Below are 70,394 nucleotides of genomic sequence, written 5' to 3'. Positions count from 1 at the left end.
CCCATCCATACCACACCTTCAACCAAATGCATCCTAAGACAGTGTCATAGTTTGTACCTAGTATCTTAAATTGTTGCCATCTCATCAGCGGTGCCATTAGAAAATTATTTGGCACCGCTTTAGCAGTTTGTGCAGCCAACTTTGGTCCACACATCCGAGCAGCCAAGCAGTAAAATACTAAATCTTTATGGCATGAAGGAACTGGGCATCGGAGCAACTACGTGCTCCGGAGTCCGGGTCCCTGATTTTTTTTCTGCTGCATCGGCTCGCTAGTGCAGGGCACCGGTGCGAGATGTAGCAACAGTTGTCTTTACCCCAGTTTTGGCATACATAGTGGACGGCCTTAGTGCTATTAGTTCTATGTTACTGAATTTGTGCATGTACACACCTGTTAGTAGTCCCTCCATTTTTGTATACAAGGCCACAAACCCATATTACAGGTACCAAGGCAAAAGTAAATGTGTGCTTAAGACAATATTGCAAGCTAGCTTGTCTCCTTGTTTGTCGTGTTAATTAATGCATATTTGTATGTCCCACCTACAACAAGCCAATGCTCTCACTCCTTTTGGTTAATTAATGAGGCGCATGCAAGCCAACCTTCTAACACACACATGCATGCAAGGGATAATTATTGTCCTCTTTACTAGTATGAGGAAAACACCATCATTTTTGTCTCGATTGGTGTTTGTGTCCTTGTATAGTTGCAAATTGTAATTTTGATTGTGGCCTTGTATATAAAAATGGAGGGAGTATCAATTTGCTGTCATCCAAACATTGTCGCTATGTTGTTGCAGTTATATTTACCTTCCTCATAAAATGTTCAATTTGTTATTTATTGTACATGAGTAAGAACTTGTAGTATCGCTGTGGTTAATTATAGCTTCTGATGTTCCAGAATTTGGTTGTTGTCTCAGTACCAATTATTTCATTTGCATATTGATCTTTTTGAGAAGATATGTCATAATTAACATGTTTCTTCAGTTTTTGAAAATAAGCATTGGTGATTTTCTATGTTGCTATAAACCCATTTCCCCTACAATTGTTACTGCTCTAGTTTTAAATATCATAGGATGAACGGAAGTGTTCTTACTTGGAGTGGGTTGATCAAGAGTGGCCACAGTCTTTGAAAATGTGCCTAGCGAAGCTCTGGAGCATGTATGAGGAAGAGAACAGACATAGGCTTAGAGAAACTGTTGTCAACGCTGAAGAATATTTCAAGTTGCGGGATAAAAAGTTGAAGGTGGAGAATGAGCTTAGATTTTTTTTAAATCAGACTTTGCTAAGATGGTGTTGGCGAAGGAGGAGGCACTTTCCGAGTTGGCCCATGCAAAACAGGTTCTTACTGAACTGAAAGCAGAAGTGGATAAGATGAGCCTGAATGATCTCGATTAGGGAAATGAATATATTGTTCTTATGAAGTTGAACTAGCTATATGTTGTAGTGTGATGTTTTCATGTAGCTACCGTACTGCGATGTTATAATATATTTATGTGCCTGATATGAAATTGGCAAACAGGTGTTTGATATGAAATGTGAATTTGCATAATACTGGAATTATTAATTGTAAACTAATAAACCTGCTAAATGTGTCAGGGACCTTTGCAAACGGTTCTAGCAGTAAAAGCGCTTGCGATTGATGGCCCAATGCCACACAGTTTTCTTCATCAAATCGTGTGTGATATAGTTGATAAAAGCAAACAGTTAACCAAGTCAGACCGTGTGTGATAGTTACACCTTTCACACATGAGCCTACACATAAAATTGTGTGGGATGTACGTACGAACGGAAACGTTTTCCCTTGATTGAGTATGTGGGATGTACATAAGAACGGGAACGTATTCCTTGGATTGACTGTGTGTGATATACATACGAACGGAAACGTTTTCCCTGGATTCACTGTGTGGGATGTACATAAGAACGGAAACGTATTCCTTGGATTGACTATGTGTGATATACATACCTACGCAAATGTTTTTCTGGGATTCACCGTGTGGAATGTACATACCTACGGAAATGATTTTCTCGGATTACCGTGTGGGATGTACATACCTACAGAAATGATTAGGTTTCGATGCCTCACCCGATCGCACACGGCCCCAGCCTGGGTCCCAGGAGGGCCTATCCCCGACGATTTCTGGGTCGTGTGGGAAGGACACCCTATCGCACACACTCACTTGGCGACGGTTCCAAATGCCGTCGCGGAAAGGGGTTAAAAACCGTTTGTTTAGGACCGATGCGTACCAGTGCTTCTTCAGCTCCTTGATTATCCATCGGCTGGAAGTCAGGCATAGACCAGTTGATACTAGTCAAAGCTCTGAACACAGCCTCATCATCAATAAGATTTGATGATCAATGTCAGGGGCGAAGGTGTGCTTACGCGTAGGTGGGATGAGATCCACCTCTTGATGAACCGGCGCCTTCGTCTTCTTATTCTCAGCATCATAGGCCGCCTGGTATTGGGATAGATTGGTCTCCTCAACTAGTTTGCTTGCTAATGGACGCATTGCTCTTGCTATTTCTGCAAAGTCATCAGCGCTGAAGGGAGACCCGTCCTCTTTTACACTAGGACAACCATTGGCTAAGTCTTCTGGATCAAGATCTGCTTGCCACGCCTTTGCCCGGCTTAAGGCAGTCAGGGCGCCGGCTCTGGCAGATGGTCGCTTTAGCTCGTCAATCCTCTGGGGCAGCAGTGATAGCCTCTCCAATGTTATATAGCAGCAGCAATTGTCCGTTGAGCGCCAGTATATAGTTGTTCTACAAGAGTATAGACAGCCTTCAGCTTGATGCGCATATCAGAGCCCAACTTGACGCTTCGGGAGCCTGCATCAGTTAAATCATTGATAAGCCGGCAGATGATTGTGATATACTTGTCAATATAAAGTAGTCATTTTACTACTTACCAAAGATGGCTGATGTCATGCTATTGATTTGATGCTTTAAACCGGACAACTCAACAGTGACCGGTTTAAGAGCTGCTTTGGGACCGCAGATTTCTTCTTAGTAGCCAGGCTCGAGGCCACGGGATCCCTGGGAGGGTTGTCATCCACAATTCTAGAGAGGGAAGGAGAAGCGGGGCGCGCTAGAAGGTTGGAACATACAACCGAGAAGGGGGTGCCAAACAACTCATCCACTTGGGCCACCGTGTTGCCAGCAGACGACATCACCTTCGCCCACCATCGCGCAGCGCATCACGAGGAGCTCTAGATTTGAAAAGTCGCTGCATCTTGGGACTGAAGGCCGCCCACTCTTCCTTGGTAAAAGGGCGGTCGGAGTCATCCTCGAATTGGCTGTCCTCATGATCACCACCACCCGAAGAAGGAGGCGGAGGTTTCTTGGGGGGAGGGGGGAGCTTGAGAATTTGGGGCACCTTCAATGCTCACCTTGATACAGTACGCGTCCGAGGCAGGATAGAACTCAACAAAATCATGAACACACTCTGACACACTGCACCAAATTTTCATGCGCACCGGACCCAGACGACCAAGGGAAGGCTCATCGACCACGATAGGTTTGCCAATATGCTCTCCAAAGGCCATCATAGTAGGAACTTAACGCATAATCGGCGACACGTCCCCCAAAAGCACCCACGATTCAACCAGAGATCCAAAGGAGTGGCTCCCACCATCAGATTCCATCACAGAGACGGCAACATTGTTGCGGGGAAGAGTGAAGCATGTCCATGTGCCCATCCTCTTCAGATTATCACTAGAAGGAAAAGATCGCCCCAAAGGAGGAATCAAACAACTGCTGGATTTGCTAGTCCCAACCAGCCTGACCCAATGACCCCCAGTTCATCAGAGAATAACTGCAGCGAGACTGCATCAAACATCAAAGTAATAATGGCAACATTAGCAATTGCCGACACGATGGCTGCAGGCTCCAGAACTCCCTCCAAACCAAAGAAACCACAACCTGGTAACCCCGGCCCGTAGTGCCTAAAGGAGGGAGGCTTGACACGGTTGTTGCACTCCACTGTCAAGTGACCATCAGACCGACAAATCATACATAAGGGGGGGGTTCTCACAGTGGGATTGGAAGTGGCCAGGCCGATGGCAAGCGAAGCAGGTCAGATTAGAGTTTCCCGAACCCGGGGGAAGCTTGCCAAAGCCCGGAGGGAGAGGATGCGAGGGAAGGATACCATCGCCCACAAACTCAGCAGCATAAGAAGAGGCGTAATCAGAAGGCTTGAATTTGCGCGATTTGTTGGCGAAGGTGTTGGAATTGGAACCCCCAAAGCACTGAGCAGCATGACCATCGAAACCACCAGCCGCCTGAGGGGGAGGGCGGGCCGGAGGAGGAGGTTGGCGAGGAAGATCAAATCTTGCCGGAATTGAGCCCGCCGCCGCCGTCTCCCAAGGTTCAGTGGCCAAGGAAGAACACAGAAGGAATGGCGGGGCCGCACGCGAGCTCGACGCCCCATCCCACGGGCCCAACGACCGCTGCTCCTTCGACTGCATCCAGGCAAGGCCTTTGGCCCATGCTGCCCGATCCACCGCCACCTGCTCACGCGCCGCATGTTCTGCCTCCAACTTTGCTCGCAACTCCGCCTCATACGCCTCCCCTGAGCCACCGTCGACCGAGCCCTCCCTGGGCCGCTTGCCATTGGAGTTGGCGTCAGAGTAGGAGCCACGCGATTTTTCCAAGGCCACAACCTCGGCGAAGGGGGGGGGAGAGAGAGAGAGAGTGAGAGAGAGAGAGTTGGAGGGCGAAGAGGGAGAGGAACATGAATTATGGATCGAGATCTATGAATGTCAGCGGCGGAAGCTGGAAACCCTAGAAATGGGTCACGAGAGCCTTTGGTAACCACATATATCCAAGGGGCTGGGCACGAGGGGGGATGGGGGCTGAGGGAGGTAGCTGGGCCGGGCCAACAACCAGGCCCAAGCAGGGGGGGCATAGGGGGGAAGCAAGCGTCAGAAGACAGGGCAACTGGCCCAGCCACTAGCGGCCCCGAAACAGACCCATGGGCCGGCCCAGGTAACGGTCCAACAACGCCGCAAGGCGACAGCTGGGTTATCCCAGCCAGGGTTACCACTGGACTGCAGCCCAGATCCATCGCCGCCGGCACCACGATCGCGGGGGCGCGGGGACGAGACGAAGAAGAAAAGTGAGAGGGAGGAGAGGGGGAGGCCGAGGCCGAGGGGATGACAAACTGAGGTGAGCACGAAAACTTACCTGATTTGCGCCGTCGGGCCGGCACGCGCGATTAGGCGCCAGACGAATCCGTCGACGAGGACGCGTGCCATGCAGGGCCGCGTCCGCCCAGGGCGAATTTGCGACCGCGGACTACAGGCCGGAGCAGAACAGCCACGGTCGATGCTGCCGACGCGGACCGAAACGGCTCATCGTCGGAATCCGCCTCGTCCAACAGTGCCCAAAAGTGAGAACCCGACGCCCGTGGGCTAGACGAGAGGCCATCAGGAAGTAGCAAGGGGTCAGGAGCGGGGAGTGTGGGAGGGGAGGGGAGGGGAAGGGCACGACGGGGAGGGGGTGAGGCCGGCGAGGGAGCCAGAGAAGGGGACGGAGTGGCGGGGAGGGGTCGGAAGCACGGAGAGGATGGAAGGAAGAGAGGAGGAGCCATCCCGCGGTCCAACTGAAGATTCCCCCTTCTTATGATCTCAAAGAGAAACCTATTACGAGTGCATATATTTTCTCAATCTTTATCTTCTGATCATACCAATGCTTGCTTGTGTAACCAAACAATTGATCTGATGGTTCTGGGTAGTAGCATAGGAGCATGAGAAGAGCATATGCGATAAACAGGTAAAACACACGTTTATGTGAAATATTTCTGACATGCGATCAATTAGCACTCTCGTCGTAAAAAAAAACTCAATTGTATAATTTTAAGAAAAGTCCACATTAGAACCTTCAACTTGCCATTCGGTTTACACTCCAAAACCGGTTATCCCACACCCTTAACTTTCCGCTCGGTTCAGGAATCAACCCCGCTTGGTTTTGACCGCGTTGACTGTTGATTGGGCAACACCACGTCAGCTTTCGATTATCCAGCCAGCTTATTTGAAACATTATTTCGTTTGTTTTATGCTCGGATTGGTTGTGATGGGTCACGACTCACGACTCACGAGAGTTAGGCCGCTCACTGTGCTTGCTTGGACTTGCGGTGCTCCTCCGCGCAGGCGGCCACCGTGAAGCGCAGCCAGCAGAAGAAGCAGCGCAGGCGGACCGAGTTTTTTTCTTTGAAACGGAGGCAAAAGATTTGCCTCATATATTAAATGAGGAGGAGAAAGAGTTTGTTACAACACAGTGCCAAGAAACGGCATGGCAATTACTCTCGCAATAAGAAAGACCCTAAATTTTTCGCCCCGGCTTTAACCCAAAGGTTAGACTCTTCGATCACATTGTTTAGCAAGACAAGCGGAGGGGCACTCTTGTGTCTAAACACCCTTGCATTACGCTCATTTCAGATCACCCATGAAACCAACATGGTTATCGAAGCCTTCGCTTTTCGGTTGGCGGTGCCCTCGGCGCTCAAACTCGCCCACCATTCCTTGATGGAGTCGTACAAGTGCCATGCGGACGTGTCCACGTCGTGGATGCAGAGCTTCTGAATCACCATGTTCCAGAGCCTGAGGGTGAAGCGGCATCTGAAGAATAGATGGGGACCGCATTCCTGCACCTCTCTGCACAAGGGACAAGGGCCACAGTTTGGCCAGCCTCGCCTCTGCAATCTGTCTGCAGTCCAGATCCTATCTTGAAGCGCGAGCCAAGCAAAGAACTTGACTTTCGGAGGGGCCCAAACCTTCCAAACCATTTGGTCCATGGGGGAGAGGACCAAGCCCAAAAATGCGCCCTGTACGCGGAGGCTGCGGAGTAGTTCCCGGAAGCCGTGTGTTTCCAAAGTATGTCTTCGTCGGCAAGCTCATCAAGATGGACCTCTTGGAGCAGCGTCCATAGGATGAAGAATTGTGAAACATGCTCAATGGAGACCGAGTGGGAGCAGGGAATCGTTTTGAACTTCTTCCTACAGGCAGCCGTCTCGCGCAAGAGCTCCTCAAGGCACACCACGCAGTTCTGCGCCCGTCTCGCCAGCCGCCAGCCGCCAGGACCTGTAGTTCCACTTCCACCATGGACGGCGGGGAGGCCGAGCCCCTGTTCCTCTCTTCCGGGCTTCCGGCTCGAGGTGTACCGGCGGCGAGCTGCGGCTGTTGGTTTTAGAACGCTGGCTTGGATCTTCCCGAGATCTCATCTAACTCAAGTACGAGTGCAAGCTGGCCCAAGGAAGCTAGCACACAGCCACACATGCAGGTGGATCGATTGCTCGTACTAGCTCACGTACATAGGAAACTAACTGCCGGCTAGGTCCATCGATCTGGGGTAGCGCTTTAGGGCGAAAATAACGTTTCAAAAATTTGGCATAGTCCAAGCTGACGTGGCGTTGTCTAGTCAGCAGTAAACGTAGCCAAAACCGTCAACACAGCCAAAACTGAGCAGGGGGTTGATTTGTGAACCGAGTGGGAAGTTAAGGGTGCTGCATTACCGGTTTTAGAGTTGAGGGTTGAAATTTAAACCGAGTGGCAAGAGGGGACTTTTCTCTATAATTTTTCGGTAACCAATACTACATTTGTAAGAAGCTGTAATAAAATTATTGCTCGAGCGAGAATAGAGGCATCATGCTAGGCGCAACAACACTGATCGATCTTGCAGTAGGCTCCAGTCGAGGGCTTGCCGCCGATGCTGCATGCGGTCTGGCAACGGTCCTGGCACTTTTCCACATGGAAGCACACTGGAGAATCCACTCCATCTTCAACTGCAAGTTCGATCGATGATTTATATAAGTCCCGACATAAATCGAGCAATGAATTGACGTATAATGTATGTAGGGAAAAGTAGTGATGGATTTTTGTTAACAAACTTATGGACCCAAATACCCGATCCAAACTCTAGAGAACAACAAAATTTGGAAACACATGAAGAAAACAACAAGAGATGTTATTACTTGTACGTGCATAGCAGGACGATGATGATAGAGTGGAAGACATGATCATAAGAACCACAAAAACTGCAGCCATCCGGGTCGCGTTGCTCTTGGGTGCCATGACGAAGAGATCGATGGAGAATCGCTTATTTCTTTGTCGTGTGCCTAAGGATCCGGTAATCTCTGGTCCTTGTATAGTCGTTTATATAGAGAGGGTGAATCAAATATTTGGCATTAAAATGCCTTCCTGATTTTTAAAGCTCGAATTATATACTACTATATCAATAGAAATATTGATTTTCCGGCAGGAATTGATTGGTTTCCAAATATGTAGTATCCTCTTCTTTTTACAACGGCATCTTGCCTAGTATTTTATTTAGGAGGCGAATGCAAGGAACACAAAGTTCCATTGTAGCTCAGGCTACATGGAACCTCTTATCCTCAACCCTCCAGCCTTGCTTTGAGATCCGTACTCTTCAATTAACTAACAACAAGAAGATTTCTCATTTTTGTTTCTCAAAAATGAAACAACATATGAACTTCAAACTTTGCAGATCGAACAAATATTAGAACATCAATGTGTGAAAAAACTTTCAGATTTTTTGTTCTGATATAAATATATAAAATGAGATTTTCTTTGAATAAAAATATTATTCCAAGTATTTAAAATGCATAAAAAATCTGAAAGTATTTTTCCTAGAATGTATTGTTGTTCTGCAAAATTTGAAGATTATATGTTGTGTCATTTGAGAGAAACAAAAAAGACAAATGTGTCTGCATGGATCTTGATGCATAAATGGATGGCAAAGATAAGAGGTACCATGCAAGGAAATATTCAACGTTTTGATGCATCTTGGAATTATTACTGGCGACGATGTGCCATTTCCGCGAAATGCAGTAGTTGTGTTTCTTCCTCTTTTTTTGCGAGTTAATTAATTTGGGTTCGCAATTTTCACAGTGCTATATTTGCCAGGAACATGGTGAACTGTACTCAACTTCAGGTACTACACAACCAATTCCACGGTGACGTCCAATGTTGGGAGTTGCCATGTTTAATCAGATACTACTACACTTGATGTGTTTGTTTAAATGTGTGACATTCACAAAAGGTGTTCGTTTAAATGCTTATGAAGAACCACCTTAATGACGCCAACACCGGAGGACAGATTTCTTCTTCGCCCCTCAAATGCACAAGGACTAGGTGAGGATGTAGCCTGGGCTCCAAACCTTGACCATCCTGTCACACCTAACCAACTGTTAGTGTGCCGTAGAGCTGGCTGGTGGGCCTAGCCAGCTGGCCAAGCCAAATGGCGTGCGTGGGTGACGATAAAGGGTGGCCGCCTGTGGCCGTGCGAGGATGCGTGTGTGAACCTTTCCTGTAACCCAATCCTTCCTCTGCAATCAACCTTCCTTCTTCCTCTCCAAGTCTGCTCTCTCGCTCATCCCTCCCCTCTCGATCCCCTTTCCTTTGGTGTGTTACAACTGGTGTTCAGAGCCAAAATCAGCCGAATTTTTTTCTCCCTTGCGCTTGATTGAGGGTCGGTAACATCCACCGCGCTGGTGTGGTTTGCTCCGGCGAACCGCACAAAATCCGTCGCGGGGTTCGACCCCCTTCAGAGCAAGACAACGGCTCCTTCCAAGGCCTCGGCGGTGACGCAGCAAGTTCTCGCCGCCATGGACGAGGGGAACACCAACATCATCAAGATGCTCGAGGTTCTGCTGGCCAAGGTCAACGACCAGAAGGTGGCGCACGAGAAGCAGATCGAGCTCCAGGCAACGTTCAACGTCCAGATCTCGCAGGAGGTGCGCGGTCTCTCACGGCAGCTCGATCTGACCCAAGCGGACCTCGACCTCACGCGCAAGACGGTGGAAGGGTCGGCCTCTCCGACGGGCTCGGTCACCAAGCACCTTCACCAGCCCGCCCACCTGCAGCAGCAACCTCCACCGCCGCCTCCTCCTCCACCACCGTCCCCGCGCGCCCGGTGCCGGATCCAGCGCGCCCGTCTTCGTCGCACACACGCTTGGGCGACCACCGGCCGCCGCTCCTACCTGTGCCGCCGCGGGGCGGATTCGTCGCCGCGGCGACCGCGTCCCCGACGGGCTACCACACCAGCGAGTACCACAAGCCTCCGAAGCACGATTTTCCCAAGTTCGACGGTACGGCGCCTTATTTGTGGCTAGATCGCTGCCTCGCCTACTTCGAGCTCTACAAGGTGGCCACCCACCACTGGGTCGCCACCGCGACGCTCTACATCGACGGCCAGGCCGCGCACTGGCTCCAGGCATTCCGGTAAACGCATCGCGACATCACGTGGGAGCTCTTCACCTCGGCGATCCTGGAGGAGTTTGGCGCAGATGAGTTTGAAGTGGTGATGCACAAGCTACTGCAACTACGCCAAACAGGCAGCATCGCCGAGTACTGCGCTGCGTTCGACGAAAAGATGTACCACCTGCTCGCGCTTGATCCGTCGATCAACACCAAATTCTTCGTGACGCAGTTCCTCCTCGGCCTAAAGGACGAGCTGCGCGCCCCGGTGCGCCTCCAGGCACCCTCCAGCATCACGCGTGCCTCGGTGCTCACACGCATCCAGGAGGAAGAATTGGGCACGACACGCGTGCGCCCTCGCATCACTCCGGCGGGTCGACCACCCCCAACAGCAGCAGCAGTGGCAACACCACAGCGCGCCGCGGCCGCGCCGATCCGCGCCCAAGGAGATGAGTACGCGCGGGAGCGGCAGCTGCGCGATTTCCGTCGGGCGAACAACCTTTGCTTCAAGTGCGGGGATCGCTACTCCAGAGAGCATCGATGCGCCCAACCCGCGCAGCTGCTCACTATCAACGTGGGCGACCACGGTGAGGTGCTCTCGGACAACACCATCCACGCCCTGCAGTTGCTCGACGACCCGGGCCCAGCGGCGCAACCCCCTGCTCAGGCCGTGGACGTGCCAGAGTGCTACCTCCTCTCGTCGCAGGCGCTCGACGGCACAGATTCGGCGACCACGATCAGGTTGCGCGCGCTGGTGGGGAACCAGGTCATGCTCCTACTGCTCGACTCGGGTAGTACCCACAGCTTCGTCAACAAGGCGTTTGTCGATCGCCTCGGCCTCGCCACGGAAGAGATGCCGCCGACAGAGGTGCGCGTAGCCAACGGCGACAAACTGACCTGCAACCGCATGGTGCCTGGCCTCAAGTGGTGGATGCAGGGCCACACCTTCGCGACGCCCATGCGCGAGCTAGGGATCGGAGCGTACGATGGTATTCTGGGGATGGACTGGCTCGCCCAGCACAGTCCAATGACGTGCCATTGGCAGGACAAGTGGGTGAAGTTCCAGCACGACGGCGAAGAAGTCACACTGCGCAGCGTCCCAACCAAGCCGACCACCACGCTCAAGGCAGTCGGACCCGACGAGCTGCGCAAGATGATCGCCGGGAACGATGTCTGGGCCATGGCCATGGTGGACACCTGCGGCCCCGCATCGCGCCCAGTTCGCAAATGCCCAAGTCAAACTCCGCTCGCCGACCTGCTCGAGGAATTCGTCGACGTGTTCACGGCACCGCAAGGGCTCCCTCCTCACCGCCAGTACGACCACGCCGTCACGCTGGTGGAGGGCGCGGTCCCAGCGAACACGCGCCCATACCGCTACTCGCCGCTCCAGAAGGACGAGATCGAGCGACATGTCAAGGAGATGCTGGACTCCGGAGTGATCACGCACAGCGTCAGTCCCTACGCCGCGCCGGTGTTGCTCGTGAAGAAGAAGGACGACACCTGGAGATTCTGCGTCGACTACCGCCGCCTCAACGACGCCACCGTCAAGAACAGGTTTCCCCTGCCCATCATCGACGAGCTGCTCGACGAACTGGCCGGCGCCGCAGTGTTCTCCAAACTAGACTTGCGGGCAGGATACCATCAGATCAGGATGCGTGAGGAGGACGAATCCAAGACGGCGTTCAAGACACATCATGGGCATTTCCAGTTCAGGGTCATGCCGTTCGGCCTCACGAACGCGCCCGCCACTTTTTAGTGCCTGATGAACGCCATCTTCGGTAAGTATGTCCGCAAGTTCGTCATCATGTTCCTGGACGATATCCTGGTCTTCAGCGAGACGATGGAGGAACACCTGGAGCACCTGCGCATCGTCTTCGAGCTGCTCCGCGCGCACCAGCTCTATGTCAAAGAATCCAAGTGCACCTTCGCCTGCGACCACATCGACTACCTCGGCCGTGTGATCTCCAAGGAGGGCGTGGCCACGGACAAGGAGAAGACACAGGCCATGGAGCAGTGGCAGACGCCGACGAATGCCACAGAGCTGCGCGGCTTTCTGGGCCTCACCGGCTACTACAGAAAGTTCGTGCCGCACTATGACATCATCGCCAAGCCGCTCACGCAGTTGCTCACCAAGAAGGGATTCTCCTGGACCGATCAGGCGCACAGGGCGTTCGAGATGCTCAAGCACGCCATGGTCACCACACCGGTCCTGGCGCTGCCCAACTTCGAGCGGCCCTTCACGATCGAGACGGACGCCTGTGACACGGGGGTGGGCGCGGTGCTGGCGCAGGATGGCCACCCGGTGGCCTACTTCAGCAAGGCGCTGGGAGTGCGCAACCAGAAGCTCTCCACCTATGAAAAGGAGTTCCTCGCCGTGATGATAGTCGTCGACAAGTGGCGCCAGTACTTGCAGCGCGGCCCCTTTGACATCGTCACAGACCACAAGTCCCTCTGCAACCTCGGCGAGCAGCACCTGGAAACAGAGCTTCAGCGCAAAGCCATGGCGAAACTGGTGGGACTCCAGTTCTGCTTCCAGTACAGACACGGGTTGGACAATGGCGCTGCCGACGCGCTCTCCCGCGTGGGCAAGCAATTCGAGGTGGTCGCGCTCTCTACGTGCCAGCCCGCCTGGGTGCAAGAGGTGATCAACTCCTACACCACCGACACCGACGCGCAGGAGCGACTGCAGCAACTCGCCTTGCACAGCCCGGACGAGCACGGCTACGAGCTCTATCGCGGCACCATCAGACGCCAGGGCCGCCTCTGGATCGGGGCAAATTCTGCTCTGCGCACCAAGCTCATCGCCGCGCTGCACTGCAGCGCTATGGGAGGCCACTCAGGCAGCACCGCCACCTACCAGTGCGTGCGCAAACACTTCGACTGGCGAGGACTCAAGCGCGACGTCGACGACTTCGTGCAGCAGTGCGCGGTGTGTCAGCAGGCCAAGCACGAGCACATCAAGCCGGCCGGGCTCCTGGCCCCGCTGCCCATTCTGGCCGCACCATGGGAGGATTTGACCATGGACTTCGTCGAGGGCTTGCCGCGCTCGGAGGGCTGCGACACAATCATGGTGGTCGTCGACCGCTTGACCAAGTTCGCGCACTTTGTTCCCCTTCGCCACCCCTTCAATGCCACACAAGTGGCGAGAGCGTTCTGGGACAACGTGGTGAAGCTGCACGGCATCCCCTCCTCCATCGTCTCCGACTGCGACAAGATCTTCACCAGTCACCTGTGGCGCGAGCTGCTCACCGGAGCGGGTACCAAGCTGCTCTACTCGACGACCTACCACCCCCAGACGGACGGCCAAAGCGAACGGGTGAACCAGTGCATGGAGATGTATCTCCGTTGCACGGTGCACGACTCGCCGCACAAGTGGCGTCGCTGGCTGCCCATGGCCGAGTTTTGGTACTGTTGGAAATATGCCCTAGAGGCAATAATAAAATGGTTATTATTATATTTCCTTGTTCATGATAATTGTCTATTGTTCATGCTATAATTGTGTTATCCGGAAAGCGTAATACATGTGTGAATACATAGACCACAACATGTCCCTAGTAAGCCTCTAGTTGACTAGCTCGTTGATCAACAGATAGTCATGGTTTCCTGACTATGGACATTGGATGTCATTGATAATGGGATCACATCATTAGGAGAATGATGTTATGGACAAGACCCAATCCTAAGCATAGCACAAAAATCGTGTAGTTCGTTTGCTAGAGCTTTTCCAATTGTCAAGTATCATTTCCTTAGACCATGAGATTGTGCAACTCCCGGATACCATAGGAGTGCTTTGGGTGTGCCAAACGTCACAACGTAACTGGGTGGCTATAAAGGTGCACTACGGGTATCTCCGAAAGTGTCTGTTGGGTTGGCACGAATCGAGACTGGGATTTTTCACTCCGTTTGACGGAGAGGTATCTCTGGGCCCACTCGGTAATGCATCATCATAATGAGCTCAAAGTGACCAAGTGGTTGGTCACGGGATCATGCATTACGGTATGAGTAAAGTGACTTGCCGGTAACGAGATTGAACGAGGTATTGGGATACCGACGATCGAATCTCGGGCAAGTAACGTACCGATTGACAAAGGGAATTGTATACGGGATTGATTGAATCCTTGACATCATGGTTCATCCGATGAGATCATCGTGGAACATGTGGGAGCCAACATGGGTATCCAGATCCCGCTGTTGGTTATTGACCGGAGAGTCGTCTCGGTCATGTCTGCATGTCTCCCGAACCTGTAGGGTCTACACACTTAAGGTTCGGTGATGCTAGGGTTGTAGAGATATTAGTATGTGGAAATCCGAAAGTTGTTCGGAGTCCTGGATGAGATCCCGGACGTCACGAGGAGTTCCGGAATGGTCCGGAGGTGAAGACTTGTATATAGGAAGTCCAGTTTCGGCCACCGGGAAAGTTTCGGGGGTCACCGGTATTGTACCGGGACCACCGGAAGGGTCCCGGGGGTCCACCGGGTGGGGCCACCTATCCCGGAGGGCCCCATGGTCTGAAGTGGGAGGGGAACCAGCCCCTGGTGGGCTGGTGCGCCCCCCATGGGCCTCCCCCTGCGCCTAGGGTTGGAAACCCTGGGGGTGGGGGCGCCCCACCTGACTTGGGGGGGGGGGGAGTTTCCCCCCTTGGCCGCCACCCCCCCATGTAGATGGGATCCCAGGGCCGGCGCCCCCCAGGGGGCCTATATATAGTGGGGGGGAGGGCAGCAGTACCCTAGCCTCTGGCGCCTCCCTCTCCCTCCCGTGACACCTCTCCCTCCCGCTTGCGCTTGGCGAAGCCCTGCCGGGATCCCCGCTACTTCCACCACCACGCCGTCGTGCTGCTGGATCTCCATCAACCTCTCCTTTCCCCTTGCTGGATCAAGAAGGAGGATACATCGCTGCTCCATACGTGTGTTGAACGCGGAGGTGCCGTCCGTTCGGCGCTCGGTCATCGGTGATTTGGATCACGACGAGTACGACTCCATCAACCCCGTTCACTTGAACGCTTCCGCTCGCGATCTACAAGGGTATGTAGATGCACTCCTCTCTCTCGTTGCTAGATGACTCCATAGATGGATCTTGGTGATGCGTAGAAAATTTTAAATTTCTGCTACGATCCCCAACAGTGGCATCATGAGCCAGGCCTATGCGTAGTTTCTATGCACGAGTAGAACACAAAGCAGTTGTGGGCGTAGATATTGTCAATTTTTCTTGCCACTACTAGTCTTATCTTGTTTCGGTGGCATCGTGGGATGAAGCGGCCCGGACCGACCTTACACGTACGCTTACGTGAGACAGGTTCCACCGACTGACATGCACTAGTTGCATAAGGTGGCTAGCGGGTGTCTGTCTCTCCCACTTTAGTCGGAACGGATTCGATGAAAAGGGTCCTTATGAAGGGTAAATAGAAATTGGCATATCACGTTGTGGTTTTACGTAGGTAAGAAACGTTCTTGCTAGAAACCTATAGAAGCCACGTAAAAACATGCAACAACAATTAGAGGACGTCTAACTTGTTTTTGCAGCATGTGCCTTGTGATGTGATATGGCCAAAAGGATGTGATGAATGAGATATATGTGATGTATGAGATTGATCATGTTCTTGTAATAGGAATCACGACTTGCATGTCGATGAGTATGACAACCGGCAGGAGCCATAGGAGTTGTCTTTATTTTTTGTATGACCTGCGTGTCATTGAATAACGCCATGTAAATTACTTTACTTTATTGCTAAACACGTTAGCCATAGAAGTAGAAGTAATCGTTGGCGTGACAACTTCATGAAGACACGATGATGGAGATCATGGTCTCATGCCGGTGACGAAGATGATCATGGCGCCCCGAAGATGGAGATCAAAGGAGCAAAATGATATTGGCCATATCATGTCACTATTTGATTGCATGTGATGTTTATCATGTTTTACATCTTATTTGCTTAGAACGACGGTAGTAAGTAAGATGATCCCTTATAATAATTTCAAGAAAGTGTTCACCCTAACTGTGCACCGTTGCGAAGGTTCGTTGTTTCAAGGCACCACGTGATGATCGGGTGTGATAGATTCTAACGTTCGCATACAACGGGTGTTGACGAGCCTAGCATGTACAGACATGGCCTCGGAACACACGCAATACACTTAGGTTGACTTGACGAGCCTAGCATGTACAGACATGGCCTCGGAACACGGAAGACCGAAAGGTCGAGCATGAGTCGTATAGAAGATACGATCAACATGAAGATGTTCACTGATGTTGACTAGTCCGTCTCACGTGATGATCGGACACGGCCTAGTTGACTCGGATCATGTTTCACTTAGATGACTAGAGGGATGTCTATCTGAGTGGGAGTTCATTGAATAATTTGATTAGATGAACTTAATTATCATGAACTAAGTCTAAAATCTTTACAATATGTCTTGTAGATCAAATGGCCCACGTTGCCCTCAACTTCAACGCGTTCCTAGAGAAAACCAAGCTGAAAGATGATGGAAGCAACTATACGGACTGGGTCCGGAACCTGAGGATCATCCTCATAGCTGCCAAGAAAGATTATGTCCTAGAAGCACCGCTAGGTGAAGCACCCATCCCAGAGAACCAAGAAGTTATGAACGCTTGGCAATCACGTGCTGATGATTACTCCCTCGTTCAGTGTGGCATGCTTTACAGCTTAGAACCGGGGCTCCAAAAGCGTTTTGAGCAACATGGAGCATATGAGATGTTCGAAGAGCTGAAAATGGTTTTCCAAGCTCATGCCCGGGTCGAGAGATATGAAGTCTGCGACAAGTTCTTTAGTTGTAAGATGGAGGAAAACAGTTATGTCAGTGAGCACATACTCAGAATGTCTGGGTTACACAACTGCTTGACTCAGCTGGGAGTTAATCTCCCGGATGACGCGGTCATTGACAGAATCCTTCAGTCGCTTCCACCGAGCTACAAGAGCTTTGTGATGAACTTCAATATGCAGGGGATGGAAAAGACCATTCCTGAGGTATATTCAATGCTGAAATCAGCGGAGATGGAGATCAGAAAGGAACACCAAGTGTTGATGGTGAATAAAACAACTAAGTTCAAGAAAGGCAAGGGTAAGAAGAACTTCAAGAAGGACGGCAAGGGAGTTGCCGCGCCCGGTAAGGCAGTTGCCGGGAAGAAGCCAAAGAATGGACCCAAGCCTGAGACTGAGTGCTTTTATTGCAAGGGAAGTGGTCACTGGAAGTGGAACTGCCCCAAATACTTAGCGGACAAGAAGGCCGGCAACACCAAAGGTATATGTGATATACATGTAATTGATGTGTACCTTACCAGTACTCGTAGTAGCTCCTGGGTATTTGATACCGGTGCGGTTGCTCATATTTGTAACTCAAAACAGGAGCTGCGGAATAAACGGAGACTGGCGAAGGACGAGGTGACGATGCGCGTCGGGAATGGTTCCAAGGTCGATGTGATCGCCGTCGGCACGCTACCTCTGCATTTACCTACGGGATTAGTTTTAAACCTCAATAATTGTTATTTAGTGCCAGCTTTGAGCATGAACATTGTATCAGGATCTCGTTTAATGCGAGATGGCTACTCATTTAAATCCGAGAATAATGGTTGTTCTATTTATATGAGAGATATGTTTTATGGTCATGCCCAGCTGGTCAATGGTTTATTCTTAATGAATCTCGAACGTGATGTTACACATATTCATAGTGTGAATACCAAAAGATGCAAAGTTGATAACGATAGTCCCACATACTTGTGGCACTGCCGCCTTGGTCACATTGGTGTCAAGCGCATGAAGAAGCTCCATGCAGATGGACTTTTGGAGTCTCTTGATTACGAATCATTTGACACGTGCGAACCATGCCTCATGGGTAAGATGACCAAGACTCCGTTCTCCGGAACAATGGAGCGAGCAACCAACTTATTGGAAATCATACATACCGATGTGTGCGGTCCAATGAGTGTTGAGGCTTGTGGAGGCTATCGTTATGTTCTCACTCTCACTGATGACTTGAGTAGATATGGGTATGTCTACCTAATGAAACACAAGTCTGAGACCTTTGAAAAGTTCAAGGAATTTCAGAATGAGGTGGAGAATCAACGTGACCGAAAGATAAAATTCTTACGATCAGATCATGGGGGAGAATATTTAAGTCACGAATTTGGTACGCACTTAAGGGAATGTGGAATTGTTTCACAACTCACGCCGCCTGGAACACCTCAGCGTAACGGTGTGTCCGAACGTCGTAATCGCACTCTATTGGATATGGTGCGATCTATGATGTCTCTTACCGATCTACCGCTCTCATTTTGGGGCTATGCTTAGAGACTGCCGCATTCACTTTAAATAGGGCTCCTCAAAATCCGTTGAGACGACACCGTATGAACTATGGTTTGGGAAGAAACCTAAGCTGTCGTTTCTAAAAGTTTGGGGATGCGATGCTTATGTCAAGAAACTTCAACATAAAAAGCTCGAACCCAAGTCAGAGAAATGCGTCTTCATAGGATACCCCAAGGAAACCATTGGGTATACCTTCTACCTCAGATCCGAAGGCAAGATCTTTGTTGCCAAGAACGGGTCCTTTCTGGAGAAAGAGTTTCTCTCGAAAGAAATAAGTGGGAGGAAAGTGGAACTTGATGAGGTGATAGTCACCCCTTCCGAACCGGAAAGTAGCGCAGCACGGGAAGATGTTCCTGTGGTGCCTACACCGACTGGGGAGGAAGTTAATGATGATGATCATGAAGCTTCGGATCAAGTTACTGCTGAACTTCGTAGGTCCACAAGGACACGTTCCGCACCAGAGTGGTACGGCAACCCTGTCCTGGAAATCATGTTGTTAGACAACGGTGAACCTTCGAACTATGAAGAAGCAATGGCGGGCCCAGATTCTGACAAATGGCTAGAAGCCATGAATCCGAGATAGGATCCATGTATGAAAACGAAATATGGACTTTGACTGACTTGCCCGATGATCAGCGAGCGATAGAAAACAAATGGATCTTTAAGAAGAAGACAGACGCGGATGGTAATGTGACCATCTATAAGGCTCGACTTGTCGCTAAGGGTTATCGACAAGTTCAAGGGGTTGACTACGATGAGACTTTCTCACCCGTAGCGAAGCTGAAGTCCGTCCGAATCATGTTAGCAATTGCCGCATTCTATGATTATGAGATATGGCAAATGGACGTCAAAACGACATTCCTTAACGGCTTTCTTAAGGAAGAATTGTATATGATGCAGCCGGAAGGTTTTGTCGATCCTAAGAATGCTAACAAGGTATGCAAGCTCCAGCGCTTCATCTATGGGCTGGTGCAAGCATCTCGGAGTTGGAACATTCGATTTGATGAGATGATCAAAGCATTTGGGTTTACACAGACTTACGGAGAAGCCTGTGTTTACAAGAAAGTGAGTGGGAGCTCTATAGCATTTCTCATATTATATGTGGATGACATACTATTGATGGGAAATGATATAAAATTCTTGGAAAGTATAAAGGCCTACTTGAATAAGTGTTTTTCAATGAAGGACCTTGGAGAAGCTGCTTATATATTAGGCATCAAGATCTATAGAGATAGATCAAGACGCCTCATTGGTCTTTCACAGAGTACGTACCTTGGCAAGATATTGAAGAAGTTCAATATGGATCAGTCCAAGAAGGGGTTCTTGCCTGTATTGCAAGGTGTGCAATTGAGCACGGCTCAATGCCCTACCACGGCAGAAGATAGAGAAAAGATGAGTGTCATCCCCTATGCCTCGGCCATAGGGTCTATTATGTATGTCATGCTGTGTACCAGACCTGATGTAAACCTTGTCGTAAGTTTGGTAGGAAGGTACCAAAGTAATCCCGGCATGGAACACTGGACAGCGGTCAAGAATATCCTGAAGTACCTGAAAAGGACTAAGGATATGTTTCTCGTATATGGAGGTGACGAAGAGCTCGTCGTAAAGGGTTACGTCGACGCTAGCTTCGACACAGATCTGGATGACTCTAAGTCACAAACCGGATACGTGTATATTTTGAATGGAGAGGCAGTAAGCTGGTGCAGTTGCAAGCAAAGCGTCGTGGCGGGCGGGATCTACATGTGAAGCGGAGTACATGGCGGCCTCAGAGGCAGCACAGGAAGCAATCTGGATAAAGGAATTCATTACCGACCTAGGGATGATTCCCAATGCGTCGGGCCCGATGACTCTCTTCTGTGACAACACTGGAGCTATTGCCCTTGCCAAGGAGCCCAGGTTTCACAGGAAGACCAGGCATATCAAGTGTCGCTTCAACTCCATTCGTGAAAGTGTTCAAAATGGAGACATAGATATTTGTAAAGTACATACGGACCTGAATGTAGCATATCCGTTGACTAAACCTCTCCCTAGAGCAAAACATGATCAACACCAGAACTCTATGGGTGTTCGATTCATCACAATGTAACTAGATTATTGACTCTAGTGCAAGTGGGAGACTGTTGGAAATATGCCCTAGAGGCAATAATAAAATGGTTATTATTATATTTCCTTGTTCATGATAATTGTCTATTGTTCATGCTATAATTGTGTTATCCGGAAATCGTAATACATGTGTGAATACATAGACCACAACGTGTCCCTAGTAAGCCTCTAGTTGACTAGCTCGTTGATCAACAGATAGTCATGGTTTCCTGACTATGGACATTGGATGTCATTGATAACGGGATCACATCATTAGGAGAATGATGTTGAAAGAACATGCGGTGCCCCCATGTTTGGTTTTGGTAATTGATGACAATCTCTATGGACTAATGGTTGCCTTGAGTTATATTTGAAGGATTTGTCCATAGGCATTTCTTGAAGTCCATGTGTTGGTTTCAAGGAGTTTCTGTGGTGACCAAGGTGTTATTAAGGAATTATCCAAAGATTGGTCATGTGAGAGTAGAGCTTATTGCAAGCATGTCTTGAAGAAGAAGATTGTGTGATCATTCATGTTTACCTTCAAGACATCATCCAAATGAAGAGAGTTGGAAAGAGTCAAGGTTGATCAAGACTATCAAGTTGATCAACACACAAAGCGCACAAGATGTACCAAGAGGGATCAAGCGATCCCATGGTGTGGTAAGCATTGTCGATTACGCTTTGTGTACTAACCCATGATCTTCGTGAGAGTTCTTTGTGGGGTTAGGTTGCGGTGTGCAAGTTCAAGTGAAGCATCATGAAGAGATCAAATGCTTGAAGCTTGCCGTCCATTGTGGCGACAATGGACTTGTGAAGATGTTGCGGTGTGCAAGTTCAAGTGAAGCATCATGAAGAGATCAAATGCTTGAAGCTTGCCATCCATTGTGGTGGCAATGGACTTGTGAAGATGTGCGGAAGAGTGGCTCACCCATAGTGGAGTATGGGGGAGCAATCAACTAGTCTTCATCGAGCCAACACAACCAAGAAAGGTGGTCCATCTTGAGGGAGTCAAGATCGTCATCTTCTGGCTCAAGTGGACCATGTGCAAGGCAAAGGTTTGCTCTTGATAGGTTTTCTATTTTACCGGTCTCATGATGGTAGTTGGGAGACCGGGTTATAGGATCGATTGCCGTACTATCAAGGGGGGCTCTCGATGAGTAGCTTGATCGTATCGTTCATAGAGAGCTCAAACCATTGCATCCTTGCATCATCTTTGTTGGTTCTTGTTTGGTTCTTCTCTTTGTGAGTTTTGGAGCTTATGGTCATCTTGATGACAAGCTCGAGTTCATCGAAAACGGAGTTCACTCGCATCTTCTATGATGTTTTCGATGTTGGAGGTCATGCCGGTTCTTCTCGGTTGGAGGTTTCACTCCTCTATTTTTTGGCATACCTCCCCTGCCTCTTCTTACTATAACCAGTCGCTGTTTTGATGCTACTCGTCTTTCTCAATCCAACAAGCTTGAGTTTGCTCAATTCGGAGCTCATATGCAGAAGTTATGGCAGTTTTGGTTTCCTAGCGGTAGTACCGCGGCCAGAGCGGCAGTACCGCTTATCACCCCAAGCGGTAGTACCGCTGTCCAAAGCGGTAGTACCGCCTATGGCCATAAGCGGTAGTACGGCTACGGTTCCGCGCTGGTACCGCCTCGATTTTGGGTCTTGCATTTTTCGTGTCGAGTTTTGCAGTAGTTGCACGGCAGTAAGGCACGGCAGTTCCACCTATAAGCGGTAGTACCGCCCTGATGGGCGGTAGTACCGCCTATAAGCGGTAGTACCGCTCCGGTCGGGCGGTAGTACCGCTACTGTTTTTTGGTCCCGTGTTCTGCTCCTCCAGCGGTAGTACCGCTGGGGTGCGCGGTAGTACCGCTTATAAGCGGTACTACCGCCCCAAGGTTCATGTTTGGTTGCTCCTTTTCCCTGCTTCTTCCGCCAGAGCGGTAGTACCGCTCGTGTGCGGGCTGAGCACATAAAAGGGGGTCTTCTTCCCCATTGAACCTTATCCTTTGAGCTCGTGTTCTTCCCCCATTGTTGACCTTCTTCGAGCTTGCTAACTCTCAATCCCTCCATGGATTCTTGCTAGTTTTTGAGGGAAAAGAGAGAGGAGATCTAGATCCACATTTCCACCAATCACTTTCTCCTCTTTGTGAGGGGAACCCCTTGGATCTAGATCTTGGAGTTCTTGGTGTTCTCCTTCTTGTTCTTCCTCTCATTTTCTTCCCTAGCATTAGTTGCTTTGGTGGGATTTGAGAGAGAAGGACTTGGGCACTCCGTGTGCCCTTGCCATTGCATTTGGTGCATCGGTTTGAGTTCTCCACGGTGATACGTGGAAGTTACAAGTTGAGAAGCTTATTACTCTTGGGTGCTTGGTGCCCTTGAGCTTGTTCCTCTTGGGTGCTTGGGCGCCCTAGACGGTTGGTGGTGTTCGGAGCTCAATCATTGTGGTGTAAAGCTCCGGGCAAGCGTCGGGGTCTCCAATTAGGTTGTGGAGATCGCCCCGAGCAATTTGACGGGTACCGGTGACCGCCCCCAAGGGTTGCCAAAGTGTACGGGTTCGGTGACCGCCCCCAAGGGTTTCCATTTGTACGGGTTCGGTGACCGCCCTCAAGGGTCCCTTAGTGGAATCACGGCATCTTGCATTGTGCGAGGGCGTGAGGAGATTACGGTGGCCCTAGTGGCTTCTTGGGGAGCATTGTGCCTCCACACCGCTCCAAACGGAGATTAGCATCTGCAAGGGTGTGAACTTCGGGATACATCGTCGTCTCCGCGTGCCTCGGTTATCTCTTACCCGAACCCTTTACTTATGCACTTTACTTTGTGATAGCCATATTGTTTCTTGTCATATATCTTGCTATCACTTAGTTGTTTATCTTGCTTAGCATAAGTTGTTGGTGCACATAGGTGAGCCTAGTTGTTGTAGGTTTTGTGCTTGTCAAATTAACCGCTAGGTTTATTCCGCATTTGTTCAAGCCTAAACCGTAATTATTTTAAAGCGCCTATTCACCCCCCCTCTAGGCGACATCCACGATCTTTCAGATGTGATGGACAAGACCCAATCCTAAGCATAGCACAAAAATCGTGTAGTTCGTTTGCTAGAGCTTTTCCAATTGTCAAGTATCATTTCCTTAGACCATGAGATTGTGCAACTCCCGGATACCGTAGGAGTGCTTTGGGTGTGCCAAACGTCACAACGTAACTGGGTGGCTATAAAGGTGCACTACGGGTATCTCCGAAAGTGTCTGTTGGGTTGGCACGAATCGAGACTGGGATTTGTCACTCCGTTTGACGGAGAGGTATCTCTGGGCCCACTCGGTAATGCATCATCATAATGAGCTCAAAGTGACCAAGTGGTTGGTCACGGGATCATGCATTACGGTACGAGTAAAGTGACTTGCCGGTAACGAGATTGAACGAGGTATTGGGATACCGACGATCGAATCACGGGCAAGTAACGTACCGATTGACAAAGGGAATTGTATACGGGATTGATTGAATCCTCGACATCGTGGTTCATCCGATGAGATCATCGTGGAACATGTGGGAGCCAACATGGGTATCCAGATCCCGCTGTTGGTTATTGACCGGAGAGTCGTCTCGGTCATGTCTGCATGTCTCCCGAACCCGTAGGGTCTACACACTTAAGGTTCGGTGACGCTAGGGTTGTAGAGATATTAGTATGCGGAAATCCGAAAGTTGTTCGGAGTCCCGGCTGAGATCCCGGACGTCACGAGGAGTTCCGGAATGGTCCGGAGGTGAAGAATTGTATATAGGAAGTCCAGTTTCGGCCACCGGGAAAGTTTCGGGGGTCACTGGTATTGTACCGGGACCACCGGAAGGGTCCCGGGGGTCCACCGGGTGGGGCCACCTATCCCGGAGGGCCCCATGGGCTGAAGTGGGAGGGGAACCAGCCCCTGGTGGGCTGGTGCGCCCCCCATGGGCCTCCCCCTGCGCCTAGGGTTGGAAACCCTGGGGGTGGGGGCGCCCCACCTGACTTGGGGGGAAGTTTCCCCCCTTGGCCGCCGCCCCCCCATGTAGATGGGATCCCCAGGGCCGGCGCCCCCCCCAGGGGGCCTATATAGTGGGGGGGGGGAGGGCAGCAGTACCCTAGCCCCTGGCGCCTCCCTCTCCCTCCCGTGACACCTCTCCCTCCCGCTTGCGCTTGGCGAAGCCCTGCCGGGATCCCCGCTACTTCCACCACCACGCCGTCGTGCTGCTGGATCTCCATCAACCTCTCCTTTCCCCTTGCTGGATTAAGAAGGAGGAGACGTCGCTGCTCCGTACGTGTGTTGAACGCGGAGGTGTCGTCCGTTCGGCGCTCGGTCATCGGTGATTTGGATCACGACGAGTACGACTCCATCAACCCCGTTCACTTGAACGCTTCCGCTCGCGATCTACAAGGGTATGTAGATGCACTCCTCTCTCTCGTTGCTAGATGACTCCATAGATGGATCTTGGTGATGCGTAGAAAATTTTAAATTTCTGCTACGATCCCCAACAGGTACAACTCGACATTCCACGCTTCTCTCCAAGGAACGCCCTTCAAGGCTCTCTATGGCAAAGAAGCCAATCTCGGAACAATGGCGTCCTGGGCGGATTCGACAGCAGCAGGCGAGGAGATGGACTGGGCGGCGCACACCGCACACATACGCGCCCAGCTGGAGCGCGCGCAACGCCGGTTCAAGAAGAATGCTAACCGCAACCGCACCGAGCGCCATTTCCAGGAGGGGGAACAAGTCCTGCTCAAGCTCCAGCCTTACGCGCAGCGCTCGGTGGTCAATCGCCCATGCGCCAAGCTCGCGTTCAAGTTCTTCGGCCCCTACAAGATCATCGAGAAGATCGGCTCGCTCGCATACAAGCTCGACCTGCCACCAGAGAGCCAGGTCCACCCCGTCTTCCACGTCTCACAGTTGAAGCCCTTCACACCTGACTTCACGCCAGTGTACGGGGAACTACCCAAGGTGCCCGACCTCTCCACCGCCGGCCTCTCCCCAACACGCATCCTGGATCGGCGCATGATGAAGCATGGAGACGCGCCAGTGGTGCAAATCAAGGTCCAGTGGGGAGCAAGCAACACCGTACCGATGACGTGGGAGGATTATGAGGTTCTCCGCCACCGCTTTCCATCCGCAGAGCTCTGGGAGGAGGACGACGCCGGCGACGACGCGGTGGAAGAAGATGACGCAGCGTCTTAAGGAGGGAGGAATGTCACACCTAACCAGCTGTTAGTGTGCCGTAGAGCTGGCTAGTGGGTCCAGCCAGCTGGCCAAGCCAAGTGGCGTGCTTGGGTGACGATAAAGGGTGGCCGCCTGTGGCCGTGCGAGGATGCGTGTGTGAACCTTTCCTGTAACCCAATCCTTCCTCTGCAATCAACCTTCCTTCTTCCTCTCCAAGTCTGCTCTCTCGCTCATCCCTCCGCTCTCGATCCCCTTTCCTTTGGTGTGTTACACATCCAGAATCTACAATTGTCGGTGCCTCTCGGGATCGACGGAACCATGGTTATGTAGCACTTGTGTGGACCGAGGCGAAGCAAGATGAACCCCCAACGCACCAAGTATCAACTCCTCTGTTTGACGCTCTATGCATTTTGTTAAAGCGTGATAAATTTTCAGCAGGGCGCGATGTTCTCGTCGTTTGCCACGCAGCTGTGCCTTCTTCATTTCTGAAGATGTACGACACATTGACACTGGTCTCCGTGAGTAGACGTTGCGTGAGCGTGTGTCATGCCCGTGTTACCCTCTGTTTATCTACCTAAAATGAAGATCCAAACCTCACCGTGCAGATTAAAGATTTCCAAGAGATGTTTTCTTTTCACATGGGAATGGGATTACTACATGGTAAGTACAACTAGCCGGCTCTTCGCAGATAGACCATTACCCCGAGGCCGGTGACCAGGGCAGCCCCGGCCGCGACCCCGCCGTAGGCTGCCGACCACGCTTCCCGGTTGGCCAGGTCCATCGTCGTCGTTCCGTTGTTAGATGCCAGGCTTCTCCGACCCGGCGTGCCGCCAGAGTAATCCAAGAAGAGCTTCAAACCCTGCAAATGCAAAAGAAACAAAAATAGTTCAAACCAAACCGGCTGAACGGAACAAGTTTCGTGATGCCGGTGGATCCATGCATGCATGCCTTCCATCCGGAGAGCCTGGCGTGGTCGACCGCCGCCGTGAGGTCGTCGTCCGACGCCAGCACCACCATGTCCCGGTCCTCGTCTTCGTACTGCAAGCATACGTACGTACCAGCTGGGTCATGCATGCATGCATTTGCCCAGTTTCATCATCGCATGTATCCCGTACGTGATGAACCACTCACCAAGATCTGAGGCAGACGGTGGCGGTCGATGTCGGTGCCGAGCCTCTGGAGTATGCAGGTGACCAGCGGCGTCAAGCTCTGCACCTCTGCAGCGCATGCATGCAGACGATAAGTAGCAGGTTAATGGGGGCGAAGGTGAACACGGCACGGTCGGTGGCAGTGCGTACGTACCGCAGCTGAAGCGGTGCATCCGGCCTCGCCTGTCCTGGAGCTTGAAGGAGAAGAGCGCGGGGTACGGCGGCTCGGCCGCCTCGTGGATGACCTCGGACATCATCTGGGACCTGGCCGCCTCCTTTTCAAAAAAAATCTGGGACCTGGTCGCGTCGCTCATCAGAGACTGGGTTTCGGTCTCGTCGTCCATCGAGCCCAAGGCCATGGCGGAGTCCCAGAACCTCTGGATCATCGAGATAGTCGCCTCGTCCCCGGTGCCGCTGCTCTCAACCTATATAATTTTTGAGTGCAATCAGTAGGAGACATCTCGATCAACTCAAACCTTTTCTGTCTTCTGAGAAAAAGGAGGACTTACGATGGAGATGGCGGCATGCGTGATGTCGAGCACGTCCACAATACACACGATGGAACCGTCTGCCCCAAAAAACACACACAAAATATATGTAATATCTGAGTGACAAGTTGCCATTTATCTTCTACTCTGCATAGCACACAGGATATACCTCTGTCCATCACGGGAAGATGCAAGAACTTGCGCTCCTGCATTGTCCGGAGAGCATCCAGTATCGGCGTGTCCACCGTCGCGCATTCGGGGTCAAGAGTCATGACCTGCAGGCGAATCATATACATTTTAGCTTCCATCACATTCACATGGCAGCCAAGAGATATATCGTGGCGGTTGGAGTTGGAATGGCATCTACCTTCTCGACCGGGGTTGAGTCTGCAGGGAGGTTCCTGGCGATCATTCTCATCAAGATGTCCCTGGAGCTGCACGCCCGTAGACCATTGCCAACACCAAAGGAGGATAATCAGCAAAACGCTCATCTGACCTGACACAAGGAAATGCCACTGAAAGGCACGTACGTGAGGATGCCCCGAGGTTTATTCCCGACGGCCACGACGGCAGAGTTCGCATGCGCCTCCACCATCATCTTGGTCGCCGCGAGCACCGAATCGCCCGGCGCTGCGATCACAACCCTACATTATAGATCCACATGGCATCAGTTCTGATGAACTAACGCACTACATGCGCAGATAACTGAATGAAGCGCATGCAGAGGGGCTCATGAACCAAACGTTGAGTCAGCAGTGATTATTGTCGACAAGGATGGCCTCAACATTTGCTCCTTGAAAGCCTCTAGCAACGAGCTCGGGTTACCTGCAGATCCAACCCAACAGGAGATAAGTTCTTTAACCTTATTCGTTTCATAGGGATGTTATGTGTAGATGAATTGACTGCAATCAATCAGCACACTAGCTTGACATAGGATTGATTACTAGCTAGGGTTGCTGCTGGTGCTACGTACTCCCAGAGTGATACTTGTCGGTGCCGTCGATCACCGCCTTCCCCTTCTCGGACACCCGCTCCATCCTGGCGATGGCGTCGTAGAGGCACTTGGCGATGTCGAGCATGGCCATCACCTCCCCGTTCTCCACCACCGGCAGGTGCCTGAACTTGCCTGAAATTACACCGGAGCAATTAATTAATCAACTCTTCTCATAGAGAAGGGAAAAGACCAGGTGCAGCTCGACCTTGGACCATCTTCTGCAGCGCCTCCACGGCAAGCGTGTCGGAGAGGACGAAGACCGGATGCCTCGTCATCACCTTCCACACCGGCGTCTCGTCCATCCTGACCTCGCGGGCGATCACCCTCGTAGCAATGTCCTGTAGATTAAATCACAGCTCAGACCGCGCATTGGCAATTCCATTTCCACCTTCCTTGTCGAGAGAAGGGAATTAGCTACGGCATGCACCTTGTCGGTCAGGATGCCGCAGAGCAAGGCGTTGGAGTCGGTGAGGAGCGCGGCGTCCACCCTACGCGCCGCCATGCGCCGGCAAGCCTCCAGCACGGTCGTGCTCTCCAGCATCGTCAGCGCCTTGGACAGCCGCAGCCGCTTCACCGTGCGCTCGCTGCCCAGGGTCCTGCGCCACCGGCCACGCGATGCATGCTACGGCGATCGGTCAGGTGATCACAACAACAACTTACATTTGATCAAGCATGCATGCATGCAAAGAAATTGATTGTAACGGAGATGGAGGCCGGTACGTACACGGACCGGGCGAGCCCGGGCTTGGGGCCGGCCATGCCGGCGGCCGCCGCCCGCCGGGAGCCGCTTCCCAAGGACATCGTCCGCCTTGGCGGCGACAAGCCGGCCATTGCGCGGCGTGGACGTGCGTACGGCTAGCCGTCTGGGAAATGGAGCGAAAATGCATGGAAGGTCGACGTCGTGCCTGGTTGAGCTCCCGCCATTTTTTCCCATCCGCCAGGTTAATTGCTCGTTTAAATTGCACAAAGCATTGTTGCACTGCCCAATTATAACCTGTGGTGGGAGTGATCTCTAGGAGAAGCTAATTACCATGGGCTATCACATTTAGAGTAGAGGTTGAGAGAGACCAAGTGAATCAAGCGCGTTTATCCTTTAAAAAAAAAAGAGGTTAGAGCCTCCGGCCTCTCCATCAATTGATGCACACATAGACATTTTTGTTAAATGATGCGAGACACCCAGACAACATCAACAAATGGAGTATATAACAGAAGCAACTATGACAGAAACATTATAAGATATGAATATAACACCTAGGACTATGTCCACTTTTTCCACAGCAACACCTTCAAGAAGGGTTAAATGCCCACATGCTACTGTCATCACGGAGACAATGTCTTCAACAAGATAATGACCTAAGTTCGCCGCTGATGAGTCTGACCAGCAAAGGCCAGAACTAGGACTTTCACCCCGGATATGAAGTGTGTTTGAAACGCCATCTTGGCAACAAATCTTCCGACGGTCACATCTACCAGTTCTCCATGCTAGGCCAGAGTGGCACTAGCAGATGGGTGGGATGTATGCCTACCAAAGATCATTATCGTGGTCGTCGGGAGGCTGACCATGCCGCAGTGCAGAACTAACCATTGTCGCTTCACAACGGCGTGAGCCGACCTGCAACATCCACCATAACTCTGAGGTCGTTGCCCCAACGTCCTTCCTATGAACAGAGGCAGATGCCGCCGAGTTTGATGTCGACTGGGAGCCGCCGGTGCACCCTTGCCCAATCATGGCACGGTGTCCAGATGCCCACCAACAACTATCAAACGTGTCTGCGCCACAGCCTGCACCCGACTTGCTGCGCACAGGGCTGATAAGCATGTGTATTCTTATTGTTGACTAGTAGACTGCCCGTGCGTTGCCACGGGCAACATTTTTTGACATAGAGACACTGATAAAAATATAATTGTAATTCACAACGCGTGTGTCATGTGTGGAATATGACTGTTGCCACAAATATTGTATGTACACTTAGTAATAAAACATAATTGATGTAACCCACATTTTAACTTTCAAGTGAATTTATCATCATTCAGTCTAAAAATTGTAAAAGAGGACCTGAAAACCAATGTACATATAAATTTATAATAAGTGAGTTACATTCCACAATTTTGATTTTTGATCGGAATTTCTTGACCAATCATAGGGTATATATTTAAAGAGAATTTTGAAAAATTATAGGTAAAGATATTTGGCAACCAGTCAATTGATCTTTTTGACCCAAAAAAACAAAGAACGAGTACTTGGCTATATGGGCCGCACCTGCTTTTTTTTGCAGGCAATACAAAGAGCTTTATTTTTCAACTAAAGGCATCCTTTGCTCAAAAATAAAATAAAAATAAAAACTAAAGGCATCCATGGACGCAGTCAGCCTTAACAGGTAAACTGGCCTGGGCTTTAGCTGGATTTGTACGGAGTACTTGGCAGTAGCTGGATTTTCTCACCGACCCCTAAAAAAAAATCTCACCGACAAGCCACTCCGTCACTCCATTCCCCTCACTCTGCTCGCCCCATTCTCATCCACTCCCACGGCCTCGCCCAGCCGCCACGGAGGCTGCTTCAATCTCTCGTTACGCCTCGCTCCACATGCCCTTCCTTCCTTCCCTCCTCAATGCCTACCTTCACTGGTGCGTTCTCGGCTGAGCCAGAGTGGACACTTCAGCACTGGCTCCGCGGCTATGTTGAGGAGATCAAATTGATGGATCGAGGGGGCAGGAGGTGGAGGACGGCACGCGGTGGCGGGGATGGATGTGCCGGCGATGGGGACGCTATTGGGAATCCGGCGCCAACAGGTCGCGTCGCGGCTCGACGTTCCCGACGGCTGCCCACGGCACACAGGTCGCCCGTGCCCCCGTCGGGCTCCAAGACCGCCACAACGGCGGAATGGCCCCGCCTCTGTGTACGCCCCGTCCTCCTCCCACTCTGCTTGTTTGCTTCGTTTCAGTTCTCATCGCCATGTGCTTGTGGGTTGCGGCAGCGACTGGTGTAGTTTGGACAGGAGCAAGTGCGCCAATCAATTCTGATGCGGTGAGATGCACAGGGAGGCTTGCATCGGCAAGGCTAGCAGGAGGCCGTGCTCAGGAGGGACCGGAGGTCTGCGCGACGACGACGGTAGGCACGGCTGAAAGGAGTGAATTAAGTGATCCACAGTTGTTCTCTGTTTTACACCCATAGCAAACTTCAGATTTGAGCATTGATCCGACTGTTTAGTAGTAAACCAAATCACTTAATATCCATTGTTCACTCTGAGTGTATCTCACATCAAAACACCCAGTTTGCAACTGTAGTGAAATACAAGGTGTTGGGTTAATTTGTTCAGGACTACGGTCTCTGATTTAGGTGTAGGAGAATTTCCTCAGAACTACGGGCCTCTGATTTAGGTATAGGATAATCTCTCTCCATATTAGGTTTATCATGTCCATTGAAAATGCATGAATCTCTACTATCATGTTCTTCAGAACAAATTTAAGTCATAGCTCAAAAATCTTCACACAGATTCTTTTGATTAGGAATGAATGAATGGTAAATACTTACTTATAGTAGCTGTTAATTTGTAGACGCTTTTAACTGTTACTTGTGATTTTTCCTCTCCTTGCAGTTGGTCCTGTTTTCCCATATCATCTGCTTTGTAGAGATAATCTCTCTTTGATTTTGCATTTGGCTTACTCATTAGTTTTCCTATTTGCTTCAGTATCTTCACCAAGGAGTTTGGAGGCAATGCAGCAGTGGTGAAGGCGATGGTTGTGCCGGGTGCAGGCAGGTGCAGACGGGTATGTTCCTTGACAGTCAATTGCTTTCGTCCCATCCGACTATCATGCAGTCTGACTTAATTAAGATGACTAATTGTTTTTCAGGGTGAATTGAGTTCAGATCTTTGAACAAATGATTGTGATTTTGTAGCTGCAGGGTGCTATTCTTTATTATTACTTGGTATGTCAGTACTTCCTACCTACTTGAATTTCCCTATTCCCAACTCATGGGATTTTTTATTTTTGATATTTCCCTAAATGATTATACATAACTTCTGATAACACATGCCACCCAGTTTTCGTTCTCTATAACAATTGAGAAGTACATATGCACTTCCACGACATATAGGTTCATATGGATGTCTTTGAACAAGATATAGGGAGAATGATAGGATCAGACTAAGACATGAAAGTCTGTGACACAAACAAATATACGGCATGTACATACTGTTCTTTCATAGTATATGGCATGTATAGAACGTTCACATACAAACAAAACTACCAAAAAATATATTAGTAGATGTACCACAATGGTAGCTCATGTACAATCCAAAACAAATGGTTAGTTTAATTCATTAAGTGGATCCATCAGCAGCAGCAGTAACAACTTTAAGAAGAAGCGATTTATCAAGTATGTAATGAGACAAAACTGGGGACACATTTACCCTTTGTGATTTTTAACCGTCCCGTCAATGCATCATGTTCATAAATACGTTTGTCCGTCAGGCTGGGAGTGATGTACTTTCCTTTTCTTTTTGCTCCTTACAAGTTGCTCTTCTCCGCGCGTTTAGAATGCCCCTTCTTTCTGTTGATGAGGTCCTGTTATGTTCCCCGTCATAATGAACCTTATCTGGCATGTTATGGTCAGATGTCGCGGTCTGCGATATTTCCTGTGGAACAATCTTTACTAAAATGAGTAGAAAGACAATTAAAACCAGTGAAGAGTACCTCCACACATTAGACATTAAGAATTGCCCTTTTGGTTGTGTCGTGCGATTATACCTGGACTCCATTTGGGGAGTTAATCGATAGTGGAGATGCCGCTAAGATGGCATCGACTGGCATTTTTCGTATTGGTCATTTCTTTTTCCTTGCTATGTTGGTGTTGCTAGCAAGATTTACCCTTTCGCAGTGAGATCCATACAGGGTAAGGTCGAGTGAGGCTACAAATGTTACAGCCATTTAGTAACAGTAGAAAAACCTCATCAACTATATGTATGCTCATTGTGATAAATAATAAGAAATTATGCTCGCAATTACCTGGCATTGGCACTGGAGTCATTCGGGAATGATGATCAACATTAGAGATGTCACCAAGAGGGGCTCCGTTAGAGGCATCACCAAGAGGGGGTCGGCACAGGTTTGGCGCCTCCATATCTTCAAGGGTTATGCTCTGTCGGCACTCAAAAATGAACTTAAAGAAAACATTAGCTGATCCGGTTAGCTTACAGAACTGCATTCGGTTGATGAGGACTAAGAAACTGAATAGTTTGTGTGTGATTTTCCAAAACTACATTTGTAAAAGCGCAGAATGAACTGATGTATATTCAATAATGTACTGAATCCCAAAGAGCAAGTATAGAAAGTTAATATATCAAACAATGTTTGCCTGGAAGAAGGCTGGCATATATGAGGCTATTCTGGCTAGCATGAGCATGCAATCTACAAGGTATCTGTTTGCATAGCATTGCAACACGTAGAGTCCTTTTGGTTTGTGTTTCTCTCCTCGCTTTGCTCTACACATACTCACCGTGTGTTCAGGTGATATTATTTTAGATTCTGAATGTTACAAGTAGAGAAGAGAAAACCATGCTTCAGTCATGCAATACGATCATTCCAACTGGAGTGTGAGTGAATAGATTAATACCACTACCTATTTCCAGCACTGAAAACCCTCTGCTATTTCCTTTCCAGGCATGTGGGACATCTGAAAACAATGAAATACGTCGCCATTGTGAAGCCTTCTATATAACTTCTCAAAGAAATACCAAAACTATGGTACGTTTGATGTTGACCTGGATTTGCACCATGCAGAATATTGTTTTTACCTTTAGCAGTTACCTAGGTCTTATACAGATGATCAACGCAATGGAAAAACGACCATACATCCGAGACTGATAGTAGTGGATGTTAGGGCTGTGCGTTTGCTGCTCGAGAACTGTGTTTGCTGACCTGTGTTGTGGCAGCTAACCATTTTCCATCGGAGATGAACGGAAGTGCATAAAACCTGCCGCCCAAAGGTGAGAACTTGCGTGCGCTGACCTGTGCTGTGGCAGGAAGGACATCAGCGCCTCCCTCTCACTTCGTAGTTTCAGGTGCGCATCTTCAAGGATGCTCGCCAAGCGCTGGAGCACGCTGAAGCAGGGTTCGCCGCCCCGACTGAATCGGGAATACTCGCCGCCGCCTTGGAACCTTGACGATGATTGGTGTTGTATTTGGAATGATTGGATGATTCATATAAGGCATTAATTATTTTTAATTGATTGATTGTGGCCACGATCTGAATAGACATGTTAGGAAAGTGGTGATGTGGAAGGAAATAGTGGATAGAGATCGATTCTGGTACGTGAGGGAAGTAGGCTCAGGATGGAAAATATAACGTGGCGATGTGAGTTGACGATGTTTTTTTCCTGCTTATTTGTCTGACGGGTTCTGCGGGTGGAGAAAAAATAGGTGGGGATGGGAAGGCGAACGTGCGAGGTGGATGCCTTCTATCGATGGGAGGGATGCGAACCAACGAAACAACGTACGGACTGCCACAGATATAGATGCGCGGATTTTTCCTTAAATTCTGTTATTTGTTTCCTTCAAATTCGTTATTTTATCTATATCTATACCTACCTACTTCTTGGTTTCGTCCCGCTAGATGATTTTATCTTTTGTTAAAAATATATCCTAAATGCTTAATCGTGCAGCTGCGCGATTCGGTCGCGCTGAGCGCACGCGCTACCCGACAAGGCCGCTAGAAACCAACCGCTTCACTCTCTTCCTTCTCCAGAAAAAAGCCTTATCCCAATCCAATCCCCTTTTCCTCGTCTACATTTAGTCCGACCAGTGCTCAGGCGAAGCATAGGAGCGCTGCCGTCGACGACCTGGCGGTCGTGGAGGAGGCAGTGCACCGGAGGAGCTCGGCGATCAGGTCGGCCGGGGAGCCGGAGCAGCAGCACTCCCGTCCCCCGTCCACCCAGCGGCCCCCGGCCCCGCAACCCCGTCGAGGAAGGGCCGCAACGGAGCTCACGCCGGAGGGCGACCTTCTGCTCAGGTCAGCTGGCCGCGGTACAGCCGTGTGGTCCGCCGGCACCAAGGGTCGCTCCGCCGCTGTTACGCGCATCAGCAGCAAAGACAACTTCGTGAGATAGCCTCTGGCGTGGAGCTGTTCGACCCAGGCAGCGAATGACAAGTCACCTCACGGTAATGCCATCCTCCAATTCTCATTCTGCTGCTTGCAATTGAGATTGAGCCCCTTGTGTTGGTAGGATATGTGTGTGATGCATGCTACTTGGCATAGACTGATGCATTGTTTTGCGCAAATTCGTTGCTCTTTTGGGCAAATTCGTTGCTCTTCTGGGAGCGTCAGGACAAAAACATCCAGTTGATGTTAAGCTTTTGGCATAAAACAGTGAGTGGTCTGTACAAGGCCACACAGGCCATGTGTTAAGCCATTAGCATAGAACGCATATGATTGTTTCTATGAATTGATTGCGTGTCATGTTCCATGGATTTTTAAGCTGCAACTATTGTGCTCTTATTTTTTTGTACACGGCGCTATTCAGTTTGGTACATTAGGCCGGCCCAGTACCATGGATATACTTCGAGCAAAAAACCATCAGCGTTCATGAAGCTTATTTCATCATTGACAAGATCACGATGGAGCGAAGGAGTTGGCAGGGGAGGGGGTAACAAGATCATGTCTTCTTTTGTCTGTGTGCTTTTTTCCGGCAGTTAAGTTGTTTGGGAAATACACATGAGTTGCACATAAATTAGCTCATAGTTGCTTTCTTTTGTTCTGGTCAGAAACACTTAGAGCTGCTATGTTTTTTTTCCTTTTTTTATTTCCTAGTTAACTTGTGCTAGACTGAATACTCTCAGTTGCCCTATATAGTTTGCATCCCTTTGTATGCACAATACATGAAAGATAACCTAGTTGCCCACGATTAACCATACAATTGCCTAAAAGCATGTATCCCATTGCCCAATCCACATGAACAAAAACATTACCAAGATCACGATGGTCAACATCTAAAGGTTCTAGATACCTTCAATTCAAGTTTGTGTCATAGTGGTGTGTCAAGAATTTCTTCTCTTCGGGTGGGATCCCTTGGTATGATCGTAAACACTTGGCGAATGATCATAGAGGGTGGTGGGGTGGAGCTAGTCATGGGGACATAAGTAAAACCATGGAGTTTTTTATGAGATTAAGTTTATTTGTGAACCCCTAAAAAGCAAACATGTGTATGTTCTTTATCCCTTTTCAGGTGTCATAGTTTTTTTTGCGTGTAAAGGTGTCATAGTTGCCCACAATCAGCTATATAGTTGTCTAAAACCATGTACCCAATTGCCCAATTCTCATGAACAGAAATATTACCAAGACCATAATTTGGCTTATATGTAAAGGTTTTAGATACCTTTCAATTAAGATTGTGTCATAGAGACACATCAAGAATTTCATCTCCTCGGGGTTGGATCCATTTGTATGATCGTAAATACTAGGTGGATGATCATAGAGGGGGAGCGGCGTGGAGCTGGTCATGGGGACATAACTAAAACCACAAAGTGTTTTTAGTGGATTAGGTTTATTTGTGACCCGCTCCAAAAATGAACATATGTATGTTCTTTATCCCTTTTTTAGGTGTCATAGTTGCCTACAATCAACCATAATGTTGCCTAAAATCATGTATCCAGTTGCCCACAATTAACCGTACAGTTGTCTAAAACCATATATCCAGTTGCCCACAATCAATTATACAGTTGTCTAACACTATGTATCCAGTTATCCAATCCTTATGCACGAAAAAATTACCAAAACCATAATTTGGCTAATATGTAAAGGTTTTAGATACCTTTCAAGTTTATGTCATAGAGATGCATCAAGAATTTATCTCCTTGGGGTGGGATCCCTTCGTATGATCGTAAATACTTGGCGAATAATTATAGAGGGGGAGCAGGGTGGAGTTGGTCATGGGGACGTAACAAAAACCGTGAAGTGTTTTTAGAGGATTAAATTTATCTGTGAACCCTCCAAAAATGAATATGTGTATGTTCTTTACCCCTTTTTCAGTCATAGTTGTCCACAATCAACAATGTAATTGCCTAAAACCAAGTATCCAGTTGCCTACAATCAACAATTAGTTTGCCTAAAACCTTATATCCAGTTGCCCAATCCTCATGAACAGAAACATTTACCAAGACCATTATTTGGTAAATATCTAAAGGTTTTAGATACCTGTAATTATGTTTGGGTCATAGAGGTACAGTCAAGATTTTCCTCTCCTCGGGGTGGGATCCTTGGTGCAACCGTAGAGGCTTGGACTACACACGAGGTTCTTGGTGAACTTACCCTTTTCTATATGTGGCCGCTTTATCTAGATACCAAGTCAGACTCGGACTACACACGAGTTTGTCTGGTGAATGCATAGGAGTTGCACAAAAACACCACAAAAGTTGCTGGCTTTTTTAAATACAACTCCAATGCGTATAAGTCACATAGTTGTTTTTTTTCTACCCCCATTGGGCTCAATTGGGTGAACTTAGTCTTTTCTATATGTGGTTGCGTTTATCAATATTCGAAGTTGTTGTTGCTACCTCCTTGTTACAACAGAAATGGTTAGTGTGATGGGGACGTCGTCTCCTTCTTTAGGCGGCATCTACTTTTGGACGTCGTGTTAGCTCGGGAGCGACGAAGAGGGCATCGTTAGACAGTGGTCGGAGGTTGACTGTTGGGTTGGCATCTCCATTTATAGTGCGGACTCTTTGTCCATTGTGTGGGCCTCGACTAGGAGGGGCGGATTTTGCTCCTCTTGTCGTCTGAGGAGATGGGATCCGGCTTGATGTCGAAGAGAGCAATGGATGCTAAGGGGCCCTGAGTATGCCCCCTCCTCGTTCGGCTTGGAGGATTTCGGACGTAAGGACTTGTTAAAATAAATTAGGCAACTACCATTGGATGGTTAAAAGTGTCTAAAAAGGTCTATCCTGATATTTTTGGGCGATTTGGTGATCTGCGTTGAAGTTGTCCTTATGGTAGGCGACTTAGAGGTGAAGCTAGTCAATTGGTAGTCATGGTAACCAACTTGGAAGGATCATCTGCTAATAGGTAGTCATAATAGGGGAAAACGAGATTTGCTTTTTATAGCACTAAAGTTGCTTCTGTAGCACACAAAGTTGCTCGAGAAAAAAGTTCGTCGAAACCTACTCATATGAGATCTGGTTTTGAAGAACTCGCCACAAGAAACCCAATGATGAAAACGGATTTGAAATTTAACACTCGATTCAAAAGTTATAAGTTTTTAAAGTTTTTGATCCCCTAATAAATGTAGATGGGATGGATAGTGTGAGCACATGGGACCTGACATTTTTGTGTGTGGACGTGGGATGGTAGTTTTGCCAGATTTTTGTATTCGCACGCAACACTTTTCAGTCAGTGCGCTGGCTGTGCTTGCCGTTTTCGGAAACAGCCGAGAGCTATGCGTTTGGTCCTTCCGTGTTACTACAAGGAACTCATATGGGGCAACAGACCTTTTTTACATGTCTGATAGTAGTTGGACTCCTTGGATGATTAAAAGTGTCTAGAGAGGCCGATTCCAATATTTGGGGCGTTTTGGTGATCCACGTTGGAGTTGTCTTTATGTTAGGCCATTTAGAGGTGAAACTAGTTAATTGATAGTCATGGTAACCAACTTATAAGTATCCTCATTTGATAGGTAGTCATACCGGAAAAAGGAGTTGCTTTTCTATAGCACTAAAGTTGCCTCTGTAGCACACAAAGTTGCTCGGAAAAAAAAGTTCGTCGAAACCTACTCATATGGGATCTAGTTTTGAACAACTCGTCGCGAGAAACCCATCGGTGGAAACGGATTTGAATTTTGAGATTCTAATCAAAAGTTACAAGTTTTTAAAGTTTTTGATCTCCTAATAAATGCAGGTGGAAACTGGCGCGCAGAAGGTTTTTCCTTTTCTGGGCTGTCCTGACGCCGACGCGCGGTAGGGCTTTCCTGTCGGGGAGGACGCTCGTGCGCCAGGTAGCCAGGTCCAAAATATCTCTACTCCTAATGTCTCAGTTGGTAGTCCGCGTTCCGGGTTTTATTTTCGTCCCACCTAATACGGTCTTTTTTGGTACTTCTTTGGAACTTGCTCCCACCTCTCGCTCAGCCGCAAAAAACCAATGAAAACCCCGCGATCGAGTCCCGCAGACGCCCAACCTCCCGTCGTAATTAACTGAGACAATCAAAAATAAACCACCGAGCACAAACCGATGAAAATTAACCAGCGAAAAAAAAAACGCCCGACAGTGCGTCCTCGAGCGAGGTCTCGTGTCCCTCTTGCGAGGAACAGTCGCCCCGACACTGCCCTCCTTCGCCCGCCGCCGCCCTTCGGTCCTTCACCGCCACCCATCCATCCATGCACTGCCGCCCTGGCACATCAAAACCGCCGGCGCGTAACTCGCACATCCATTAGATCCGGCGCTGGTCCCGTGCAGGACCCTCCATTGATCGCTTCCAGGATCCGGCACCGATCCCTTTCAGGACCTGTCGCCGGAGACGTCCAGGACGTGACGAGCCACCGCCGAAGTCGTCCAGGATCCGCCGCCAGATACACTCACTCCAGGTATCACAGATCCGCCGCTAGCCATCATATGAATAGAGATTTAGGTCGAATCTGAAATTTACATCCATCGCATTTCATACACCCACCCCATGAAATCTACATCCATCACAGGCACCACGTATAATAATGTACATCCATCACATACATTATAGGCATCACAGGCATCACAGGACGTCTCCCCATGGACGGAGCCTGCATTTCATCATTCTCAATATTTACTTTCTAACAGAATAAATATTTACTTTCTAACAGAATAAAGGGCCATGGAAACTAGGAAGCAAGTAAACACGAGTGGCTTCCAGACTCTTGCCTTTATTTGCAACTGCAAAACCCTTTGCATCAAAACCACTTAGTTCGCCAATTGCTGAAGGTGGAAGATCTTTTATCGAATCTTCGGCAGCACCAGGTTCCTAAGTTGGCAGAAAATAAGAACACAAAATAAGAACACAGAAAATAAGATCTTTTATCGATTGAACATTTGTGTCATGCAATTCAAAAGATGGTTGCAGGACAGCAGGTACCCCAAAAGAAAGCAAACCTTGCTCCAACGGCCTAAAGGAAGTTGCTAAGCAACTTCCTAGAACCTCAGAAGCTCAGAGACATTTGGGAGTGGTTCACCCCCCTTGGGGCCTTGCTCCTTCACCTGATCAAATAAATATTACGCGGGGGTGTGGTTCACCCCCCTTTTGGACATTTGGGAGTGGTTCACCCCCCTTTTGGACATTTGGCACAACAAAACAATTGAGGAAAAAGTAAATGGTAATCACCCTTGCCCATCCTGCAGCAACCACCAAGTAGGCAACGTTCTTGTCGCCAAGGTAGACAGTGCCAAATACTCGTCCGATGTTAGGAGCAGTGTAATCCACTCTAAATGTGACCTCCTGCAATAGATTTTAGTTTTTCATTTCCAAGAGAAAATATAAGTGGTTTTTCTGTGATTACATTCAGTATTAATACATGCATAGGAGGATTTGGAATAGATAAAAAAAGACACATCATGTACCTTTCCTACGCAGAGTTTCCTCAGATACTCCCTGCTTTCCCAAGCAAATGGCTCATCCCCACCACGACGAGCCTAGAGCACCACAAATATACGGATTCAACAGACAAGAAAAGATGGAGAAAAGAACAAATGTACTGCACAAATAATATCAACAATTTATTATAGATGCATTCATAAGTCTCAAATTATACAAACAGAACACAGTCAAACTGTGGGAATGAAAATGCAATGATGGAGAGAAATTCTTGTGCCAAATACTAACTTCCATTGGCTCACAAGTGTAGCATGTAAACATAATTCACTATAGACAAGGGTGGAAGCAGACCCTGCGCAATCAAGGCTTCAACTCAGGCTCTAGATCCAAAATGACTAATATATTACATCCCTAGATGATCAGGCCTATATCTAGCTCTGCCCCTGACAACACACTAAACCAGTGACTTACTCTAAATTAATGGAGGAAATGAACACATGCAACAAGTAAAAATGTAAACCATATTCCCCTTGTCTAAAAGTGCAGACTGACTCTTATGGGGCCATAAGGTATGACAGAGTGATGGACTTCTCTGGTGGAATCTCTGCCTTTGTGCTCCCCATGATGAGAAGGCAGTCTCCAGATGTCATAGCCTTCACCTTGCCCCTTAGCCATCCTGAAGCCCCTGTGCTTGCTGCCATGATAGCACCTATATTTGCAATCAAAAGGAAACAGAACTTCATTAGCTGTGAAGTCAAATTTAGTTCAATCCTCCATATAATTCGACAATTCTTCTGTTAATACATGCATTTTCCATAATTTTCATTGCATTTGGATTTCACAGGCCATAGGTGGCTAGAAGGAAAGAAAAACATGACCGGTCACATGTGGACTAAAGATAATTAATCACCACAATGTTAAATTTTTCACATAAATCACTGCTGCTTTTTAAATGTTGCAAAATCAATGCACTCCAATCCTAACACTGCGGAATCTTTCAGTCACAGCTCGTAGCACTGCAGAACGCGGAGCAATGCTATTGGTTAGGTGATCTGGTCACTGCCTTTCAGGCTTAGCAGTCCTGAAGATCATGGTATACAAAATTAAAACTAACTATACAAAATTATCCAGTGATACACGCAAGATAAAATTGGCAGCCAATTGCATTTTTATTTCAACAAGCACTTGGTATGTACATGGACCAGATGACTGAAAAAGGGTTTGCTGAAGCTCGTGAAAATGCACACTTGACGGGCCATTGGAAATATGAAAACTACCAGGTAGAATCGCATTTGGAAATAATTTTCACATGCACAGATTACTGGGAAAGAATGTCACTTCGCAGGGATGAAGACACGATAATCTGCATGTTTCGAAATTAAAGAAAACAACACCAGTTTTAATAACTAGAAATAAGATGAGAAAGTAATATCTTAATGAGAAAATAACTTCGGTTACTTTGTTTCATTTTCAAAACCCATCTGGAAAATGGGACAGGGCTGAGGCATATTGATCTACAAATATATATTACTTGGGAGGGCCTCATGTTAGGGCTGAGGCCTATTTCTAGATCTACAAATATTTGCAAAACTGAGAATGCAAGCATGCTTAAACAAGGATTTATCAGCATCATGCAAGGAATTGAAATAATATAATCAGGAACATGTCACCACCTCTATGCAGATGATAAAGTCCTGAATGCTGGACTTGAACTGGAACTCTTGAGCTATAGGGCCTCTCAACAAGCCCCAGCATATGAGAATGCACCCTACAGATGAGTTGGTCCACAAGCAATTATGCTTAAAGTTTATGATTAATTACAAAGGAGCTATTGATTACCAGAATTATATTGCTTTCAATGAACAACAATTGTGGCCATCAACTATGTTTCTTCCAGGCCTCAAGAACACCACAGCCAGACACAAGTCGGAGGTAACGGTCATTCCATTTGCGTATGGGTAATGCAAAAAGCAAAGCCGGTGAACATCAACAAAAAGAGGACGTAGCTACAGGTATTAGGCACTGCATCAGGAATACTTGCATTTCTGACAGTAACAATCTTTTTGCATAATGTGTTGCAGGTCAGGCGAGTGGTAAAAATGTTGAAGAATACAGTGCAACCTTTGATACTGAAAAAGATGAAGCTATTTGCGCAACAGAACGCGGTATATAACTGTGTGAAAATTACTGTGAGGTATTGCCTGACGTGCATATCTGATAATGACATGGACCATGCTTAATGTGTTGCAGCCCCTACGAGCGAGACAAATCTGAAAGAATATAATCCAAGCATCTAAACCGTAGCTGCAAATCTTGACCCAATTTACACGACGGAAACAGGTACATGATTGATTGAAGATGTATTTGTTGGTTGCCTGCCTACCAGGCAAACATTGGTTTTGTATTCATGCTGGCTAAAACCCTACAGATGGATCAGAATGGGTAAGGCCTGGATACCATGCTGATGGTCAAACATTTGCGGCTACGGCTAATCTAACACTAGATCATGCTATTAATAAGATGCAGCTGCGAGATGATACTGAAGGTAACCATAGGCATGATATCCACCTTCCCAACCGGCGTATTCGGCAGTGCTTCAGTGTGTTTTATTTGTTTTTTGATTTGTACTTATAACATGATGCAGACGACACAGCTTCCGAACTGCTTGAAACTGTTTCTCTAAATAATGAATGCAAAAAATACGCTGAGGAAGCAAGGGAGCAGTACAATGCAAGGAGGCGTGCAGCTTATCGGAAGAAAAATAATGAGGATATTGTCAGCTTACAAGATGAGAATCAGCCGGTACTTGCAAAATCTGGTGAGCTTGATGGCTGCTCTTAGTTTGATGTGCATACGTATAGTATGCACATGATTCGTTGTATTAATCTATATCCCTGATTATAGATGATATGATGCTCATACTATGTTGCTTATTAGATCATAGGGATCTTATCAACGCTCGTAGGCGGGTGGCTTATCGCAATAACAAGTCAGATGGTTCGGCTAACCAACAAGTCAATGGGAAGTCATCCCGTCCCCAGTCTCTATGTGATATCACAAATGTTCTCGAAGATAGGGAGATAAATAAACCCACACGAGATTATCATGGTTGGTAAATTGATCCACGTCCCGTATGCATTGTGTTTGCACGAAGGTAGTCACTTATTACGCAATTTAAATAAGTACTGACCAATCTTGTTGAATCATATAATTCAGCTAGCTAGGACTATACATCAGTCTCGCCTAATGATGTAACATACCCTCATGAAGCTACGGTCACATCGGGTGTCCTTTGTGTGGGAGATAAAGAAGGTAATATTATCTCACCATCCACATGACCGTTAGATGTCAAGTTGTGTTTTCTCATTTGGCTTTAGAGATAATGACATGAATGTCATGATTATTTGACGTTAATGACACCAAGAAAAATACGATTGACAGAATATTTTTCCAAAGTAGACCAAAGAAACGCCCTGGAAAGGGCTTCCTGTTGGCGGAAAAAACAACCTAATGTCCGAGATGAAAATGCACATGCCCTTCATTCACCAGGCAAGCTTAAATTGTTTTATTGTTTTAACCATGATAGTCGGTACCGTCAAAACCATTAAGCTGACATATGTTTGGACAACTTTGGTTCAACAGACAACCCAACTAGCTCTAACTATACAGCATTCTCGCATGATGCGTCAACATTTCCTGCTACAAGTACGGTCACATCTGGTCTCATTAATGAAAATGAAATACAAGGTAATCATATTTTGCCTACTCATTCAACAATGGCTGGCATGTTTCTGTTATATTCTCTAATTTTAGGGTTTGCCCTGAATGACACCAGATGCAAATGTAATCATGTATGACACCCAAGAAACAGAGCATAAAACGGAAGATGAACGCAAGAGAGGCCATAGAAACACAGTAAGAAGGGCTTCATGTCGGCGGAAAAAACAACCTAATGTCCGAGATGAAAATGCACGAACCCTTCTTTTATCAGGTGGGGTTTAAAATGTTTTAAACGTTATAGTCGGTACCATCTTAACCAATAAGCATTAATATGTTTGGTCAACTCTGGTTCACCAGACAACCCAACCAGCTGTAAAACATTTCCTGGTTCAAATACGGTCTCATCTGGACTCATCTATGACAACGAGCTTCAAGGTAATCATATTTGTGCCTACACATACAACAATTGCTTGCATGTATCTGTTTTATTCTCTAATATTCGGGAATGTTCTGAATGACCAAAGATTTGAATGTAATCTTGAATGACACCCCAGAAACAGAGCAAAAAAGGAAGAAGAACGCAAGAGAGACCGTAGAAACGCCCTGAGGAGGGCTTCCTATCGGCGGAAGAAACAATATAATGTTCAAGTTGAACATGCACAGACCCTTCATTTATCAGGTAAGCTTATAATGATTTAACCATTATGGTCAGAACCGTCTTAATAATTAAGCATTAATATGTGTGGACAACTTTGGTTCACCAGGCAACCCCGCTAGCTCTAACTATACATCATTCTCGCGTGATGCGCGGACATTTCCTGATACAACTACGGTCTCATGTGGGGTCGTTAATGACAACGAGCTACAAGGTAATCAAATTTTTTCCTACTAAAACAGCAATTGCTTGCATCTTAGTGGTATGATCTCTAATTTTCGGGAATGTGTGTAATGGATCCAGATGTGATTTTGAATGACACACAAGAAACAGAGGAAAAAACAGAAGAAGAACGCAAGAGAGACCATAGAAACGCCCTGCGGCGAGCTGCTTATTGGAGGAACAAGGATAAGCATATCAAAGATCAAAACAAACGTCCATCTGGTACTTCAGGTATACGCTTACGTTCAATATCCTTTTCGGAAGCCGGGCCCTACTATTCTAGATGGCACTCCTCCAGTGCCGATAAATCAAACTGTTCTAACTATGTTTTGAAAATATTATTGATCCAGACGACCTGAATAGCCCTAGCGTTACAGAATTAATGAAAGAGGGAGCAACATGTCCCCCTTCAACTTTAGACGCGTCTGTCATTCAGGACACTATTCTAGCTAGGAGGCAAAGTGACAATGAGCGGAAACGTAATTTAACAAACGAGCAAAGGGAGGCAAAAAACGCAAGTAGCAGAGCATGCCATGAGAAGAAAAGTGACGAATTAACGGTGGAGGTCAGAGAAACAAAGAATGAAAAAATACGCGTGAATCGCGTGCAGCGCCGCAAAAGCATGTCGGTGATTGAGAAGGGGGAGTCAAGTGCACAGAGGAAGGCCAATTATGAAAGAAGGAAAAAACACCGTGCAAAGAATGCATCGCAATCCCCCTTACAGACCTAGCAAACTCAACCTATGAATGTCCCACTTCCCCAAGCCGCGCATCACCCGTCTCTCGGGCCGAAAAAGATGATTCATCTGATGGCGATCCGGGGACGAACATGCCGAGATACTCTGCCGGTGCTGATGGTATGAAATTGCGATTGTCAGTTTCTTATGCTCATTCTCAGCATGTCGTTCTAACATGATCTTGTCTGTTGTCGCATTCTGTACGACGACAATGCAGAAGACATCGATGTATTCCAAAGCGGCACCATGGGCGATGAGCAGGAAGCACACGACTTGATTGATGAGGAGTACTACATGTTTTGCAACGAAGGTATTGCCAACTCTACACTATGACACTGTGGAGCTTTATTGTTGTGTCGTTTATTTTTTATTACTGTTTTGTACGTGATTTTTCAACAAATGCCTGCAGGATCCGATAACGACATATTGGATGATGACGAGGAAGCGAGCATGTCTAGCGCTAAACCTAGCGAGATTGATCCATTTGACACTGTCTACTCAAACATTCCAAACAACACTCACATCCTGAAAGTCGACGAAAATTGCAAACATTGCAAGGCCAGAAAGTTTGAGTCTGAGACTGATGGCTTCTACTGTCGCAATGGCCAGATCCAGCTTAAGCAACCGGAACCAATCCCAGAGCTTATGAGGCTATGGTCCAGCATGGATGCAGATTCTAGACATTTTCGGGAGAACATACGTTTCTTCAACGGGCATTTCGCCTTCACAACCCTTGGGGTCAGCCTTGATGAAAACTACACTAACATGAAGTCTGGGGTGTACAAATTCCGAGCACACGGCACCATCTACCACAATGTCCATTCGTTCGGGCCTAGCTCCCGTCCAGAACATCTGCAGTTGTACTTCTATGACGACGACCCTAACCTAAATCATCGTAAGGCGGCCACCAAGCAATTAGACCAGGATGTCGTGAAGAGGTTAGTAGACATACTCAAAGAAAACCCATACTCCCAGCAATTTAGGAGTTTGGGTGCACACAAGGACAACCTCGATGATTATAGGATAGACCTAAACACCGATAAGAGGCTTGACCAAAGAAGATATAATAGACCGGTGTCATCTGAAGTCGCTGCAATTTGGGTTGAGGGCACTGACCTAGCAAAAAGGTTTGACCGCAGGATAACACTTTGTGGTAACAACAACGAAAGGCATAGTATACGTGTGACCTCAGGGGCATATGACCCGTTGTCTTATCCATTATTCTATCCAATGGGGGAGCTAGGTTGGCATCCGAAGCTACCCAAACGTAATGTTTCTTGGGAGGTTGTACAAAATCCTCGTTTGTGTCATGATGACGAAGATGATGCAGGTATGTTGTTTGTGTCCCACTTTGTTACAAATAATTTCTTGTTTTTAAAAATAATGCTCACGCGATGGTACTCAAACATGTGCAGAGGGGAATAGCAGGTTATGCGTCTCCGTTAGAGACTACTACTGTTACATGCTGCAAACACGGTCTGCGATCTTCAATCCAATACTTTGTGGAGCACGCCTACTGCAGCAATGGACGGTTGACATGTACATCAAGATTGAGAGCTGTCGGTTGAGGTGGTACAGGAAGAACCAGACGCAGATCCGTGCCGATTTGTATAAAGGAGTTGTTGATGCGATCACATCGGGTGAGACGCGAGCAAGCGTTGTTGGGGTAAGAATAGTGCTCCCTGGAACTTACCCTGGTGGCGACCGCGACATGAAGAAGAGACATATGGATGCCATGGCAATTGTCCATACATACGGGAAGCCTGACATCTTCTTGACCATGACTTGCAACCATAAATGGGAAGAGATAACAAATGAGTTGCTTCCTGGACAGACGGCGCAAGACCGACCTGATATTGTGGCTCGCGTGTTCTATGGCAAACTAGAGGCTATGAAAGATATGTTGCTCAAGAAGATGGTCCTGGGTGTTGTTGTTGCTTATGTTTACGTAGTTGAGTTCCAGAAGAGAGGCCTCCCCCACGCACATTTTTTGTTGATCATGGATTCAACGTATAAGCTTCTTGTCCCAGAGCAGTATGACCGACTCATTTCCGCAGAGCTCCCAGACAAGCAAAAGTATCCGGAATTGTATGCAATGGTGGTAAAACATATGATGCACGGACCATGCGGTGCTCTCAACCCGAAGAATGTTTGCATGCAAGATAATGAATGCAAGTGCAGATACCCGCGGCCGTTCAATGAGAACACGATACAAGGCAAGGACTCATACCCAGTTTATCGGCGTAGAAACGATGGTAGACGCGCTAAGGTTCGAGGGAAAATGTTGGACAACCGATGGGTTGTGCCATATAACCCTTACCTTCTGCGGATGTTTAATTGCCACATCAACGTCGAGGTCTGCTCTAGCATAAAGGCTGTAAAATACATTTATAAGTACATTTATAAGGGCCATGATAAGGCTTCTTTCAGCATCGACCAGCCAGACGCTGATGGTAACATTGATGAGATCAAGAGATACGTTGACGCAAGATGGGTCACCCCTCCGGAGGCTATGTGGAGGATATTTGGCTTCCCACTGTGTGCCAATTACCCGCCTGTCTTGCAGTTGCCTCTTCATCTCCCGAATATGCACAGGGTTGCATTCAATGCACAGGCTGACTTGAAGAATGTTGTATCCTCCGAGAATGCTTCAAAATCCATGTTAACGGAGTATTTCAAGGCAAACGAACTACACCCTTGGGCAAGGCATATATTGTACAAGGATTTCCCCGGAAGCTTCACGTGGGAGAAGAAAAAGAAGTTCTGGAAGAGGCGGGTGGAGCGTTTTCAAATAGGTCGTATCGTGTCTGCCAATCCTGCCGAGGGGGAGCGATACTACCTTCGTGTGTTGTTGAACCATGTTCCGGGGAAAACATCATTTGAGGACTTGCTCACCGTCGACGGCGTGGTATGTGGGAGCTTTAGAGAGTTCGGTGAAAGGTTGGGACTCATCGAGGCAGACAACACGCTCGACGACTGTCTTACTGAGGCGGAGCAGTGGGCTATGCCATGTTCTCTTAGGAGGCTCTTTGCAACAATCTTGGTGCACTGCGAGCCAGGCGACGTGCGCGGGTTATGGGATAGACACCTCGAGCCTATGTCCGATGACTACCGTCGGACACGCACGTCCCCGAACGAGGTGAAGCAGATGGTGTTGCTTGACATTAGGGGTATGTTGCAGTCTATGGGTAAAGACATTATTGATTTTGCTCTTCCAACGATCGATGATGCATTTGACCCAACCGAGGGCGAGGCCATAGAGATCATCGAGGAATCAACCATTGAGTTTGACGAAAGTGACACTAAATTGTCATCTTCCCTGAATTTTGAGCAAAGGGCTGCATACGACGAGATACTAGCGGCTGTTGAACGCGGTGATGGGGGTATATTCTTTGTTGATGGCCCTGGAGGTACGGGGAAGACCTTCCTTTACAGGGCGATGCTCGCCAAGGCGAGGCGCAAGGGCAAGATTGCTATCGCTACCGCGACGTCGGGCGTCGCTGCTTCTATCATGCCTGGCGGCAGGACTGCCCACTCGAGATTCAAAATCCCATTGAGTTGTGATGATGGAGCCTCGTGCAGCTTCACCAAGTAGAGTGGGACCGCCAAGCTGCTAAGGATGGCCTCATTGATACTATGGGACGAGGCCAGCATGACTAAGCGACAAGCGGTTGAGGCATTAGACAATAGCATGCGCGACATCATGGGAATACGCGACCGACCCTTTGGAGGAAAGACTGTTGTTTTTGGCGGGGACTTTAGGCAGGTGCTTCCGGTCGTCAGAAGGGGGTCACGGGGCCAGATAATTGATGCAAGCCTCCGAAGTTCTCATCTATGGAAGAGTATGCGGCAGCTTCAGCTCATCACCAACATGAGGGCTCATAATGACAAGTGGTTTGCAGATTACTTGCTCAGGGACGGTAATGGCACAGAGGAAGCCGACGATCAAGGCAACATACTACTCCCTGATGATATCTGTCTGCCATCTACAGGTGAGGTTGACGACCTGGAGAAGCTGATTGACCACGTGTTTCCGAGTCTAGATGACAACATGGCAGATTCAAGTTACATGACATCTCGCGCCATCCTTTCCACGACAAATGACAACGTCGACAAGATAAACATCCGCATGATAGAGCGTTTCCACGGAGATGAAGTAATCTACCATAGCTTTGACAGTGCGGAGGATGACCCATATGGCTACTACGCTCCTGAGTTTCTGAACGGATTGACTCCCAATGGTCTTCCTTCGCATGCACTCAAACTAAAGCTGAATTGCCCGGTGATACTTCTAAGAAACATTGATCCAGCTAATGGGCTGTGTAACGGGACTAGGCTTGTTGTTAGAGGTTTTGAGAGGAACACCATTGATGCAGAAATCGTGATTGGACAACACGCTGGTAGGAGGGTCTTCCTTCCTCGAATACCTCTATGCCCATCTAACAACGACATGTTTCCATTCAAGTTTAAGAGGAAGCAATTTCCTATTAGGCTTAGCTTTGCTATGATGATTAACAAGGCTCAAGGGCAGACCATCCCAATTGTTGGTGTGTATCTACCTAATCCGGTGTTCTCTCATGGTCAACTCTATGTTGCTTTGTCTCGAGCCACCGCGAAGAGAAACATAAAAATACTCATTCAGAAGGAGAAGCCAAAGGAGAAGTCCAACAAGCAACATAACAATCCGAAGAAGCGTAAAAGACCGACTGTGTCCTTGCTGACCTCAATGAAGAACATCGTCTACAAGGAAGTACTTACAGGCTGAAGTATGGTCTTAATAGACCTGCTGGATTTATAGATGCAATTTACTCTTCCGATGGTCAAGAATTGCTATAATCGGTTCTATGCCATATCTTTTCATTTGGTATCTTGGTTGTTGGAGGTATACACCAATCAGTTCAAGTAATAACTGCATTTCAATAAATTTATACTGTGTTATGTGTAATCTGACAATGTACATGTCACACAGCGTACTGTGTTATGTGTAATATGAGAATCAGAAATAATGATTGGCTTCATGAAGACCTGGATCATGTTAAATTTATTTTGTAAATTTTGATTACAACATGGAGCATGTATGTCTTGTCACCATTTTAGCATGAAGGTTACATTTGATACATTGAATTTGAGTGCGTGTATTGGGTTACATATGTTATGTATGCTCGAGATGATTAAAGCATAAATGCTCATGAAAAGGCTGGAATCATACATGTATCTGAAGTTGTTTTACTGACTTGAGCTTTATGAGTGTATGAGTGTGTAATGTTTGATTTGTTCCACCCAGTTTTAATTGTTGTACAGTTTTCGTGAACATATATAGCTAACATGGCTTGCTGTTATTATATATAGTAATGTATTTTTAGTTCTTTTACTGCCTTGAGCTGTATGAGTGTCTAAAATTTGAGGTGTATGCCCGAACACAAGTATATGAATGATCAATGGGTTCTATCAATGGGTTCTATGAAAACTTAAGTAATTACGTTGCTGAGACACCTACAGCAGTACAGCTAGGAAGCAATATTGAATGAACTGCTCACGGTTCTATCAAAATATTTAGTGCGTGTTGTTTATGCTTCAAAATAATGTACTCCAATGTCTAAAAACTGTGGTTTTTTAAAAAGTTTACTGCCAAACACAGCAATTACTAAAGGCTGACTAAGTAAACGTTTTAAATTAAATTTCTCGACATGAAGCCATGATTGGCATAAAGTTGACACATGACTTATGTTTATGCTTCATTTTAGTTCATTTGAAGTTTTAGTTATTCATTAAAAAAACTCTGCATTGCATAATAACTCAATGCTTTGTTTAGCACAACTTATTTGCAAAAGCACAAAGCATGAGACATAATATTGCGTGCAATCAAGGCAATAAATACTTTGTTACACACATAATGAAATTATAGTTATCTTATTCAAGCATGAGACGTAACGTTGGTGCATTAATGGAAATAGATATATTACGTGACTACCCTTACTGTAACAGGGTATCTCCTTCGTTATACTGAGATCCCACATTTATTGTGTTACTAAAAGTAAATAAACAGTAATTATTTTGATACTCTCCTCGATTGCAATCAGATCCTGGTTTGTTTGATTACTATAAATAATAAATTGTGTTTATTAAGATGGCAAAGATTGATCAATCTTTATTTGGTTACCAAAGGATGATCAAACTTTCTATTGTACACCTAGAGCTCCAAAACTAATTTTTGAAAGTTAATGCTTTTCCCGCCTCCCACTATGGTAATATATAAATGCCACGCATCACCATACATTAGCCTCCATATATCTACACAGGTTCAGCAATATCCTCTACATCCTCTACGACTATGGTGATCTCTTACAACTTGACAAGAACTAGGAGGGTGATGGCAAATCCGCCGGCTCCCAACATCCCTCGTGTAGAAATCCCTCCGATGAACAGGCAAGATATATCATCATGTACGTTGACTTGTCATCGCGCTCGTTTATTTACCTCATATATACATTATATGCTATGCAGGAATTTGACTTTCCAGAACGTTGACATGGAACATATATATCATAATTGTTGGATAATTCGTGCTAAGGTTTTGTGGAAGGCCCAGATCAGGGTTAATGCTATGGGAAACCAATACCTTCGTTGTATACTACTTGATCAGCACGTAAGTCATTACTCATCACCACATATAGCACTTTTTTTGGTATGCAGATGTGTTAAAGAGTTTCTCCACCTGATTTTTTATTTCTTTATATAATATTATTAGGGAACAAAGATGGAAGCAATTGCCTACAGCAACCAAGCATTTCGTTTCAACGACATGCTGCATACCGGGATGACTTATGACTTCACTTCCGTCGGGTTCAACCCCACGGATATGCTAGATGGACATTTTTGGTATATATGCATGGATTATGTCATCGCACTACATTCTAGGACCGAGGTTAGCATGTCGGCCCACAGGATATCATCGTCAATTTGTCCACCGTGCTTCCCACAATTCGGGGCCATATTGTCGCTACGTGACAAAACCATCACTGGTGCAACACCTTCAGCTTTGCTATTGCACATTAGTCCATACATAGCATTGTCTCATTATGATTACATTTTTTTAGATGTTGTTGCTATTCTTGTCTATGCTGGTAAGATACAACATCAGTGGGATTCAGTATATAGACGGCATGTCCCTTTCGTTGAGATTGCCCTAATGAATTTCCGGTAAGCTCCATTCAGTATATGAGATTTTCATATGGCTATTTTAATTTTATTATTATTTCCTACGCCTAACATTTGTTTTTGTATGTAGACGGGAGATAATTTTTCTACGCCTAAGTCAACAGCATGCTGGTCATCACTTGTACCATTTGCAACGCACAGAAAATCTGTTCGAGAAGATTGCTGTTACTTACGTACAGTTAAATTGAAGGGATCAATGCCTGCAAACTATGAGGGAGAGCACATTCTTCTTCTCTCCTGACATTAATGATGATGATCATTATCTACATGGTAGGGTTTATAAAGTATTCTTAATTTTTTGTCATTGTGCTTTCTTATGTAATTATGTAAAAAAGCTGTAATTTTTTCTAACACTTTTTTTTGTCAAAGATATCCATGAAGTCAGCCTGATGACTTATGACGAAACACTTTCTTACGTCAATGACCGCGTTCAAGCCAGGAAGAATGGACGCTAGAGTAACTTTTGTATCAACATGGTGCATGCAACATGTCGTTGCCAAATGTCGTTATATCTCTTTTTGGTTTAATGGTGCATTATAATCAATAAAATAGTATGATCAAGTGTCAGCATATTTGCTTGTCAAGTTATAGTGAAGCCCTTTTGGCATTATGCTTCAATGTATGATGCACATAGTCCTACTCAAATATTTGGTTTTGTACAATGGTGAATTGCTTCTTTTCGTTGGGAATGATAAAAAAAATCCAATCGGAAGATATTATTCACTCAAAAAAATCTGAGAATGATCTGATGCGTCCCTAAGATCTGATACATCCACATTTTTCCCTAATTAGAAACGTTTGGCATAAATTAAATGGATTTCGATTTTTGGAAGGCAATATTAAGTCTCCATAAATATGGCACATATATATATATATACACGTCCTGGACCTCCTAATTCCCTACCCACCCCAGTTTGCATATATTCCATCAGGAATAACCAAACACTCACGAGTTTTCGGTCACCGATGGAGGAAATCATTGGAAACACTGCGGCCCTAGAGGTTGCTGTGCCCACGTCCCTGGAGGGTGCGATCCCCGAGACCCAAGAGGTTGTGCCTGAGCCTCATGATGCTGTGCCCGCTCCCATGCATCTTCTGCCCCCACGGATGCATGTCGTGGAAGATGCACTCGAATACATCTTTCGCTTTATGAATGGCGTTCATGAGGAGCATATGTTGGAGTAAGTTATCTTATTGTACGTTTATTTTCTGTATAGAAAACTTATTAGAACCCTCTCATACACTACTTATAATAAGATTAGTATATTGCTATATCTCCTTTTGTTTGTAGAGACCATAAGACGTTGCAGCCATGACGAAGGATTTAATTATTTATAATGGATTATCAATATTTCCAGCGCACAGCAACTCTAATTTTTGAATATTTTTTTCTCATAGTCTCTTCTCTACAAATATAGTACTGTAAATTTATTCCCCCACTATGTTGTACATATGGCCATATTCGTGTACACAGCTAACAGATTATTAGAACGAAACAACTTATTATTTCAATCCTAATAGAAGCGAGTTACTAGATGTTAAAGGTAGGTACCAACTTTTTGCTGCTCTTAATTTGCTGTAAATATTATTGTTTGGCAACAGCAATCAAACTATATGAAATAAGTCACCATTTTTAACATACTCTTGTTCCAATGCTGCACACTTTTTTGCTAAAGGTTGTTTTGCATTTTTTGTGTTGCAGCACAATCTGGATAAGAAGCGATACACCATACCGGATAGAAGTCAGCCTCCGGATGCTACATGACACCCTATTTTTAACTAACATAAGTCTTCATCCCGCGTGCTTCAATCTTGTTGTTCGTAAGCTTGCGAACGCGGAAGTAGAGAGGCATGCAGGCACCAACATGGTTGGAAGCAAACATTTTTTTGACTTGCAGTTTCATGCTCAGTCACAGGCTTTTAGGTATTCCTGGATGCCTCAAGGAGAGCGCACCACGATGCTAATTAACAATGCAGTTGTCCAGCCCTTCCCTAAATACGATGTTTTCAGCTCTATAGTTGTAAGAGACCAACTTACTTAATGTTTATTTTAATATCATAATAGCAACTAACATGTGTCGACCTGCTGCAGTATCTACTACCGTTGACTATCTCGGATTCATCATACGGGCTACTTGTAGTAAACCGTATGAGAAGGAGGGTTATCGTACTGGATCCATCACGAGACGTCGGGCAAGTTGGAGAGAGCACTCATAACAAAGAGATGATGAAGGATATCACATTGTTAAAGCAAGAGTTCAACGATGTGTTGCAGGCTAGGATCCCGGGTTGGGATACCCCACTCATGGATTGGCGACAAGATAGCATGTCTTCTAATGCTCACCGGTAATGTGCTAAACTGATCTTATCCAGAAGATGCACACCGTTATAATGCTCGCCGGTGATGTATTAAATTTAGCATGTCTTGTAATATTTAACACTTTTTTGTGTCATAGCAAAGACTCTGGTTTCTTTGTCCTACAGGAGATGGCACACCAGCTTGGTTGTTTGCGTAGCATGACATGGATGAACACTACCGTAAGTGCATATACGATGAGTTTCTGTGTGAAGTTTATTTAAAAAACACTTAATATAATGGTTGATGTGTTGCATATTTTCTAGGATCCAGTACTGCTTAGGAGACAACTCACTATCCAGATATTGATGGTGAAAGACAATAAAGCATATGGAAACATCCCAGAAGAAATCAGGGCGGCCTTGAGGGTTATAAGCAACTGAAGTTGGATCGGTGCATGCAGAAAGGACAATAAAAAATTACTACGCAACAGCTATTTAGGGTTGGAAACAATAATTGTCTATGATTTTATTCAAATAATTATATAATATTTTATCTTCTATGTATGTTCATTTGATAACTTTATTGTGTTTTTGCTTTATTAAGGTTTCGTGCACTACCATATTGTTGTATTATGGATTGATTTTGGTTACGGCTCACGATGCAATATGATATAAATTTTCCACGGTAGCGTCCTTATAATATTCAAAAAATGTGGAAAGCTTGATTTATTTAATGGAAAGCTTGATTCCCGTCACAAAAAAAACGTGGGGGAAAGATTTATTAGAGGAAAGGCACCGCCCCCCACAGTTGAAATCAGGGGGTGGCAGATTTGGTAGGGAAATAAATCAGGGCCCCACCGTTTAAATCAGGGGGGCGCAGATTTATTTAGAGGGGGACAGATGTATTATAGGTAAAACACTGGGCCCCACAACACACGCAACCAACAACGCTTTCCGGGTGGGCATTGAGCGTTGCACCCCCTCACGATAGAGTAAACCCGGTTTCTTTCTTTTGTTCGTTTGGGAAAGTTATGGGGAAAGGGAGACATATATTAGGAAACATTTAATCTGTCACTGATTTATTTGCATAGTGTAATCAAAACAAATCAAAACAAATATCGTGCCTTAATTGTTGATAGTATATTTATATGGAAACATGCAAATAAGGAACGATAGGGTGCACCTTCCTAACTGTTGTCGCACAATTCCCTACGGCCTCATCTCTACTCAATAAAATCCTACGGGCTCCTTCCTCTCTCGCTTTACCAGTTGTACGACTGACTTTTTGCCCCGTTAATGGAAGCAATGGCGAATTTTGGGGGAGTGCGACACGCAGTCGACTACGTGTACGATTTCATAGCACTTTCCTCAGACGAAGAACTACTAGAGTAAGTTCTCACGGCCCGATAGATCTAATATTTTTTTGCACTTCATCGTCTAAGTCCACTGCCATGTACATGTATACTTTGCGTTTAGAAGATATACCCCCGTAAAAACTCTTCCTGCCCTGTACATATATACTTTACGTTTAGAAGATATACACTGGTCAGGATCGCGTGGTCTTTGTCTAAGTTCAGACGTCTGTTACAAAGGTTGATTGTGTAGTTATTTTTCTTAAACCAGTATATAAATACATATTCAATGGTTGTTACCAGATATTATATTGTACTGGTAAATTGTGTCTAAAACCAGTGTTTTGCGGCGTCTAACATAAATAGCTGATAAGGACTTGTTTTTCATAAAACATGGGTTACTTTCCTGTCTATTCAAACGAAATACGTAAGAAACTGTGGTCCAAAACTATGGGGTCTAACACCTTCTACAACAATGTTGAACAAGCTATAAACTACTATGCTGCCCCATCCATCCAAAATCTACAACATTTTTAATGCAGGTCCATGTACTACTACGAAAACACTGCAATCTGTTAATTTATTGCCCGTACATAATATATAAATACTTAACTTGGTAGAGATTACAATCTCTTTTAGGTCATTTGATGTGAGATATACTATTGTTTAATTATTCATATCTTATAGACAGCAACACAGTTTTATCGTTTGAGTTTATGATTACTTGAAGTCATATAATTGTTATGAACCTTGATCTTTCTTTTTTACAGCACAATCTGGATTAGGAGCTCGCGCCCATTCCCTATCGAGATTAGCCTACGGATCATCCGAGACACCATCCTAGGAGATGGACTTGTCCATCCGTTATGCTTTAATCTAGTTGTGCGTAAGATTACTACCGACGCAGCAGAGAGGAGCGCAGGCACCAGCTCTGTTGGAAAGACACATTTTTTCAATTTGGGATTCCATGTGCAAGCACGGGCGCTAAGGCAGACTTGGTTAAGCCAAGAACATCGCACCAGTGCACTGATTAACAATGTCGTGCTTGAGCCTTTTCCAAGATACGACGTGTTTCACACCCCTACAATTGTAAGTAATCTCATTCTTATAAATTAGTTGGTTACTTTGTTTGCCATTTACCTTTGTCTACCAAATGCAGTATCTTCTACCACTGTCACTCGTGGATTTGTCCTACGGTCTTTTAGCAGTGAACATGGAAATGGAGAGGACTATCGTTATTGATTATTCGGACCAGACTGTATTTCATTTTGAGGAGGACCCCCATGGCACTGAACTTCAGAGGGAAGCCCTTTTAGTGAAGCAAGAATTCAGCTTTGTCTTGCAACAGGAGGCCCCTGATAGGAACAGCCAACTTGTGGAATGGCCTGAACAACAGAACATTCATGTTTCACCTCGGCGGTACTATTCTAAATTTGGCTTGCATATTAGTGCGTGCTCCAATATAGCTATTACAATATGTTTGCTTTTGTGACAGCATGGACTCCGGATTCAAAGTTTTACAGGAGATGGCCCATTTGTATGAAACCATCGGGAATGACATGGTTCATAACATGCCTAGGACTGACGTAAGTGATTTTGTAATGAGGTTACAGCTTGCATATATTTGCTAAATATATCTTCTGACTTTGTTTATGCATAATTTGAAGGATCCACAAAGTCTCAGGAAGCGACTAATGGTCCAGATGCTAATGGTCAGGGAGAATGAAGCAAAGGATAACATTCCAGAGCAAGTTAGAGCAGCGTTGAGATTTATTGGTGGCTAAGGAGGACTGCTGCATCGATAAATACCTAAAAATAAAGTGATGTTTAGTTGCTTGCTAGGAATTAATCTGTTTGAATGCCCATGCTGATCAGATGATCAGATGACATTTTATCTTATATTTTTAAAGTTTAAAGAGTGATTGTTGTTGATATCCACTAGCTATGTTGGTTCAATATATTTTGGCTTCTATGTATATTTTGTACTATAATACCCGTGCGGTCAGGAGCAGGTTTGTTGCTCCAGGTGAACCGGAGGCATTTTGTAATGGACCATGGCAGGTTCAGCCGGCAAGTGAGGTTTTCAGTCATGCCTCACATCATATACTAACTCGTATCATGTAACTCCATCCATACACGCACTGCTATACGATACGAGGTTTACTTTGACGGCAATCGTCACATGCCAGCTATGGAATAGCCAAATTAAAAACATGTGGATATAAGGCACGTACCTTCAATTGCCTTTGATCTTCAAGTTCGCACATGATCCACATTTCTCTGTCATGCTCATGATGTTTCTGATAACCAGCTGATTATATTGTATGTGTTCCTGAATAGAGTAACCAAAATAAGTCCCCGCCAAAGTGCTTTCTTATTGACTACATAAAGTACTAGACGGTGCCAGCATTTTCCGACAAACAGTATACGTTACCAACATTTTCTGATTGGAGGGGGGGGGGGGTTAGGAAGAAAAATACTATTAAGCTACTCTAATGGAGTCACATCTTGTTCAAATATAATATAATTGAAAAAAAATGTGTTGTATGTATGAACTTTCTCTAAACAGAATAGCCATATATACCTACCTATGACGTTAAATAACAATAAAATAAAGGAGGCACTAATGACTGATTCAGAGGACCAAAAAATAGGCATATGCATCTCAATAGGTATTACACATGAAAAGCAAGAAAGAGTTGTAAGCTGATCTCAATAGGTTTCTTTTTATTCATTTCCCTAATTCATGTTTATTTTTTGATTTTCTCTTTCCTGTTTGAACAAGGAAATGTAAGAAAATATTACAGCTGGCACAAACTTGAAGGAAGTGTTAATGCATTTGAAGAAAACACTATTCAACATAGTTTTAAAAAATTCTCGTTTATTATTTAATTTTAGAAGTGTTTTTGAGAAATATACATCATGCACTCAAAAAATAGTAAGAAAACTATAATAAAATCTACATGTATTACAAAAAATAATGTGTAAAATTATTCTTACATTTCTATAAACACGTTTGACATGGTTTAACAGATTTATAGACTTTATTGTTTTTACACGATGATTTTTAAAACACGTTGAACAGTTTGCAAAAAAATGTAGACAAAATTTTATAGTACACGTTGAACTGATTAAATACACATAAATTATATAGATAGTTTGTTTGGGACAGGCGGCCGGTTTCTTTATATGTTTTGTTTGGGAAATATATGGGGCACCTTCCACTTATCGGAGAAAGATATGATCCGTCCGGAGCTGAAAATAATTTCTACTAGGAAATGAATAATATAGACATGCACGGATGGAAGGATATGGGGCACCTTCCATCAGCCTTAGGTACCATGTGCTGTGAGACTTAATGCATCCGATGTTGAAAATCAGGTGTAATCAAAAGTTTGCTTATTATTTGGCTTTCAAAAATGGAAGTTGCCGTATTATGTGGAAGGCACTTAAGTCTCGAAAATGCAGCTGTCAAACAGGATCTGATCCCTTCATATAACCTCCGACGAGCTCCTGTTTCAACACCCACCCCAGTCTTCACCAATTTTCGATCACTCACCACTCTCATCAATGGAGGCTGTGCATGAGCCAGTGGATGTTCATCTCGCACCACAAGAGGCTTTGCCCGCCCCTTAGGAGGCTGCGGGCAACGTGAATGCCCTAGCAGATGCCGTTGAATACATTTTTCAATTTATCACTGTTGTCCAAGACGATGAGGCACTAAAGTAAGTTGTATTGCTCTGCATATTACTCTCGTACACAGCAGGCTAGATATCAGTTGGGCACCACAGCAGGCTAGACATAATTAACCATGATAGTCCACTATATTATGTTTGGTTGTCTAGGTGTTATATATTTTAGTGTATATATTTTATGCACTGTTACACCGGTGTTATATATTTTATGTGTGCCTCTGTATCACACCTTTTAACCTATTGTACATGTGCCCATGTTATTTTTATACATCTAAAACATTATTACAGAAAAAATAGCTACCAGGTTATCACAAAAGCGCTAGCATGTTTTTAATTAAATAACTTTTTGTCACTGCTTTATATTATACAAAATAGTTAGTCTAAATGTGATACAGAGATGGATGGATGTTATTTGGTAAAGATTGGTCTGCATTTTTTGGGCACCACAATTTGGATTAGAAGCGAACGACCATATCAGATTGAAATCAGCCTACGGATGCTCCAGGAAACAATTAGCCTTTTGGACAAATTCATCCCGAATGCTTCAATCTTGCAGTTCGTAAGCTTGTGAGCGCTGAAGTAGAGAGCACTGCAGGTACAAGAATGCTTGGAAACAAACATTTTTTTGACTTGCAGTTTCATTCTCTTGCACGGGCCCTCAGACACTCTTCGATGGAGCAAGAAACATGCACCGCAGTGCTGATTGACAATGTCATTGTTCGGCCGTTTCCTAAATATGATGTGTTCAACTCTAACATTGTAAGAGACTCGTTCTTATAATTTAATTTGCTTATTATATTTTGTACTAACATGTGTCTATTTACAACAGTATCTACTACCATTTGTTTCTGCGGATTCTTCGTACGGACTACTTGTAGTCGACATGGAAACTAGGAGGGTTCTCCCAATTGATCCATCAATCGACGTCTATGGTGGACCATACAGCTTTCATAGCACTGAAACGAGGAAGGAAATCACAATGTTGAAACAAGAGTTCAACAATGTGTTGCAGATGAGGATCCCTGGTTGGAATAACAATCTCATGGACTGGTCACCGCACGGCATCTCTTCAACCGGCAGGCGGTAATATACTAAATTGATCACACGTGTTATAAGCACACCGTTATAGTTTTAATATAGTTTCTTTTTTTTGTAACAGCAAAGACTCCGCTTTCCTTGTCCTACAGGAGATGGCCCACCAGAATGGTACTACTGATTCTGGTAGGAAGACCACTCACGTAAGTACACAATAACGAGGTTTATCGTGCGATTTTTTTCCAGCAATTTATAAATTACTATTTTTCCATCTATTCTAGGATTCAATACAGCTCAGAAAGAACCTGCTGGTCCAGATGCTGACGATAAAAAACAACGAAGCAGCTGGAAACATACCGGCTGAAATTAGAGCGGCATTGAGGGTTTTAAACGACTGACTATGGTCCGATGCATATTCATATGTCGCAAATAAATGGCTACTACAGCTTTGTTAGGGATCGAATTGAGAATTATCTATTTGGCAATACGGATAACTATAAAATGCATTGGATGGTATATATAGGTTTAAATACTTTTTGTTGTTTTGGATATATTAAACATTTGTTTTGCGACACACCCTATAATTCCTCGTTTCGTATAACTGTATCCAAGATATGTTAACTAGAACTCGAAATATCACGTCAATGAGAACAAGTCATGAACTACATATTTGGTAATACGAACTATATATAACTAACACGGCAATGCCTACTTATCAACATCAGCGCTAAAAGAAAAGCAGTTGTCGTAAATCATAGGCTGATGGAAAGTATGTACCTCATATTCAAAGCTTATTGAAAGCCAACAATCATTTCCTGCATGCTTTGCCTGCAAATTAAAGTGGAGCTTGACCCTATTGTCATGATGTAATGGACTCAAGTTATCAAAATTTTGTGGATATTACTCTTACATGAGAAGGCATCAAGGCTCCCCCTGATTGTACATTCACCAAGGTTTGGTTGATCAAAGAACACATTTACACTGAAAACAGACATATGCAATACGATACATTAGTAGCAAGGAAATCCCATGTTACCAGGAGCACGACGAGTTCAAGACAGAAGAAAATATGTAATACCAGTCGAACGGGGTGTATTCTAATAGCTTCATATCGAATGTCTTGTCAACTCATACAAATACCTACCAGATCAGATGTGTGTCTAGAAGCTTAGCTTCATAATAAAAGCTGTCAAATCAACACATCAAAAGATAAATACAATGAGTTAATATTCAGTCAACCAAACAAGTGACATAAAAGGCCAAAGCATTATTTTTCAGTGAGAAAATAAGGGAACAAAAAATTCATTATAATTTCACCGTTACCACTTTAATATTTTAATAGACAAACCGCATATTGTAACTATTGTATTTTTATATGCGAAAATTTTATACCTCATAAAAACTATTCAGTAACTTAAAGAAATAGTAAAGAAACAAAATTGTTTTAAGCAAGTTCGGATCTTTTACATCTTCTCTGATTTATTAGCAGACGTACTCCGTTGCAATCCTTCGGTGTATACATTAATATGAGTTAGTAAATTAAATATTTCATTTGTCTGGGATAGAGAAATAAGATTGTATTAAATCTAGAGATACGATTTTCCTAATAAAGAGATAATGCTTGTACATACAGACGACCACGGGGAGTAGGAAAAGGAAGTTTCTTTTATTTCCTTTTCTGTTGTATTCACAAAATAAGTGGGCTGAAATAATGGAATTGGGAATATATTATCTGATACTGGGATAAAGAACAGATACAATAATTTAATTCTTTAGTAAGTTCTGATTTTTTACATCTTTTCTAATTTATTAACAGGTGTGCATTTGATGGAAAAAGGAAATATATCTGCACCATCAACAATGGTATATATGGTAGAAAACAATGGTATATATGGTACAACTATATTCAGCCATGATCTGCTACCCAGTTATTCTCCGCATGGCCTACCTATAGATGTTAACCTCCTCTGCCATCCCTCCTCCCCCTCCTTGCTCTTCCTTTGGCCATCACAACAGCATACCTGGAGGAAAATCACAACAGCATCAAGAAGGCGAGTTCCTCTAGGTACGAACAATTCTGGATCTTTATCTTCTCTAAAAGTGTAATAGTTGTTATATTAGGATCATGTTTGGTTCAGGTATACAATCAAAAGTATGTTTTATCTTGCATTTTCTGTATGTTCACCTACAAAATTATGCATGCAATTATGAACACATGATTTTCTAAAGCACATTTTATAGCAATAAAAGCATGCATGCAATTCTGAACATCGCAGAAAACAAACAAATAAACAAACACTTCTGAAAACTTAATATCATGACAGTCATAATACTAAGTGAAGGAAATATGCCCTAGAGGCAATAATAAAGTTATTATTTATTTCCTTATATCATGATAAATTTTTATTATTCATGCTAGAATTGTATTAACCAGAAACATAATACATGTGTGAATACATAAACAAACAGAGTGTCACTAGTATGCCTCTACTTGACTAGCTCGTTAATCAAAGATGGTTATGTTTCCTAGCCATAGACATGAGTTGTCATTTGATTAACGGGATCACCTCATTAAGAGAATGACGTGATTGACTTGACCCATTCCGTTAGCTTAGCACCCAATCGTTTAGTATGTTGCTATTGCTTTCTTCATGACTTATACATGTTCCTATGACTATGAGATTATGCAACTCCCGTTTACCGGAGGAACACTTTGTGTGCTACCAAACGTCACAACGTAAATGGGTGATTATAAAGGTGCTCTACAGGTGTCTCCAAAGGTACTTGTTGGGTTGGCGTATTTCGAGATTAGGATTTGTCACTCCGATTGTCGGAGAGGTATCTCTGGGCCCACTCGGTAATGCACATCACTATAAGCCTTGCAAGCATTGTGACTAATGAGTTAGTTGCGGGATGATGTATTATGGAACGAGTAAAGAGACTTGCCGGTAACGAGATTGAACTAGGTATCGAGATACCGACGATCAAATCTCGGGCAAGTAACATACCGGTGACAAAGGGAACAACGTATGTTGTTATGCGGTCTGACCGATAAAGATCTTCGTAGAATATGTGGGAGCCAATATGGGCATCCAGGTCCCGCTATTGGTTATTGACCGGAGACGTGTCTCGGTCATGTCTACATAGTTCTCGAACCCGTAGGGTCCGCACGCTTAACGTTACAATGACAGTTTTATTGAGTTTTGATGTACCGAAAGAGTTCGGAGTCCCGGATGAGATCGGGGATATGACGAGGAGTCTCGAAATGGTCGAGACGTAAAAATCGATATATTGGACGACTATATTCGGACTTCGAAAAGGTTCCGAGTGATTCGGGTATTTTTCGGAGTACCGGAGAGTTACGGGAATTCGTATTGGGCCTTAATGGGCCATACGGGAAAGGAGAGAAAGGCCTCAAAAGGTGGCTGGGCCCCTCCCCTTGGTCTGGTCCGAATTGGACTAGGGAAGGGGGGCGCCTCCTTCCTTCCTTCTCTTTTTCCCTTCCCCTTTTCCTATTCCATGTGGGAGGAGGAATCCTACTAGGACTAGGGAGTCCTAGTAGGACTCCAACCTTCTGGCGCGCCCCAGGGGCTGGCCGGCCTCCCCTCCTTCATCCTTTATATACGGGGGCAGGGGGGCACCCCATAGACACAACAATTGATCCTTGAGATCTCTTAGCCGTGTGCGGTGCCCCCCTCCACCATATTACACCTCGATAATACCGTTGCAAAGCTTAGGCGAAGCCCTGCGTCGGTGGAACATCATCATCGTCACCACGCCGTCGTGCTGACGAAACTCTCCCTCAACATTCGGCTGGATCGGAGTTCAAGGGACGTCATCGAGCTGAACGTGTGTAGAACTCGGAGGTGCCGTACGTTCGGTACTTGATCGGTCGGATCGTGAAGACGTACGACTACATCAACCGCGTTGTGATAACGCTTCCGCTGTCGGTCTACGAGGGTACGTGGACTACACTCTCCCCTCTCGTTGCTATGCATCACCATGATCTTGCGTGTTCGTAGGAATTTTTTTGAAATTACTACGTTCCCCAACATTAAGTCCTTCTATGTAATAAAAACTGCATAAGGTGAAAATGCTTCGATGGAATACTCTAAAATTATTCAGAATGGGCCCCTCATCCAACTTCCACCACTAGATATAATTAATACATTAAATTTGTCCTTAATAGTAGTTTAAAAAAAAGCATACCATGAAATTTCTGGATCTTTCTCTTTTGTAAAATAATTAGATTAGGATCATGTTTGGTCAGGCATACCATCAAATTCCAAATGAAGAACACCAGTGGAGATAGTGCCAGCTTATAAAAAGCTCAGAGCCAATACAATTGATTGTAGATCTAATCAAGCAGTCCTATTAGGTGGGCTGCAACTGAATACAAACAGTTCTTTCAGATATTATAGGCTAACAGTCTATTCTGGGCATCGCAAGTGTGGCATACACCTAACTTTTTAAGTTATGACCATAGTTCACTGCCTAAATTTGCATACCCAAGCAATATTTTTTAATGAAATCTCACAAATATATTTGAGCCAGAAGAACAAACTAATAACTTTTTAAGTGTTTCAACATGCCAGAAAACAAACAAATATAATTATCTTCTGAAGAAATGTCTGTGAACGGATGATTTCTTTATATGAAATCGGAGAGGCAAGCTCTATTTTATCAAAAAAAAATCTGAAGATATATATCGTCTAAGTCATAATATTATGTCATTTCATGTAATTAAAATTGCATGAGGACAGAATGCTCCGATGGAATAGTCTAAAACTATTCACAATGGATATGTAATACTCCAATACCAACTATGAGCAAATATATGAACGTGCTTATTTTGAGCAAGATAGAGCAAGTAATACGATGCACGTGCTTATTTTGAGCTGGCACTATTTGCAGATGCTACAAGCACTCCTAGGAAAGTGAAAACCGTGCACTGAGCTCACCGTTTGTGCATGGCAATGGCTGTCAGTGGTGTAGGCCCCTTCTTTCCCTCAATTGGAGGAAATTTTTCTTGAAATGCTTTGCTTCTGCATCAGTCTGCACATTAAGAATCCAGTGAATTAGCGATTACGAAAGACGGGATAAATAACAATTAATCACTTGCTCTCTGCATAAGTTGTAAAATTAGGAAATAATTTTAGTAAGATTTTGAACTTATTCCCAAATTACAAATATATATAAAAAATGTACAGTGTCCCTAGCTTATTTATCTGTTCCATACAACATGTCAGAAAGTACAAAAGTATGCATGCAACTCTGAACACATGATTTACAGCAGCACATTTTATAGCAATAAAAGCAAGCATGCAATTCGGAACATGCCAGAAAATAAACAAATAAACAAACACTTCTGAAAAAGTATATCATGACAGTCATAATATTAAGTCCTTTCATGTAATAAAAACTACATAATGAGAAAATACTTCGATGGAATGGTCTCAAATTATTCACAATGGGCCCCTCATCCAACTTCCACCACAAGAAATAATTAACCCATTAAATTTGTCCTTAATAGTAGTTTACAAGTATGCTTGTTCTGCCTTATGTATGTGTGCAACACGTCAGATGCAAATAATTCCATCAAGTAATAATTTAGTCTAACCAGCATTGTGCTAAGCAATCGATCAATCAATTTATGCACTGGATCATATGCCAACATATATACAAATATCCCTGGTAAACACTGGATCAACCCAATTTACTCTGTGTGAACTAATTATCCATAACTACCTTAATTAAAGTAGTAGTCACTTAGGTCAGAAACTAAAAACATGATCCAGTTCCCACAATAGTTCCATCTACAGATAAACAACCAAACATCCAGTGCCAACCACTATGCTAAGAATATCAAACTGAGCACACCTCATAGCAGTTCATAACTGCAACCATTTAAACCGCATACAAAATTCAATAAACTTTACCATATCTACTGTAAACAATACAACAGTGCATCAACTCCATGTACTCCTAAAGTACCATTTCTTTGAAATTCAGTCCATGTACTAATTCAGAAAATTCCTAACTACTACTCCTGCTGCACGAATAATTGAGTGAGTTAAGAAAGTAGATAGACCTGCCACTGCTTGTTTCACATTGATGTTTTTCAGTTGATCGATGGATTTAGAGTTCTGTTGCCAGCACTCCCTGTTTGTTGGCTTGCCTGAACAAATAAAACAAATTATGTATTTAAATAATAGGAGGGGAAATCAATCAAGCAAGCAGGGTAATAAAACAAATGATATATAGTGCTCGCTGCATGCCGTCACCTACTAACATGCACGGATGCATTAGAAACTGAACTTTGTGCACTGTCGGAAGGAATCACACTATCTATGCAATTGAGCAACCTACCTCTTCAAGTTGAAACTGATTGTTCGGAGGCCATTTGTATGTTGACAAGTGAAAAGCAAGATAGATCAAGTTTTGTTTTCTTGGTCCAAGAGATTAAACAGAAGCTTTTAGAGAGGAAGTCATCTTACTCATGTATGACCGCAAAAAAAACGTCGTTGGTGGGTTCATCTTACTCATGGTCCAAAATTGGTTTCAATCCAAACAAGTGCCAAAACTCATGGGCGTGACCAATATATTGGTAAGGCTGGCTTTGGTAGTCAACAAAACAGACCTTTATTCACGCAACAAAAAAAAGGTTTGGAGTGGCTTACCATCACCTGAAGAGGTAGCAGATGCTGAGACGGTCGATGTTGCCAGCTACTGCAGCAGGAGGCGGGCCACGACGGTGGTCAGATGTTATAAACTTTAGGGTAAAATAAATCACATAAAAATTAAGAGATGGCATTAAAAAGATAGCTTAAACTAAGAATAGAACGCATCAACTATAAAATTTTATAACATTTGCTATCTAAAGTTGCCAATTTGACAGAAAGAATGTAACTTTGACATTAATACTTGCTGCTAGGAAACAACTAAATTGCACGCATAAAAGAATGGCAGCATTCACTTAACTAGAATTTATGCGAGACTGATTTATCGGGATAATAAAACTTGACTAGCTAATTTACAAACATTCCAAACCTAGGCACGGGTATCATCAAATGATCATCGAGGTTTAGGTCTATCCTATTATCATCGAGGTTTACAAACTATCGGTTTTTAGATAGAACTACCCCTACTGCAAACAAAATTCAGAAATTAGCCGTGCATCTACTGTAAAGAAGATCCAAAAGTTTGATATTCAGTGCAACATCTGGAAACAAAATTGCTCAAAGTTCTAGAAACTACTCCTACTGGAAAAACCCTAAAAAAGAGAGCTAAGGATGCAAAGATGCTGCCACAACTTAAGGATTCAGTTGCTTACCATCAGATAAGCGGGATCCGTGCAAGCTAGCGGTTGCTGAGAGGGAGTTGATGCCGAGGTCACCGGCGCGGGGCGTTCCTGTATCTTGGCCTGGTGCAGCATCATGAGGCGGGCACGGAGCGATGTCCTGTGGCCGTCTGGCTGGAGCGGTGGGGATGTGGACGGGTGGTCAGACGCGCCGTTGGTTGAGGTGGCTGTGTCCCTGCGTCGCGTCGGTCGGCGCACGCTGTGCCGAGTGCTTGTACATGTCATTCCTCCTTGCCGAGGGCGGCGGCGTCGGGAAGCAGTCGTCGTCCTCGCCGTGCATGTGAGGTTTGGTCACGGCGCCGCGGCACAGAAAGAACAGAGAAGGAGTTCAGTGACGCAAAGATTCGAAGAAGATGAGGAGGGGGCGGATCTGAGCAGCCCGCGTTGAATGGATTTGTGAGGCATGGGGAGTGGCGTACCGGAGCTGTGGCGTCGCAGATCGGGACGCGTCACTGCGGATCCACCTGCGACATTGCCGGAGAGGAGCGCCGCCACGGATCCGACCGGAACGGGACCGGATCGATCACCCGCATGTGCTCCAGGAAGCGCGCCCCGTCCGTCCCGCTCGGTCGCGCAGCACACAGCAGGCAGCCCCAAGGTCAGTGGATGCAGGAGACCGATGCGGTGGCAGGCGGGCATAAGAGTGAGGCTGCCTGCTCGTCGACGCGGGCGGCGATGCGGCGGGGGGAGGGGAAAGGGCGAGAGGGTTTGAGTGAGTGAGATGAGAGGAGAGGAGAGAGCGAGTGAGATGAGAGGAAAAGGTAGGTAGAATGCGGCGGGGGGAGGGGAAAGGGCGACGCCGCGTCGCTTCAGTGCTCCTGCCGCCCGAGAGGCCTGCGTGCCAGGTGGGCCATCGTGGCGGGCCGCGCAACAGCCCCGTTTGGGCCGGCCCAGACATGTTTCGCTGCTGCCTCGCTGTTTCTTTTGTTTTCTATTTCTTTTCCTTTTTCTCTTTCTTTTCTTTTTTTTGTTTTTGTTTACATTTCTTTTCCTATAATTTTTTATTCTTTATTTATATTATTTCATTTTTATTATAGTATACAAAGTTCAATGCATGTTACAAAAGTGTTCAACGGTATATTAAGGAAATGTTCATGGCTTTTTACAAAAGTTCATCATCCATTACAAAACTGTGTTTTTTAAATTTGTTAGGTGTATA

General features: G+C 45.7%; 6 protein-coding genes and 1 long non-coding RNA gene across 21 annotated transcripts; 5 read left to right on the top strand and 2 right to left on the bottom strand.

The window, feature by feature from the left end:
- Window positions 1-10,311: 10,311 nt before the first annotated feature.
- On the top strand, window positions 10,312-11,961 carry LOC141022837 (uncharacterized). Its single transcript, XM_073499106.1, has one exon. The coding sequence runs from the start codon at window positions 10,312-10,314 to the stop codon at window positions 11,959-11,961; it is 1,650 nt and encodes a 549-aa protein (XP_073355207.1).
- Window positions 11,962-26,349: 14,388 nt separating this feature from the next.
- On the bottom strand, window positions 26,350-29,230 carry LOC109745790 (CBS domain-containing protein CBSCBSPB5-like). Its single transcript, XM_040388429.2, has 14 exons — window positions 29,124-29,230; window positions 28,827-28,995; window positions 28,605-28,737; window positions 28,413-28,531; window positions 28,149-28,267; window positions 27,936-28,049; window positions 27,773-27,839; window positions 27,575-27,680; window positions 27,427-27,485; window positions 27,215-27,342; window positions 27,072-27,181; window positions 26,901-26,986; window positions 26,718-26,807; window positions 26,350-26,628 (listed from the first exon to the last, which is right to left on the bottom strand). The coding sequence occupies exons 1-14, from the start codon at window positions 29,228-29,230 to the stop codon at window positions 26,440-26,442; spliced, it is 1,596 nt and encodes a 531-aa protein (XP_040244363.1). The 3' UTR covers window positions 26,350-26,439.
- Window positions 29,231-30,825: 1,595 nt separating this feature from the next.
- Window positions 30,826-34,625, top strand: LOC120965131 (uncharacterized). 2 transcript variants are annotated; one of them, XM_073500347.1, is made up of 7 exons: window positions 30,826-31,296; window positions 31,375-31,508; window positions 32,089-32,167; window positions 32,252-32,327; window positions 34,061-34,144; window positions 34,223-34,386; window positions 34,462-34,625. In XM_073500347.1, exons 1-4 carry the CDS (start codon window positions 31,146-31,148, stop codon window positions 32,254-32,256), a joined length of 369 nt encoding a protein of 122 aa, XP_073356448.1. In that variant the 5' UTR covers window positions 30,826-31,145; the 3' UTR covers window positions 32,257-32,327; window positions 34,061-34,144; window positions 34,223-34,386; window positions 34,462-34,625. The 2 variants fall into 2 exon arrangements, with proteins under 2 accessions (XP_073356448.1, XP_040246311.1); XM_040390377.3 differs by having other exon boundaries at window positions 34,061-34,625.
- Window positions 32,579-34,064, bottom strand: LOC141023415 (uncharacterized). The gene is made up of 3 exons (XR_012184819.1): window positions 33,407-34,064; window positions 33,149-33,309; window positions 32,579-33,036 (listed from the first exon to the last, which is right to left on the bottom strand). It is a non-coding gene; the product is annotated as an uncharacterized lncRNA (long non-coding RNA).
- Window positions 34,626-34,767: 142 nt separating the features above from the next.
- Window positions 34,768-51,296, top strand: LOC109745777 (uncharacterized). Of its 14 annotated transcripts, none has more exons than XM_073500345.1 (20): window positions 34,768-35,557; window positions 39,285-39,389; window positions 42,842-42,956; window positions 43,026-43,109; window positions 43,195-43,284; window positions 43,373-43,489; window positions 43,589-43,746; window positions 43,882-44,052; window positions 44,161-44,256; window positions 44,404-44,493; window positions 44,587-44,691; window positions 44,780-44,935; window positions 45,022-45,099; window positions 45,219-45,343; window positions 45,429-45,533; window positions 45,623-45,772; window positions 45,892-46,397; window positions 46,495-46,587; window positions 46,687-47,607; window positions 47,693-51,296. In XM_073500345.1, the coding sequence occupies exons 17-20, from the start codon at window positions 46,370-46,372 to the stop codon at window positions 49,870-49,872; spliced, it is 3,222 nt and encodes a 1,073-aa protein (XP_073356446.1). In that variant the 5' UTR covers window positions 34,768-35,557; window positions 39,285-39,389; window positions 42,842-42,956; window positions 43,026-43,109; window positions 43,195-43,284; window positions 43,373-43,489; window positions 43,589-43,746; window positions 43,882-44,052; window positions 44,161-44,256; window positions 44,404-44,493; window positions 44,587-44,691; window positions 44,780-44,935; window positions 45,022-45,099; window positions 45,219-45,343; window positions 45,429-45,533; window positions 45,623-45,772; window positions 45,892-46,369; the 3' UTR covers window positions 49,873-51,296. The 14 variants fall into 14 exon arrangements, with proteins under 14 accessions (XP_073356446.1, XP_073356437.1, XP_073356441.1 ...); XM_073500336.1 differs by having other exon boundaries at window positions 35,058-35,557; window positions 39,285-39,381; window positions 42,628-42,956; window positions 44,386-44,493; XM_073500340.1 differs by having other exon boundaries at window positions 35,060-35,557; window positions 39,285-39,381; window positions 42,628-42,956.
- LOC141022836 (uncharacterized) lies at window positions 49,897-51,042 on the top strand. Its single transcript, XM_073499105.1, has one exon. The coding sequence runs from the start codon at window positions 49,897-49,899 to the stop codon at window positions 51,040-51,042; it is 1,146 nt and encodes a 381-aa protein (XP_073355206.1).
- Window positions 51,297-52,517: 1,221 nt separating the features above from the next.
- LOC141023414 (uncharacterized) lies at window positions 52,518-54,228 on the top strand. The gene is made up of 6 exons (XM_073500346.1): window positions 52,518-52,703; window positions 52,782-52,923; window positions 53,026-53,299; window positions 53,375-53,477; window positions 53,566-53,765; window positions 53,865-54,228. The coding sequence occupies exons 1-5, from the start codon at window positions 52,609-52,611 to the stop codon at window positions 53,681-53,683; spliced, it is 732 nt and encodes a 243-aa protein (XP_073356447.1). The 5' UTR covers window positions 52,518-52,608; the 3' UTR covers window positions 53,684-53,765; window positions 53,865-54,228.
- Window positions 54,229-70,394: the final 16,166 nt, after the last annotated feature.

This window comes from Aegilops tauschii, chromosome 5 (genome assembly GCF_002575655.3).
Source record: "Aegilops tauschii subsp. strangulata cultivar AL8/78 chromosome 5, Aet v6.0, whole genome shotgun sequence".
NCBI lineage: Eukaryota > Viridiplantae > Streptophyta > Magnoliopsida > Poales > Poaceae > Aegilops > Aegilops tauschii.
This window is presented reverse-complemented; position numbering and strand designations above follow the sequence as displayed.

Coding starts and splice junctions, on each gene's coding strand:
- LOC141022837 (XM_073499106.1), top strand. CDS start 10,312: ATGCACAAGCTACTGCAACTACGCCAAACAGGCAGCATCGCCGAGTAC.
- LOC109745790 (XM_040388429.2), bottom strand. CDS start 29,230: ATGGCCGGCTTGTCGCCGCCAAGGCGGACGATGTCCTTGGGAAGCGGC. Junction 27,681..27,772: donor ACTCAACCCCGGTCGAGAAG/GTAGATGCCATT, acceptor ATTCGCCTGCAG/GTCATGACTCTTGACCCCGA. Junction 27,182..27,214: donor CTGATGAGCGACGCGACCAG/GTCCCAGATTTT, acceptor GGAGGCGGCCAG/GTCCCAGATGATGTCCGAGG.
- LOC120965131 (XM_073500347.1), top strand. CDS start 31,146: ATGTGCCGGCGATGGGGACGCTATTGGGAATCCGGCGCCAACAGGTCG. Junction 31,297..31,374: donor CGGAATGGCCCCGCCTCTGT/GTACGCCCCGTC, acceptor GGGTTGCGGCAG/CGACTGGTGTAGTTTGGACA. Junction 31,509..32,088: donor AGGTCTGCGCGACGACGACG/GTAGGCACGGCT, acceptor TATTTGCTTCAG/TATCTTCACCAAGGAGTTTG.
- LOC109745777 (XM_073500345.1), top strand. CDS start 46,370: ATGCCGAGATACTCTGCCGGTGCTGATG. Junction 46,398..46,494: donor ATACTCTGCCGGTGCTGATG/GTATGAAATTGC, acceptor ACGACAATGCAG/AAGACATCGATGTATTCCAA. Junction 47,608..47,692: donor TGATGACGAAGATGATGCAG/GTATGTTGTTTG, acceptor AAACATGTGCAG/AGGGGAATAGCAGGTTATGC.
- LOC141022836 (XM_073499105.1), top strand. CDS start 49,897: ATGGCCTCATTGATACTATGGGACGAGGCCAGCATGACTAAGCGACAA.
- LOC141023414 (XM_073500346.1), top strand. CDS start 52,609: ATGGTGATCTCTTACAACTTGACAAGAACTAGGAGGGTGATGGCAAAT. Junction 52,924..53,025: donor GTATACTACTTGATCAGCAC/GTAAGTCATTAC, acceptor TAATATTATTAG/GGAACAAAGATGGAAGCAAT. Junction 53,300..53,374: donor ACGTGACAAAACCATCACTG/GTGCAACACCTT, acceptor ACATTTTTTTAG/ATGTTGTTGCTATTCTTGTC.